Source organism: Lygodium microphyllum, chromosome 22 (genome assembly GCF_053477565.2).
Source record: "Lygodium microphyllum isolate KBCC chromosome 22, Lygodium_microphyllum_v1.1.10, whole genome shotgun sequence".
In the NCBI taxonomy this organism is placed as follows: Eukaryota; Viridiplantae; Streptophyta; class Polypodiopsida; order Schizaeales; family Lygodiaceae; genus Lygodium; species Lygodium microphyllum.
The window spans coordinates 82,986,553-83,058,641 of record NC_141156.1 but is presented as its reverse complement, the minus strand read 5'-3'; the positions used below and the strand labels follow the sequence as shown (position 1 = coordinate 83,058,641).

At 40.2% G+C, this 72,089-nt stretch overlaps 2 pseudogenes; both read left to right on the top strand.

The window, feature by feature from the left end:
* The first annotated feature begins 34,909 nt into the window (after nt 1-34,909).
* On the top strand, nt 34,910-35,510 carry LOC148017351 (uncharacterized; annotated as a pseudogene).
* A 204-nt stretch (nt 35,511-35,714) lies between these two features.
* Nucleotides 35,715-66,433, top strand: LOC148017350 (uncharacterized; annotated as a pseudogene).
* Nucleotides 66,434-72,089: the final 5,656 nt, after the last annotated feature.

The following is a 72,089-nucleotide window of genomic DNA, read 5'->3' as shown; positions in this document are numbered from 1 at the left end:
CAAGGGCAAATCTGCAAAACTGGTGAAAGTGGTATTTGACCACACAGTCACTTCCTAGTGATGATTTTGCATAAATAGGAACCAAGGATAATTCTGTAACTCCCAATGTCTCTGCACACAAGCATATGATGCAATTTTTGTGGTAACTTTTCACCAACCTGTAGAACAGTGGTCGCACAGCATAAAATAGGGCCTTTTCCTGAGTGCGTACATAAAACTTCTACCTCCAAAACAGGCCCCGAAATTGCCTCAAATCAAAAAAATAGAGCAACCTAGGGCTAAAGCCCTATCCCATAGCATATGCTGCCCTCTTGCTACATCGCCAAGGGCGTCTCAATCTGAGACAATGCACTCTTGCACTTTCCGGCTGTGCTACCTGCAGAGACTTGCTCCCAAAACAGAAAAATGAAAGCAACACTGCCAGAACACCATGAATTTGGCTTGTTTACCATGAACAAGGCTTTGATACCATGTCAAGAATGTGGGAGAGAAGGAAGGAGTCTCACTTGTAGCTTTCTTGCTTGCACAATGGGGGAATACACACAAAGGTGGAGGCTAAAAACAGTTTTCCTCTTCTTAGTTGTGTAAGCCAAAAGAACTCAAGTACATAAAAATAGAAGAACCCTATATATGGGTCTCAAACCAAACTCAACTAACTAAGGTGGCATACTAACTGAGCCACGAACTAGAGTAGATAAGGATAGCTGTCATCTAGCTATTATTCATGGGCGGTGTACCAACCACATCTGCAAACTGACAAGTCAGTGACATAAATGCACAACAGTCACCCTGGCATATCACGAGTAGATCTTGATATCTCAACATCAACAAGTCACCTCGCAAGTATATGTAAGTCATAAGCATGGTATCTATAGTCATAGAATCCTCAAAAACCATTCTGACCACTTCAGTCAACAAATTAGAAGACCAAGCTCACTCCAACCATCCTCTCAAAGAGGCAAATCCATCGTGGAAAGCTTAATATAAAATACTAAATTATGCTAATAATGCACAAAGAAGGAGTGATTTGGAGAAACAAACTCCTAGAAATGCTCAAATGAAGACCACAACAAGTCCATTGAAGCCTTTCTACTTTGGCTTAAAATATCCCCATATCAAGAAATCCAAATAAAAATATAATCAAATCACACCGTACCCCTGACTCCAATCAAATGACCAATGAAAAATTGGACTAAACCAAACCAAAAGCGACTAATAACCAAGCCTCAACTGACTAAGATAGTCAATAGGGACTAAGACTAACAACCACGTCACCCACCCCACATAGCGCATATCACTTCATTGAAAAAGGAAATTGTGCAATGTGAGGGAAAATAGAAAATTTAATCGAATGTTCAATTTATAAATTAATTAACAAGGAGTTAATTTTTATTAAGTGATAAGTCTTAATAAGAAAATTATGGTTTATTTTATTCATTTAAAAAACTTATTGAGTTTTATGGTGCTTGTTAACGTCCAGACTACATTGCGGTTCAGGGTCTATAAATGCAAGTTCATTTTTTAACAAATTAATGTGTATGTAGCTCCTTTTTTTTAATACGTGCACTAGAGAGAAAGGAAGCTTCCCAAGTTATCATCAATGTGTGCTTCCCAAGCAGGACCCTAATAGTGGTAGAGAGATCAACAAAGGCATTGAATCTGAAGTGAATCTTGTCATTCAATCCTTCATGATCAATCCACCACCATATAGAAGACATTGCAATACTTCTTGAGCTTGTCCTATGTTAGTCTCCCATGCAATCCCTCCCATGAAGACCATGCCATGATCAAAATCCATGGCCATGTACTTGAGACAAATGGGGGCAGAAAAACATATTACTTCAGCTAAAACCCTTAATGCACACATGTTGGTGGGGGTAGCCTTAATTAGACATTGTTTTAGGGTGTTGAATGCTTCGTCACAATCAATAGTCCACATAAACTCTACGTCTTTCCTCAAGAGCCTATGCAAAGGGGTGGCCTTTGTTGCAAAGTGTGCAATGAACCGTCTGTAATAGCCCACATGACCGAGGAATCCCCTCAATCATTTGAGATTGGTTGGCAATGTTAAAGCTACAATCTTCTCAATCTTGGCAAGATCTATTGCTACCCCTTGTGCAAAGACAATGTGACCCAACACAACTCTTGAAGAGACTCCAAAGATGCATTTGTCGGGGTTGAGAGAGATTCCATACTCTCAACAATTGTCAAAGAAATGTTCCAGGTGTTCCCAATGCTCATGGATTAGGCTATAGACACAAAATTCATCTAGGTACACCTACATGAAATCATGCAAATGGTTTTGGAACATGACCATTATCACTCATTAGAAGGTATCAGGAGCGTTAGAGAGCCCAAATGGCATCACTTTGTAAGCATAGGTTCCCCATTATGTTGTGAAGATTTTTTTGAATTGATCTTCTTTTGTGATTTGGACTTGGTTATATCCATTGAGTCCATCCAAGAGGGAATAAAGCTCATGACTTGCCACTGTATCCAACAGTTGGTCTGTGAAAGGGATAGGAAAATGATCCTTTTGAGTCTTAGAGTTTAGTTTTTGGAAGTCCACACATATTTGTAGCTTTCCATTCTTCTTGGGTACTACCACGATGGGTGAAACCCATTCACTATTGGCTGCTAGATAAATAAACTCAACTTCAAGGAGCTTCATCAATTCGGCTTTCACTAGGGCAAAGCAATTTGGATTCATATGTCTCTCTCTTTGCCTCACAAGCTTGGCATCAAGCTCTAAGCCAATGTGATGTTGACACAACGTGGGATCAATCCTCTTTCGATCTTTGTATGACCATGCAAACATGTCCAAGCTATAGGTCATGCAGGACGACAACTCTTCTTTTAGAAGATTGATACCCACCTTCATGTGATATTCAATACCATCTACATCCATGAATGTTAATTACTTTTCACCTTCCACTTTGCAAATGAAGGTCCTACTAACTACTTTTGGGTAGAGATTCAACTCCTTCAAGAGAGCGGCCTCCTCTTCAAATGCACCACTGGAACCGACTTCGTCTACCAATGAGGATTGAGCTTGCTCCTTGGGATGCTCAAATGGTTTCGGAGCTATTTTGGGTTTAGTTTGGAAATCAACTACCTCTTGGCTTGAGAACTCATCTTTTGAGGATTCCTCTAGGAACATCATACAATAGAACCCTTCCGAGTTTTGTTTGGGCTACAGGACTAGTAGTTGTTGGCATGGTGCATTGTCATTATCCTCTCTTGAAAATGATAACTTCAAACAACAAGAGCCACTACTAAAGGAAGTCTTATTCTGCTTAATCCATTTCTTATAAAGGTTTTGCAAAGTTTGAGGCACAAAAACTTTGCCTTTCTAATGATTGACATTTGTGAGATTATGATTGGGAATCCACTTGAGTGTTTGAGATGTAGCTTTGGAAGTTGTTTTTAGATGTAGCTGTGAAGTTATGATGGGAGTACATTGTGATGTACTACCTCCCACCTTAGGGTTGACACTAGATTTGGCTATCAATGGCACTACATGCTTTGGGACAACCATGGTGCCTTTGTTGAAAGCCGTTACTATCCTAACATTACCGATGGCAAGGTGGATATACTGAAATGGGTAGTCAATGTTACAATGAGCTTGTTTTTTGAAATCATTCCTTACCAACACTCTGTTTGTTAGGAAACACGTAAAAGACAATGAGTAGGCTCTCAATCTTGATAGAAACCTTTAGTTTGCATTTTTCCAAAAGTAGATAGGATTGTCTCCCAAATGGCCTAAGTTTCACATTGGTTGGTTGGAATTGGCCCAATGTTCATATGTTAAGATATTTGAGTTGGCTCCCTCATCAATTAGTGCATCAAGGGTGCAAGCCCTTTTGGGCAATTATGGTGATTGGCAAGTAGGCTGGTACCCCGCGGGGTCCACTAGGGTTTATTGTATGGTACCACGTGAGTGTAAGGGAGGGGGGTTATTTAAGGGAAGGAAAGTACATTTTATAAGGTAAGGTCCCATAAATAGGGGGTAGATAAGGGGTATTTTCATATATTTCTTGCACGTAGGTGACATCTCCCTATTACTATTAGTGAATCCCTCGTGGTTGGTGCTACTATTTTCTCATATGTCTCCTGAAGTTAAATGATGGTTACAACCCTATGCCCTCTCCTTCTAGGGTTTCACGTTCCACATTCCCCCCTGTTCTACTAATATTGTGAACCTTGAAAGATCCCACTCTCCTAAACTTCATTTTCTGCTTGTGTCTTTTGATAGAGTATAGTAAGACTAAGTCTCATGGCCCAAAGTTTCATTGTTTGATGTGTTTATCAAACCAACTCTTACATTATGCATTTTCATAGATTAAGGCATGGCTTGCAATGAGATGAGTCTCGAACAGGCATTCCAGCTCTACTAACTAATTTGTCCATGCTTCTTGGCCCTCTTATCTCTCTTGGGATACTACTCTAAAGCTTGGAATAAAGAATTTTACTAGTAGAATAGCTTCAATTTTGTGTGTCAATATGAATGGAGTCTAGCCTATGGTCATTTTGTAGGCCATCCAATATGCCCATAAAGCTGCCATGAGATTTTATCCCAGTTGTTGTGTGAAGAAAATACTACTTTTGTTAGAGCACTCACTAAGATCTTTTTTATGGATTCAGCTTGACCATTAGCTTGAGAATAACATGGTAAGGACTTTCTATGGATTATTAACAAGGTGGATAACAAGTGAGCGATCACTTCCTTGAGATAAAGTGTGCGTCTTGGTCACTAAATAACTCTATTGGGAAACCAAACTACGAGTGTGGGAGCTCTCACTCAACCGCCAAGACCCACTGACCGCTTATTATTTCAAGCGTTCCAAGCCGAGCACTAATGGCTACCTCTCATATAGCTGAGGTGCCATCCATCTCTATGGGTGTAGTGAGCTTACCTCCATGCCCGATTGAGTCACCTCCTCTCCCAAGCACTTTGGTAGCTCCACAATCCAAGTGCAAGCTTCAAGCAAGCTCCATCCTCAGGCTCCATACTCCAAGCTCCATTGTCGTGAGCAAGAGAAGAGAAGAGAAGAGAAGAAGATGGAGAGCTTCTCCTCCCCGGTCCCTCACCCTCACACACTCACTCTGTAATATTTCCGCACGAAATATTAATCACCCTAGACCGCACATCCCACGCAAGAGGAATTTCGAGTAGTCCCTGCACAAGAAAAACCTTAGGCTAAATGCTCCACCCTCGCGCATTAATAAACTCTAGCCCGCATGGTGCACAAGAGCCGTGACTTGAAGACCGCAAGCCCACGTTGGAACACCCTTCACGGGAAAAAAGGGGGATAATGGATAAATTTGTGCAATTTTTTCAATTAATAATCCCTTTCCCCTCAGCTGATGCATGGCGAGGAGAGGGAGTATGAGTGTGAGAGGAGTTAAGTGGAGGAGGAGCATGGGGAGGGGATCATGCTGGCCGCCACTTGTGTGGCCACCCTCCCCCCTTAGACCTATAAGAACCCCACCAAGCTAGAGGGGAGGGGAGGAAGAAGGAGAGAGAGCAGAGTCGTGCTGCTACCATTATCGCTAGGACTGCCACGTCACGGGCTGCTGTCGCTAGGCCACGCTGCTGCCACCTCTGTCATCACCATTGCCATCATCATCCTCTTCATCTTCTTCGTCGTCATCCTCATCCTTTTCTCAATCACCATCTTCTCTCTCCACGTCTTCTGTCAGGAAGCAGAAGCTTAGAAGCTTCTAAACAAGGCTTCCATAAGCCTTATTCATCCACACCTCTCGGTTTTCCTTAAAACCGTATCTGCAAGGACCGAGTCCTGTGCAGAGGAGAAGATATTGGACAAAAGTAGTTTCGTAACGCGTAAGAGAGCCAAGAGGAAGTTGATGAACCGAGATTTAATTCATCAATGGCTCCCAAGAAAATGGCGAGAGGCGCACACACGGAATCTTCCACCCCGAGTACACGTGTGGACAACACCCCGAACCTCAATGCTCAGGTTCTTAAAAATTAATTCCGCATGAAAGGATGCATTAGGCATGTTTAATTTTCGTAGGGAAGTTATAAATGCATTTGATTTACAAAGTTGAGTGCATGTCGAATATTGGAATTGCTCACACTCCCGTGGACAAGGGTACTTGCAATCTTCTTGAATGTATAATGCATAACTTAGAAGATGATATCATTCTAAGAAGGATAGACCTTATGTCGCATGATGAACTTAAGAATTAAATTCATGGTTGTGGTTCATATAGAGGATAATCTTAGACGCCCATTGAATGATGTCCAAATCGTTGCAATGCATGGAAAGGAATTACAAACTTTGCAAATTGCCTGCGAAGATGGTTGCATTTTAGGTCCGGTTACGTGCTAAAGGAAGGATTAATTTAATGTTAGACTCATGGTATTCGCTCATGCATGGAGTCCTTTTTATCAAAGTTTGAATGCATTATCATCAAAAGTATTTGAAGCTTTGATTTCATAGCATCATTATAGCTTAGGGCAAGGAAAAGAAAAGATATTTGTAAATCTTTTAGCTGCATAGAAGGAAAAGGTTTTTAGTCTTGAAATCGCAAATTTGCATGGATACATCGCATACATCTTGTAGTTCCTTGCATCTTTAAGGGAAAAGTACTTTCTAATTTAGAAGGAAGTATTTGCATCTTTAAAAAGGGATGATCATCTCTAGTCGTGGGTTAGTTAAATCTACTAAAGTAATTCGCGTATAGTTGAATGGCTTGCATGGGAATCATAAAGGTATGATTAGTTAGTGTATGACGATCACCTTTAAGTGCTAGGTAGGGTTACGTTACGCTAAAATTCTGCCTAATATCGCACTTGGTTTGCCGACGTATTATTTTTTATCCCAAGATCCTACCCACATTCACGGAATTTAGGTTTAGCTAAACGCTCGTGCAAGATTGATCTAGGGTTCTCACCTTAATGATCAGATGACCAAATGTTGGATTTCCTCAAGGAAATTAGGAATCCTAGGGCCAAAGCGTTATCGGCCTAGTAAGGTTAGGGTTGGATTGGGTCAATAAGACTCCCAAACCCTATATCTTGGTCAAAGGTATTCTTGACCAAGGAATACCATGTGATGGATCCCACAAGTTAGATGCGACACTGATCTCATGCAACAAGTTGCAGCGTCGCATGGTTTTATGACCAAATCACAAAATGATATTGCCACTCCTTAGAACAAGGCTGGCAAGTCCTAAGTACAAATCAAATTATCTAGAGGATGAGTAGTTGTCCTGCTACATCACCTTCCCTTGGGGCTGATTTGCCAAGTTAGGAAAATTATAAATTGCCTAGCAAGAAATTGACCAATCAAGTGAGGACAACGGGGTTCTCCAGGATATATTGACCTTAATATAAGGAAACCTAAGGTATTGACAATTTTGGTTAATAGGGTATAAACCCTAACCCAAGGAAAGAGGGTAAACAAGCAACTCAGCTTACGAAACCCTTGGGAACTTGCCAAGTCGCAATTGATCCTTGATCGAATGCAAGATGTATTCGAAGAAAAGGATTCACACCTTAGTAGTTGGCCATATAAACGACCACTGGAGTGCTTGTGTTTATATAGTTAGGAGAAGTTTTTGTTCTTCTTTGGTCAAGGAACTAATGTTGGAAAATAACTAATGCTTCAAGTTGAAAGCCTGGAGGGAGAGGCAGCATCAGGTACCCCCAACTATCTGCCTGACCCTATCCAAGGGGGTTGTTAGCCATGCCGGTTACATAGACCGAACCCGCCGCAAGAGGTCTCTCTGTGGTTGGGTGCTACTTGGAGTAGGAGGACGTTGGGTGCCAGGGGGGGCTCTGGCCGTAAATCCCTTGTCTCCGAGTCCTACACAAAAGGCCGACGTGACTCGAGATTGGATCTCAAGGACCACATACTAGTCAACAGGTAGAAACTTGGAATAGTGATTCCTAAGGAATACTGGAATTGCATTCAGGCGGATTATGGAATTGACTTCGAGCGGATTATGGAATTGCCTTCGGGCTGGATTATATGATGTATTCCAAAGACTAATAAATAAAGATAAAATGTTGAAAAGGAACTTGCTTGACATTGTTTTTCTATGTGAGTGCCTAAGTTACATGAAGGAACCAGTGATTAATTGGTTAATTAAGGAAGCTGTTTTTGCTTGTCAAACTAAATGAGATAGGTAATTAGATAACTAATGCAACTTGAGGAAAGTGCGGTGGATGTGACTATGGGTCCGTCCTACAGAAGGTTGGTCTCGGTTGGCCGGAAACTTTTCTCAACGGAATTGACAGTAAGATAATGATGACCTAGAATCTAGAAAGCTAGAGTCCCGATTTATGCTGTTTTAGGGGAACGGAATGGGACTATGCCTTACGGGTAGAGAGGTCGAGCTTCGCATCCCTCTCGTTTCCCATTCTCCTTGAACCAAGTGCAGTATAAATCCACTTCGACCCTGATGTTTCTGTGTAAAGCAGTCTGTTTGGGGCTCAACGCTAGTTACCTCCAAGGAACTTGACCATTAGGAAAACCCTGATTCAGGTCAGTCCTAAGTGGGAATGGCCGGAATGCTTCCCCTTCATGGCAGACTCAAGAAGACCTATATTGCAAACCCCATGACATTCCATGGGAGTGCCTGGCGGCGCTTTCTGGACTCTCTTCTCGATGGGTTGCTAAGCCGTGTCCTACAAGAGGAAAGGAGGACACGTTAGAGTTGGTATCAGAGTGAACAACAAGGATCTAATATTTACAAGAAAACTTAATAAGGAGAAGTAGAGCAAATATTGATGTTAAGAACATTTCCTTACTTACTTATGGATACTGGCCTGCAGAGTCGCGAAGCATGGAACAAATTGTTAGTGTTCCAGGTTATGTTTATGACTGCGATGCGTGCTTCAAATTATCAATGAAGGCTAGGTATGATGAATATCTTAGACCGTATCTACAATCCTTCACCCCTGTATGTGGAACGGAGATGGATGGGTGATTCAGGAATTTATTACATAGCTGCCCACCAACTTGTGTACCTTCGGACCAACTTGAAGAGAATGAAGTGGATGGAGGACTTAAAGATCGTGAAGCTGTTCATCTTTGTTGGAGCTCACGCAAACGCAACCCTACATGTCGACGGTTGAAAGGTCAAGCAGAACAAGTATGTGTACAAGGAAGTGACTCGAATAATCCCTACCGACAGAATCAAGGTGTTGGAACATTATGAGAAGAACGGGTATCAAAGGAAGGGATACCCTAAGCTTCCTATGACCTATCGATTCCTAAAAATCCATGACCCCAATCCATATTATTACTCAGTTCCTGTGATCGATTGTGATACAATCTTATTCTCCCCAAATTAATGTATTAGCTTGTTCTACCTTTCCAAATAAATGTACTTGAAAGGGCTATGCCCTATGAATGAATAAGATTTTTTATCACTATCTGTCTTGGATGTAAGTGTTGGTAAAGGAGTTAAGTGATTAAGTCACTTGGCTAAAAACTGAACTGGGCATGTTAATGTAATGTGAGAATCGTTTAGCAAGTAACTAACGTAAAGAATCTTATTGCCCAGGCGCAACCGCAAGTGCAGACTCCTAGTCTGACCCCTGCACCAAGTACAATTGTAATCCAATAGAAGAAGTTCCTTCTCAAGCAGATCAAACCACCAGAATTTGATGGTAAGGGAAGGACCATCCAAACCGATGTTGAGATTTGGATCGAATCCATGGAGGATTATTTCGAAGCAGCAGGTACTGCACCCGCTAACCAAGCTATGCTCGCCAAATTGAAGCTTATCAGCAAAGCAAGACTTTGGTGGAAGCAATGGTGCAGAGACCAAGGGAAGGGTCAGTTACTTGGGAGAAGCTTAAAAGAGCTATGCGAGGGAGATATCTACCATCTGCCTATAGCATGCAGAAGATGAACAAGTTCTATGAACTGAAGCAGCTTGGTCTATCTCTTGATGCTTACTATTCAAAATTCGTCTCTCTTGAAGTACGCACCACAAATGGATATGACACAACATGTGTCAAAGTTTTGTGCCAGATTAAACCCACCCATAAACACCCGCCTGGAGTCAATGTGTCCAATAGACCTTCAAGACACGCTCATTCGAGATGCACCGATAATACAGAAGGTGCAGACCAAGCCAAGAAATAACAGGACTTGGTCTTACAGGGATCAAAACAAGGGAGTGTATAAGTCTCAGGCCAAGAGAGCGCAAGGCCAAAATCAGGCACAAAGGAAGAAAGCTAGGGCGAACGCTACTAACAACTTTGTTCCTGCACAAGGTAATGACCATAATCTCCGTTGCTTCCATTGCAATGAGCCTGGTCATTTCAAAAGGCAGTGTCCCAAGCTTAGCAAAGGACAATGTGAAGGGCCATTCCAAGGAGCCACCCATGGAAAAGGAGCCACCGTCAGGGCCAAAGGGAGAACCTCCAGTGTTGCCAACAAGGAGCTGTGTGACGAAGAAGACCCAACCCTGGAAGCAGACATTGAAAGGGAAATGGTTCATGCTGCTCTTCATAAGAAAGGCCCGAATTGCCAATTCTCAATGATTCAAACCCCTTCGGATTACCAAGGTAAAAGCTTCAAAACTTTAATTGATTGTGGCAGTACACATTCCTTCATTTCACCAGTATGTGCAAGAAGATTAGGAATAGCCACAATAGATGTACCTACCTTGTGGAATTAGCAAATGGTCGTGAGGTCACTTGCACCAGGAAAATTGCTAAGGTGAGATTCCTACTGGGAGGAAAGTCGACTTCGGTTAGATTCAAGGTTATGAACCTAGGTGTCCATGAGTGTTTGTTTGGTATGGATTGGCTAATACCCAATGATGCCCACATTCACTATGGAAAGGGCCAAGTATCCTTTCAAAATTCTGAAAGGGAATCGGTCACAACTCAAGGAGAGGCTGGGAAGCCAAAAATTCAACTGACCAAAGCATCTCGGATAATAAAAGGAGTTAGAAAGGGGCTACTTGTCTACTTGATCAAGCTAAATAAGCAAGATCAAAATCAGGAGTGTAGGGAAGAACCTTCATGGCTAAAGGAGTACGCAGACGTATTTCCTGAAGAACTGAAAGAACTTCCTTCTAAAAGGGAAGTTGATCACGAAATCAAGCTAGCGCCAGGAACTGTACCAATTGCAAAGAGACCATATAGAATGTCCATCCCGGAAGCAATTGAGCTGAAGGAGAAACTCAAGCAACTGTTAGACCAAGGCTACATCTGTCCTAAAAATTCACCATGGGAAGCTCTAGTGCTGTTCCAGAAGAAGAAAGATGGAATGCTTTGGCTATGCATTGACTACAGAGGGTTGAATCAATCAACCATTAAGAACAAGTACCCCATTCCAAGAATAGATGAACTTCTTGACCATATTCAAGGTGCGAAGATCTTCTCCAAGATAGATCTCAGGTCTGGATATTATCAGATAAGGATCAAGGAAGAAGATATCCCAAAGATGGCATTCATCATAAGGTATGGGAACTTTGAATTCCTAGTCATGTCATTTGGGCTGACAAATGTTCCTACTACCTTCAACAAGCTAATGCTGGATATCTTTAGGCCCTATCTTGATGACTTTGTACTCGTCTTCTTTGACGATACCCTAGTCTACTCCAAACAGGAAGAAGATCATGAACCCCAGCTTCGCATTGTTCTTAAAACAATGAGAGCACACAAGCTTTATGCCAATAAGAAGAAGTGTGCATTTTTCAAGTGATAAATTGAATATCTGGGATTCATTGTATCAGCAGAAGGAATTTCAGTAGATCCGGCCAAGGTCAGAGACGTCGTGGAGTGGCCAACACCAATAACTATCAAAGAGATATGTAGTTTTCTTGGATTGACAGGATGGTATAGGGTCTTTATCAAAAACTATGCTTTGATTGCAACACCTCTGACTAATCTACTGAAGAAGCAAGTATCAATTGTATGGTCACCTGATGAGCAGTCTAGCTTTGACAAACTAAAGCAAAGCTTGGTATCAACACCCATCCTGAAACTTCCGGACCTTGATAAGGAGTTTGAAGTGATAACTGATGCTAGCACACTTGCCTTAGGATGTGTACTTATGCAAGAAGGTCATCTTGTAGCATACTATTCAAGAAACTGAAGAGCCATGAACGGAACTATGCTACCCACGATCTGAAACTGTTGGCTGTCATTCATGCTCTCACGCTTTGGAGACACTACTTGCTGGGTAACAAGTTTACCCTAGTGACAAATCATAAAAGTTTTAAATGGATCTTTACTCAGAATGAGATCAATATGAGGCAACGTCGATGGATTGAAGTGCTGGAGGAATATGATTTTGAAATCAAATACTGGCCTGGAAAGGAGAATGTAGTTGTCAATGCACTCAGTCGCAAGGCATTTCTGAATTCTCCGATTTTGCAAGATCCATCAATAGAAAGATCTCTAGCCACAAAGGTATCCATGCCAAACAACCCAATTCTTGAGCTAGCTAAAGAAGAGGCATGCCATGACCCAACCTATCAGAAATTGCTAAGGGAGATCCCCATCAAAGATCAAGACGTGAAGCTACAAACAAAGTATCAAGAATTATCTATCAATAATGGACTTGTCTACTATAGAATGAGATTATGTATACCGGCAAGCCAATCACTCAAGCAAAAGATACTTTGGGAAGCCCATGACTCCCCTTTCTCAAGACATCCTGCTTATGCCAAGACCCTTAATGCAATTAGAAAGAGCTATTATTGGGATAATCTCAAAGGTGACGTTCTCAAATATGTCACAGAATGTTTGTCTTGTCAACGTATTAAGGCAAAACATGTCAAAATGCCAGGGAAATTGCAACCACTTGATATTCCCCAAATGAAATGGGAATTCATTAGTATGGACTTTGTTGTTGGCCTGCCCCAAGTTCAGGGAGGATACAACTCCATTATGGTCATGGTAGATATGCTTAAAAATGTTGCACATCTTATCCCTGTTAAGACAAACTATAAAGCCTCAGACATTGCAAGGTTATTCATCAAGGAGATTTTCAAATTACATGGGTTACCCAAAAGAATCATTAGTGATCGTGACTCTCTCTTCCCATCACACTTCTGGAGGGCTATCTTTGAGGCCATTGGGACTCAACTCTATTTCAGTACAGCTTATCATCCCCAAACCGATGGTCAAACGGAACAAGTCAACCAAGTCATTGAAGACATGCTTAGGGCACACTGCTTGCCGCGAATCCAAAAAATGGATTGAATATTTGCCACTGGTTGAGTTTGCCTACAATTCTTCTTACCAACAAAGCATTCAAATGACCCCTTTTCAAGCATTGTATGGGCACGATTGTCGTAGTCCTTTAAGCTTTTTGGATCCAACCTTGAGGGTTGAAGCTTCGAAGTAGATACTAGAAGAAATGGATGACCAAATCAAGTCAATAAGATAGGACATATAAGCTGCCAAGGACATACATAAGGCCTATGCGGACCTGAAGCGTCAAGATAGATCCTTCATTGAAGGTGATATGGTCTTCATTCACATACGTCCAAAGAAGAGTTCCCTATCCTTGGGTGAATGTAAAAAGTTAAGTCCAAGGTATTGTGGACCCTACAAGATTCTCAAGTGCCTAGGGCCTAATGCTTACAGATTACAGCTCCCCAAAAACCTAAAAGTTCATAATGTATTCCATATCAGTCTATTGAAAAAGTATGTACCTAACCCTAGTCACATGCTTGATGATCAACAAGTTGTAATGCCTAGCCAAGGAGTCCTTGAGCTACGGCCTCTCAAGATCTTAGATGTTAGGGAGAGGCATTTGAGATCCAAAACCTTGAGAGAATACCTTGTCCAATGGAAAGATTATCCCGAAGAAGATGCCACTTGGATGGATGAAAGTACTCTCAACCAACTATACCCCCAGCTCTTCTCAAGATGAGGACATCTCGATTCCTCCAAGGGGGAGAGAATGTAATATTTTTGCATGAAATATTAATAACCCTAGACCGCACATCCCACGCAAGAGGAATTTCGAGTAGCCACTGCACAAGAAAAACCTTGGGCTAAATGCTCCACCCTCGTGCATTAATCAACTCTAGCCCGCATGGTGCACAAGAGCCATGACTTGAAGACCGCAAGCCCACGTGAGAACACCCTTAATGAGAAAAAAGGGGAATAATGGATACATTTGTGCAATTTTTTTAATTAATAACCCCCTCCCCCTTAGCCAATGCATGGCGGGGAGAGGGAGTATGAGTGTGAGAGGAGTTAAGTGGAGGAGGAGCATGGGGAGGGGATCGTGCTGGCCGCCACTTGTGTGGCTACCCTCCCCCCTTAGACCAATAAGAAACCCCCCCCCCCCCCCCAAGCTAGAGGGGAGGGGAGGAAGAAGGAGAGAGAGTAGATATGTGCTACCGCCATCATCGCCAGGACCGCCACATCACGAGCTACTGCTACCAGGCCATGCTACTGCCGCCTCTGTCATCACCATCGCCATCATCATCATAATCATCATCCTTTTCATCTCCTTCGTCGTCATCCTCATCTTTTTCTCAATCATCATCTTCTCTCTCCATGTCTTCTGTCAGGAAGAAAAAGCTTAGAAGCTTCTAAACAAGGCTTCCATGAGCCTTATTCATCCACACCTCTCGGTTTTCCTTAAAACTGTATCTGCAAGGGCCGAGTCCTGTGCGAAGGAGAAGATATTAGACAAAAGTAGTTTCGTAACGCGTAAGACAGCCAAGAGAAAGCTGTTGAACCAGGATTTAATTCGTCAATGGCTCCCAAGAAAATGGCGAGAGGCACACATGCGGGAGCTTCCATCCCAAGTACACATGTGCACAATACCCCAAACCTCAATGCCCAGGTTCTTAAAAATTAATTCCACATGAAAGGATTCATTAGGCATGTTTAATTTTCGTAGGGAAGTTATAAATGCATTCGATTTACAAAGTTGAGTGCATGCCGAATATTGGAATTGCTTGCACTCCCATGGACAAGAGTAGTTGCAATCTTCTTGAACGTATAATGCGCAACTTAGAAGATGATATCGTGCTAAGAAGGATAGAGCTTATGTCGCATGATGCACTTAGGAATTAAATTCATGGTCGTGGTTCATATAGAGGATAATTTTAGATGCCCATTGAATGATGTCCAAATCGTCGCAATGCATGGAAAGGAATTACAAACTTTGCAAATTGCCTGCGAAGATGGTTGCATTTTAGGTCGGGTTAGGTGCTAAAGGAAGGATTAATTTAATGTTAGACTCATGGTATTCGCTCATGCATGGAGTTTATCAAAGTTTGAATGCATCATCATCAAAAGTATTTAAAGCTTTGATTTCGTAGCATCATTATAGCTTAGGGCAAGGAAAAGAAAAGATCTTTGTAAATCTTTTAGCTGCATAGAAGGAAAAGGTTTTTAGTCTTGAAATCACAAATTTGCATGGAATGATACGTCGCATACATCTTGCAGTTCCTTGCATCTTTTAGGCAAAAGTACTTGTTAATTTAGAAGGAAGTATTTGCATCTTTAAAAAGGGATGATCGTCTCTAATCGTGGGTTAGTTAAATCTACTAAGTAATTCACGTATAGTTGAATGGCTTGCATGGGAATCATAAAGGTATGATTAGTTAGTGTATGACGATCACCTCTAAGTGCTAGGTAGGGTTACGTTACGCTAAAATTCTACCTAATATCGCACTTGGTTTGCAAACGTAATATTTCTGATCCCAAGATCCTACCCACATTCACGGAATGATAGGGTTAGCTAAACGCTCATGCAAGATTGATCTAGGGTCCTTACCTTAATGATTGGATGACCAAATGCTGGATTTTTGCAAGGAAATTAGGAACCCTAGGGCCAAAGCATTATCAGCCTAGTAGGGTTAGGGTTGGATTGGGTCAATAGGACTCTCGAACCCTATATCTTGGTCAAAGGTGTTCTTGACCAAGGAATATCGTGTGATGGGAGAAATAATCCCACAAGTTAGATGCAAATCTCGTGCAAAAAGTTGCAACATCGCATGGTTTTATGACCAAATCACAAAATGGTATTGCCACTCCTTAGAACAAGGCTGGCGAGTCCTAAGTACAAATCAAATTGTCTAGAGGATGAGTAGTCATCTTGCTACATCACCTTCCCTTGGGGCTGATTTGCCAAGTTAGGGAAATTATAAATTGCCTAGCAAGAAATTGACCAATCAAGTGAGGACAACGGGGTTGTCCAGGATATATTGACCTTAATATAAGGAAACCTAAGGTATTGACAATTTGGGTTAACAGGGTATAAACCCTAACCCAAGAAAAGAGGGTAAACAAGCAACTCAGCTTATGAAACCCTTGGGATCTTGCCAAGTCGCAATTGATCCCGGATCGAATGCTAGATGTATTCGGAGAAAAGGATTCACACCTTAGCAGTTGGCCGTATAAATGACCACTGGGGTGCTTGTGTTTGTACAGTTAGGAGCACTATTTGTTCTTCTTTGCTCAAGGAACTAATGCTGGAAAATAACTAATGCTTCAGGTTGAAAGCGTGGAGGGAGAAGCAGCATCAGTTACCCCCCGACTGTCTGCCTGACCCTATCCAAGGGGGTTGTTAGCCGCGCCGGGTACATAGACCGAACCCACCGTGAGAGGTCTCTCCATGGGTGCTACTTGGAGCAGGAGGACACTTGGGTGCTAAGGGGGGCTCTGGCCATAAATCCCTTGCCTCCGGGTCCTGCACAAGAGGCCGACGTGACTTAAGATTGGATCTCGAGGCCCGCATACTAGTCAACGGGCTGAAACTTGGAATAGCGATCCCTGAGGATTGCTGGAATTGCCTTCGGGTAGATTATGGAATTGCCTTCGGGCAGATTATGGAATTTCCTTCGGGCTGGATTATATGATGTATTCCAAAGATTTATAAATAAAGATCAAATGTTGAAAATGAACTTGCTTGACATTGTTTTTCTATGTTAGTGCCTGAGTTACATGAAGGAACCAACGATTAATTGGTTAATTAAGGAAGCTGTTTTTGCTTGTCAAACTAAATGTGGTAGGTAATTAGATAACTAAAACAACTTGAGGAAAGTGCGGGATGTGACCATGGGTCCGTCCTACGGAAGGGTGGTCCTGGTTGGTCGGGAACTTTTCTAAATGGAATTGACAGCAAGGTAACAATGACCTAGAATCTAGAAAGCTAAGAGTCTCGATTTATGCTATTTTAGGGGAACAGAATGGGATTATGCCTTACAAGTAGAGAGGTCAAGCTTCGCATCCCTCTCGTTTTCCATTCTCCTTGAAACAAGCGCAGTATAAATCTGCTTCGACCTTGATGTTTCTGCGTAAAGTAGTTCATTTGAGGTTGGACGTTAGTTACCTATGAGGAACTTGACCATTAGGAAAACCCTGATTCAGGTCGGTTCTAAGTGGGAACGGTCGGAATGCTTCCGCTTCGTGGTAGACTCGGGAATACCTAGATTGCAAACCCCATGACATTCCATGGGAGTGCCGGGCAGCGCTTTTTGGACTCGCTTCTCGATGGGCTGCTAAGACATGTCCTACAAGAGGAAAGGGGGACACGTTACACACTCCCTCACATTATCACACTTCCTCTCTCAAGCACAAGCTCAAACAAGCAAGAAAAAGAAGAAGAAGAAGAAGAAGAAGAAGAGAGCTACTTTTGGCCACACACAAGAATGAGCTTCTCATTCACTTTTCAACTTTATATACAAAACCCTAAATCCCTTTTGGACGGTCATCCCCTTATCCCCTTTTTTACATGGTCTAGGCCCTTTTTCCCATTGTCCTCCTATCTTCCTAGCTTCCTTCCTACCACCCATCTACCTTTACAAATTGCACGAGGGTGGGAGCCCATCACTCTTAACATAAATCATGGTGCGCCCTATGCCTTTTTTACAAAAGTATTGACTTGCACTTTTTCTTGTTCTGCCTTTCTCCTTGATTTAGGACTTTTTTGCACTTCTTATGTTTCCAAATTCTTCTTGGTGCGCCTTCGTCTTCTGTTTCACTTTTGCCTTGGCCTTGTCTACTACTTTAGATTTTCCAGTTTTTCCACCTTGGTCGTTTGAGGGTAAACAATGAGATTACTTGCTCTCAAAGGAACTTGGTTGTGGTCCTAGCATCATTTTTGTGAGTTGCTTGAGTTGCCACACCCACTTGGTGAGGTAATATCTGTGGGTGGCAACAATGATGTACTTGTCTTGGGAGTATTATGCTACAGGGCTAGCTGATTGGACCAATGAAGTTGATTTTCCACTTCTCAAATGGTTAGTGTGAAATCATCAGGGTCAACTCCATTTTATCCTTATGAGTAGGGACTTTGGCCTATTGGGCACTCATCACAATGCTTTATGAACTTAGGTGCATCTTGGAATAGCATTGGCCACCATAATTGAGACTAAAGCACCTTATGTGTTGTAGTGTCTCCATCATTGAAGTACCCTCCATCAATCCCCCACATACTTCCTTGAGCGCATCATACATTTTGTGTTTGCAGACACATCTCCTTAAGAGTCCATTCTATTCTAATCAATACAGTTGACTTGCAATCAACTTATAGGGTTGGACCTTCAATATTATTCTTTTTAACCTAGGTTTTTTTATGGGTCATTTTGACAATATGTTCTCAAGGATGTGGACTATGTCATCCACCTCAATATGATGTGAGGTTTTCTTTAAACAAATCTCATTTGCTGGACATTCTAAAAAGATGTGCATCTAGTAAGTCATCACTAATTCCCTATCCCACAGATTCTTTTGTGGATATACAGGACATACGATCTACCATATAATGTTGTTTTCCCTTGCATATGACCATAGAGAAATCAAATTTCAAAAGCAGAAGTAAACATCAAGCAATGCGTCCTATTGTGCAAGGTTTTTTACAAGATAAAGCAATACTAATCCACAAAGAAGGTAAAGGGTGTCACTCCCCTCTACAACCACAAGAACAGCTAAAAGAGCAAAAGAGGATGCTATGCTACTTGAATGAATGGTGGAGATGAGGCACAAATGCAGAGAACATGGGGAGCTCACCCACAAGAAGCTCCAATCTAAGACATTACAAGTTCCATAGGTGGCGATCTCTCAAAGCAAGGAGTGCGACCCTATGAACTGGGGCCATGAGTTTGTAGTGTGGAAGCAATGGGAAAATCGCAGCTGCCCTTTTAAGTTCTCCTTTACCTTCCCTTGTACATTGGATAGGGAACTATCTCCATCCGTGGCAGAGGATGTCATTAAGCTTTCAGAAAGGCTAGGAAGGAGATGGCTAGAGGAATGAATGAGACATCCCATGAAGTGGCAGCAAGAATCTATAGACTATTGGGAAGATAAGGTGATGGAGGTACCGTGAAGGGTGGAGGGATATGAGGCTCAACCTAGGTGGCGCAAAAACATCTGGGACTCTAACTTAGAGGCCTAGATGGATTTCTATAGCACCCTATTGCATGAAAGGCATGATCCTACCTACATGCCCTATCAAAGAGGATTGGAGTTGACTTCAACCCAGGAGGTGCATGGTAGGTATGGCTTCCCTCTGATCTACGACATAAATGCCTCAACCCTTGAAGAAAGCATTATCTTCACTGAAAGGGACCTTCGCCCATTCATAGTAGGTTTTCTCAAAGACTTCTCCTCATGCCTCGCTCTCACATTCATCAGCACCTATAATTATCTCCATCTATTGTGAATATTAGTTTTTTAAAAACCTACTACAGAGGAAGAGTAGTTGCTCCCCCTCTTTTTGATATCAATGTTGGAATAGATAGCTGTGCAAGGCATCTCATGATGAGAGCCATCCTCTTGCCATCATTTTGTACTCTTAGTGTCAGTGTTGGCATAGCAGAGTGCCTTCACCTTTGGTATTCCTTCCTATCTCTATGCATTTCATCGCTCCACTAGAAATTCCCTCTACCCCTACCGTACTCTAGCTCAAGAGTTTCCATCGCCTATCTAAGGATACTATTTCTTGGATCTAATTTGGTAATTCGTTCGATGGAAAAAATTATTGGGTATTCACCCAATAAAAATAAAAAATTGAATCATTCCCCTTGAAGAATTGTCTTTTTTTTTTCAATTTGAAATTGTAGAAAAAAGGATTCAAAACCTATTAGAACACATGAGTGATAGTAAATTCACTAGGTGTAACCACCTATTTTTGTCATTTACACTACTCAATGTAAGAGATAATTTGAAGGGATATCTATGCAAAACAAGGCCTTCCTAAGCAAAGCCCTTAAGCGACTATGCAACTTGGCCCTTACTCATGAACGAGATGCCTTTAGTGTGCTCCCTTTATAATTTAAAAACAAAGGAGAGAAAAAGGAAAAAAAAAAGAAAAGAGAAAAAAAAAGAGAAGGACAAGAAAAGGCAAAAGAAAGAAAAAGAAAAGATAGGAAAAAGAAAAAGGACAAGAAGAGAAAGAAGTCGAAAAAAACGAAACACAACAATGAAATCAGCCCATCTATACTTTACAAGCATCACAAGCACTGCACCTAGGGACCCACCTAGTCCCTTCCCCACATCACAACTTAGGTCACATCAAGGAAAATACATGATTGATAGATATGTCTCCCTAAGCATAGTTCACACTTGACTAAGAAACACTGAGTTCCAAGAGCCTTGCTATGAGCCAAGGCTACTGTGAAGGTAACAGCTTGATGTGGTTACCTAAACTCTCAAGTACTATGTATAATCCTCAATATCATGCCCCAAAAACTAAGGCCTAGAAATGTTATAGAGGCATTTCCTAATGTTGAATGCTTGATGATAAGCTCCAACTATAGCAATCAATTCAATAACTTCATTGTCTTCTTTGAGTAAGACTCTTCAACCTCGGTAAGATTGACTATTATGGAGTTATGTGGGATTCAATTTAGAAGAAATAATTTGGGGCTTTTGATGGCAACAAGTTGAAAAGTCATTACTCTTTTCTGAGCTCTTGGATATAAAGCATTACTTGTTACATGGGTTATGTTGATGACATGTTTGTAATGGCATGCGATCTTCAGTTAGCCACTTAAATTATTATGCTAATTTTTCTATAGCAATTTATTGCTATTGTTGGAAGTGGTGATAAGATGATTCTTATGTTGGGATTGCAAATGCTTAAATTGGCATTGGTTGATTCATCTTGGCAATGATTCCATTCATGCAATGATTACAAGACATTACTCCTTCATTTTAGCCCTTAAAATCAGTGGTCTAGGACTTTGATTACTTTTCATTAATCATGAATTGATGCCTTGGTACCCTACAGAGTGCCCTCAGTTCTATTTGTGAGTATACAAGGTTCAACAAGGTCAAAGTTAGATTTATAGACCTCTTATAGACTCATTCAAACAGGGCAGGTTGTAGACAGTTTCAATCAGTCAGCTTTGGGTTATCATATCTTTTTCTGACCTCTCTGAAATTTATTGTTAAGTGCTTTATTTGAAGAGGAAAGTGTTAGCTTCAATTTGAATAAAAAATTTTGTCAATCGGAGCTTTCAGCCAAAGTTATGGCTGATTTAGTATGTGTAGGATTGCACTTTCGACAAGCAAGGAAACAAAGCATTATGGGTCTAATTAGAGATGTTGGTTCTAATAGGTTCCTTTGGTAGACATTATGGGTACTTTGGCACATACCTTTATGGCTTATGATGACTCTCAAATGGTATTGGAAGTAATAGATGTGAGTTTGGTTGAGTAAGTACTTGTCCATTAGTTGCAACCACATACCTCTTAGTTGGTTTAGCAAGGTGTAATGCAAGCTCTTATCAATCTCTATGATAACAATATCTTACAAGGATGTATATGTAATGTTGAAGCTAAATGCATGTTGTTGGGACTAATAACCACGAAAAAATTGGATCTTCAAGTTGATTTGTGGGCATCCATGAAGTATTTTTGCAGTAATGGTACTACTCTTTCATAGTCTTTTCAAGGCAAGGATGCATTACATTGGTTGATATCATTTGTTAATCAATCGTCTCATCATCATTTTGAATATGGATTGGTATAACTTTATATTCTCTTTTTCGAGATTGATGCTAATTAGTGGGGCTATGATGGTTTATACACCTCCATTGGTTTAGTAGGTGATCATGGGATTCATTAGAAGGACAGTTAGCATGGGAAATCTTGGATGTTGGTATGCTTTCATTGGTCAAACTTCTTGGGAAATTTTCTACCAAGATAGAGAAATATGCTACCTTCATCTTGATTCGTCCTTGTATTTACCATGAGGATATTTGCCATTGTGTAGAGATGGTTATTAAACTTTTGTTGAAACATTCTTCATGAAAAAAGAAAATGCTTCCATTAATTGCTACTTGGTGCAATCACTTCAAGAATAGTGCTCAACCTACTCTACAAGATGTGATTACTTCTTTTGAATATTTTGATCTTGGTCTTATGTCTAAATCTATTGAAGTAAATCATAGACAACAAGTATACCTTGTACAAAGCCAGGATGAAGAGGATTATTCCATAGATCTTGGACAACAAATCAATGGGAATCAACCAAATGTTGTGTTGAATTATTTGTTTCTTCAAGGAAATGATGATGCTAAAGTGGACAATGGTTCTATGATGGGCAAGAGAAAGAACATGAAGAGGCTAATGACCAAGATGACAGTCATGAAGACCAACCATCGGCAATTTGATCCTCTAATAGAAGACAATGTATATGAAGATCATTTGCAATCTTATGGTCCATTTGAGAAAGATTATGAGCATGCTGAAAATGAAGACTTTAACGTTCTTGATCATGCTTATGATGGATTACTTGTAATATCTCCCCCGTGCCTGCCCCATGAGAACCCCCCCTTTTAAAAAAATTTAAATTTAATTCAATTTTTTTTTCTCTCACCCCCTGTCGATAGCATGTCGAGGAGAGAGAGAGAGAGAGGGAGTAGAGTGGTAGAGGGGGGCATGCACCCCCCCAGGTGTAGGGGTGGCAGCCGTTAAACGGCCGTATCTCCCCTCGTGAAGCCCCCCTCCTCCCCACTATATAAGGGGAAGCCTCCCCCCCCGTGGCCTTCAGCAGTGCCGCCAGCACCTTCCCTGCTCCGCTTATGTGCCACACCTCCCCTCTGCTTGACATGCAGCACCACCCCCAGACTGCCAGGACGCTGCCTTCCTCATCACCATCATTGTCGTCTCCATCTCCTTCCTCAACATGACCCCTGTCAAAAAACAAGAAGAAAAAAAAAAGCTTCCAAGAAGCTTCCTGGAAGCTACCACAAAAAGCTTCCTAGGGGGTGTTTCACCCGCGAATCGCGGAAGGGCACAACTCGTTTACGAAGGGAGTTCCCTTTGGGAAGGAAGGACTGCTAGTTTTGCAGAGAATTTCAGCACACCCTCCATCTGCCCGACTTATTCCCAAGTCCCAATTGCGATGGCCCCAAAGCGCCACACAAGAGGAGCACACGCAGGAGTAAGAGGAGCACATGTATGAGTCCCCACCGGAAGCGCAAGAGCCGATAATATCCCTCCTGCGGAAGTTCAGGTTCCATCAAATTCACCCTTCGTTTTCACATGATATGGGTGCATTAAGTATAAATTCGCATAGAGAAAATCTAATTGCATTACTAAAACGCTTCGTTTTGAAAAGATCATAGGAATGTTCAGAAGAGTTTTAAATTGCATGACAAGGTACTTATATTCCTCGCACCATCATGATGAAAGGTTGTTGCATTTTTTAATATATGGTTCATGTGTTAAAAGATGCACTTATGCAATAATGTCCTAGTTGCATCGTGCACATAGGTTAAATATGTATTGCGATGCTCTTGTGCACTGGAAGGCTTGCATTGGGTAACTTACGTTGGCAAGAATGAGTTATGTTGTACATAATGCATTTGTGCAATTAAAAAAATCCCTTGTGACGACTGTAAATAGGTTGATTCATAGAAGAATGTTTAATTAAAGAATAGTTAGTTGCTATGGAGAGGAGTAAAATGGTTATATTTTTGCATAAGCAATTGCATTCTATTTTGCGTGACTTGCATGGGAAAGGAAAAGATTATGTTTTTATTTCAATATCATTATAACTGTACATAGTATAACCTGCATGCATAAGCAACTTACATGCATGAGTAAATGTATGAAAAGGAAAAGGGTTATATTTCATTTAATGAAAAGCATATAAGATGTAATACACATGTAATGATAGTTACATTCAATATGAAAGATAGGGTAAGTTAAGTTCAAATGTTGCTTAGTATTGCGCTTGCAGAGTTAATCCAGTGTTCTTGTACTTAGATCGCTCTATGTTGCAAGTAAGAGAGGGTACCATGTCTTACGACACGAATTCTAGTAATATCGACAAATAAAGGGATGTAATTCCTCAAGATAGGCACTGCAACCTATCTCGTGCAACTAGTCTGCAGGATCAGATGCTATTGCAACTAAATCATAAGATGCTACTACTACATCTTAAGCCAAGGGGGGCAAGATCTAATTACTAGTTAGATTCGTTAAGAGGTTGAGTAGTCGTCCTACTACAACTCTCTCTCTTGTGGACTGATTTGTCAAACTTAGGGAAATTATGAATGGTCAAGAAGCAAATTGACCAACTGAGGATGACGGGATTGTCCAAGATCTATTTGGCTATAGTACAAGGAGACCTAAGGTAAGGATAATTGGGGTCGGTGGGGTACAAATCCTTACCCAAAGAAAAAGGGGAAACAAGCAACCCAACTTGCCAAGCCCTTAGAATATCGCCAAGTTGCGAACAATCTAGGATCGAATGCTGGGAGTATTTCGGAAGAAGGAATCACACCTTAGCAGTTGGTCCTACGAACGACCACAAAAATTTTCTCGTGATTGTACACTTAGGTACATTGTTTGAACTTCTTTTCTCAAGGAACTAATTCAAGGCCAAACACTTAATGTTTCAAGTTAATAGCCTCGAGGCACAGGCAGGTTCAGTTACCTCCGACTGCCTGCCTGGCCCTATCCAAGGGGGTTGTTAGCCGCACTGGGTACATGGACCAAACCCGTCGAAAGTATTATGAGCTCTCTGTACACCTGGTGTCTTGATAGAAGGAATACCAAGCTCATCATCTAAGCTCTCTGAGCCACTTGAGTCTCCATCAAGAACTGCATCAATGCCATCTGACACTTTATTCTTTCCTTTGTCTTTACCTGTAGTGCTACTAGATGCACCTGAAGATGTAGAGGTACTCCTTAGTCAACTCCCACAACTGCAGTTCATGGTATGATCCCCAAAGAATGTTTTACAGGTAAGAAGCCTGATGTCTCACACTTGAAAGTGTTTGGCTGCATTGCATATGTTCATGTGCCAGATGAGTTGCGGAAGAAACTAGATCCAAAGGCTAAAAAGTGTGTCTTTATTGGATACTCTTTAGAGCAGAAAGGGTATTGCTGTTATAACCCTGTCACATCTACGTTTAGAGTGAGTAGGGATGTCATCTTTAATGAAATGAGCAGTTGGTATGCATCTAGTGGTGATGCACTGGATGATGATTATGATCATGACACTCATGTGCAAGCTGAAAAGCAAGAATCACAGACTCTTAGTGGACCAGAGACATCATCTGGTAGTCCTTGGTCTGGTCTTCTTTTTAAAGGGTTGTCGTGCAATGATAGGGGTCAACTCCATCTTATCCTTAAATGCAGGAACTTTAGTCCTTTGGCACTCATCACAATGCTTTACGAACTTAGTAGTGCCATCGGGGAATAGGGTGGGCCACCATACTTGAGATTGTAGCACCTTACGGACTGTCGTATCCCCATTGAAGTGCCCTCCAGCAATCCCACCATGCACTTCGCTCAACACGTCATGCATCTCATGCTCGCACACACATCGCCATAGCAACCCATGCCTAAGCTTGGCCGTCTTTGTAGGTCTCTCAGGTAGACCGTGCTCTAGTACATGGACTATATCATCCACCCAGTACGGCGTCAGATCAACTTTAAACAAATCTTTCTCTTGAGTGAGCTTCTCCTTGTGCATTCTGTGTGTGTTCGGCGCAACATCTTGAGCAAGTCCCCCCACCACGTGATTCTTGACACACAGGATACTGCTACATAGATGCCAATCGACTCGCCTATTTTCAAAATAATCTGAAGAGGCTAAAATGGTTGGAAAACTTGAGGATTATCAAGTTATTCATCTTCCGTGAGGCTTGTGAAAATTCGATCCTACACATCGGATACCGGCAAGTAGAACAGAATCGCTATATCTATGAGGAGGTGGTCAAACTCTTGACAGTAGACATAACTAAAGTAATGAGGCAAAATGAAGGTCATGGCTATCAAAAATGGGGACTTCCTAAACTTCCCATGACTTACATCTTCCTGAGAATCCATTTCCCCAATCCATTCTACTATTCTGTCCTTGTAGCTAAATTCAATAGGAATTATTAACTTGGTGTTGATGTATCTTTTGAAAAGAAAATCATCCCAACCAATCTCTATATATTCTCGAATAATTGTACTTGAGGCTTATACTTCTTTATGGATAAATAAGAATTTTATGTTCATTTGATTTGTTGCACTGTATTGATTAAAAATAAACTGCACATTGAGATAAGTTGTGAAGAGATGTGTAAATGTAATCTTAACATGAAGGTTTTAATTGAAAACCAGATACAACCCCAAAAGCTCAGAGCCAAAATCTTGTTTTCGCACTAACCCAATAGAGGCACAAGAGAAGAAGTTTCTTCTCAAACAAATTAAACCACCAAAATTTGATGGAAAAGGGAAGATTGTTGAAGTTGATACCAAAGTATGGATTGCATCCATGGAGGATTATTTCAGTGCAGCATCAGGAACAACACCTATAAACCAAGCTATGATTGCCAAGCTCAAGCGTACCGGCAAAGCTAGGCTTTGGTGGAAGCAATGGTGTAAAGACCAAACAGTCTCATTGAAAGCACAATAACTTGGGAAAAGCTAAAGGAAGAACTGCAGGGAAGGTACATACCACATGCATACAAAACTTAGAAGATGAACAAGTTCTTCAAATTGAAATAGTTGGGCCTATCTCTGCAGGCATACTACTCGAGATTTGTCTCCTCGTTGAAATATGCCCCGACAATGAGTATTATCCAACAAGTCTCGAAGTTCTGTGATGGGCTAAACCCACTAATGAACACTTGGTTGGAATCAATGTGTCCTTTGGATTTACAAGATTCATTGATAAAAGCGGGACTTATCAGCCAAGAAGTCCAGGCAAAGTCCAGGAATAACAGCATTGGTCTCACAAAGAACAAATTCCAAGGATGTTGAAAGCTCAATTCAAAAGGGCGCAAGGATAGAGTCTATGTCAACAGTGGAAGCCGAGGGCAAATGCAATCAGTGACTTTGTCACCTTTCAAGGAAGTGACCAAAGCTTGCAATGTTTCCGTTGTAATGAATCTAGGCACTTCAAAAGGGAATGTCCCAAACTTAGCAAAAGTTGTCGTCAAGGAAAATTCAGTGGCCAAGCCAGAGCTACCCGTGGCCATGGTCGTGTAGCAATGGAAATGGCAAAAACTTCCAATATCTCCACCAAGGGAATCAGCAAAGAAGAAGACATGTCCATGGAAGCTGAGATTGAGAGGGCATTTGTTCATGCCACTCTCCATAAAATGGGCCCGCACAGCCAATTATTGGTGATCCAAACACCATTGGATGAAGATACCAAAAACCAAGCACAAAAAAACCGAGCAAGGACCCAAACCGAGCGGCAAGACACCAAGCAAGCTGTTTTGACAATGTCATTTAGAACTTGTAGTCATATCTTAAAGTTTTAGATTCTCAAAGAAAGTTCATACACAATCCTAGTAATGGAATTCTCCCTCACAAGAACAACGCATCAACAACTTACAACATATCAACAACTTATTGACATTAGCAAAAGAAACTTATATTGTCTCAATCAAGAAATCACAAACATAATTCAAAATGCGACTAACCAAAAAAGGAATGACAACATATAACCATCTATAAGACACTAGAAGAAGAAATTACAGATGTCCCAAAAGTTACTGACTTATCTATGGCACAAACCTAATTTCTTACTTTACATAATTTCTTGCTTGCAATTTCCGCAATGTATCAAAAAATCCAACCAAATGCCAAACATTGTAGATACATCCCTTCTATATAGCACTAGTAGAAGAAATATTGCAGTGTCCCGAGAGTGCTTGACTAAGCTCTAACTTTGTAATCGCAACTTGGTGCATAAAATTGTGTATTGGAGTTGCAAACCAAACACCCTAATGAACACAAAATATATATGCTCACATGGCACGTACGACTTTTTTTTTAGATCCCTCAAAGCAAACTTTGGACAAGAGCACCTTGGAAACTCGCATACATTAACCGCAAAGGAGATTCCAGATTTCTTTGAATTAATTGTTGAAATCCAAGAAATGTGTGACTCTGCTTGAGTAACAACTGTCTCATGCACTACCTCTCCTTCCATTATAAGTTCTCTATTAATGCAATCTTGGCTTGCCTTGCTTATCTTCTCCTTCCATTTTACAATGTGGGCATCACCTCTGCTTGTTGGGCAAACATTGCATGAAACACTGTGTTTTACACCCTCCAAAATAAAACCTGCATTGATGAGTTTGGTTGTCTCTTCCGTAGACAAACATGTGCCTCTAGCAACCTTCCAAAGAAGTGGAGCTGGCCCACAAGACTTCTGAATCTTCTCATCCACTCTAGTTGAATGAATTACACTCGATGGACAAAAGTAGAACATCTGCCAACTCTCCTTATCCTTATATTGTTGACATCCTTTGAAGCAAGATGTAGGAATACCCTTCAGTGGCCCTTCCTTCTTGTCAAGAACGAAAGCTCCACAGTGTTTGGCTCTCCCTTCCAAAATACCCCAGCATGTAGATTGACATTTGGGTGGTGTTCTTCGGATAGACCATTCTTTCACATCAACCTCACTCTCTTTTGGGGTCCCATGAATGCATGAAGAACCCCCTTTTGGTCTTGGAACATGAATAGTAACATTCTCATATTCAGGCCAATGACTATCTGTATCAAGTATAATTTTTGCATCCATATTTCTTATCTTGCACATCACACTTTTCAGGACTGTCCTCTGAACATCTGGAGCAACAATATCTTGTTCCTCCAACACTGTTGATGCAATGTCCACAAGATTTTTTTTTTCTCGAACCCCTTCATCTCCGAACATAAGTCTTTTCTTAATTTAATTTAAACTCGGCCTAGACCCCTCATGTCTTCTTGTCAAGTAGGCCTTATAATGGGCACTTTGCAAGATTGACATGGCAAGGTCTGCATCTGGAGCAGAGAACAAGCTAACTTGTTGAGTGTATCCCAAAGCTGCTCACAGGGATGCATGCTTAAAAATATGCATTTTTCCCAGTGAAATCCCTGCACCTCCCACCAAAATAACCATGTCTCTAATGAATGTGGCTCTATCTCATGCGCATGTCCCAAAGTCCAAAGTGTAACAAGTTTGTCCTTTGCCAATGCAGCTAACACTTCACTTGGTGCATCTCTCCACCATCGACACAAATCCTTATGCTCTTCTTGAAATTGTGGTTTGATACAAACTCGTGTATGTTCTAGCATACTCTTTTCCCAGTTAAAAGAACATGAGCATTCCTTAAACATCATCACATTCCTGTTACCTTTATTGAAAACAGTACACATTGCAAGCCAATTTGCTTGTGCCTCATCAGCCATGAAACCTACAAACTCTGCACTCTCAAATCCACATTGCTACAACCTTCCATTCATCAAAGTCCAAAATAAAACTTGTGCATTTGTATATTCCACCTTGAACTCACCTACTGCAATTGTAAGCAATTCTTTGACAAAAGGGTGATAAACATGTGCACTCATTGTGGTCTAGCCACTTGTCCTATGCACATGATCAAAGTGAACAAATTGTTTCTCTAATGGTCCAGCTAGCCTCATTTGATTAACCCCGTCGATCCCACTTCTAGGACCCACAGAGGACATCTTAAATACATGAGGCTCCACATTGCTTGCTAGCTGGTTCGGAAATAAAAGGCTATGAAAGAAAGGGCATCACCTATTTGTTTTCTCCTTATGATCTAGTAATGCTTTGAGCCCAAGAACCGATCCCTTCACATTTTGACGGGCAATATCCATGGATCTCTAAATCCTAATCAAATACCAAAAGCCAAAAATTGCAACATGTGAGTTTCAAAAAAATGTAAACAAAGTTTAGACCTAACCTTTTTCTTTGTGCAAGAGGTGTAACTCTTTCCAGAAGTTGCTCGATCCCCAAATCTCCCATATCAGGAAGTGATATTATTGTCATCAAAGAGCATGTTCATAATTATATCTTGAGCTACACCTGTCTCAACCTTTTTACACTTTGCATAAAGGTCATGGGAAGCTCTATCTTGCACCAAAGTATGCACAAAAGTCTCATTTATTTTCGACACCCCAACTGCCACCACTGGATGCCTATGACTACCTTGATGTATGACACATCTTGTTGTAGTAGTTCTATCTGTAGGGTAGCAATAATAAATAGAAGACTCACACATAGCCAAGCATTCCAATAAAGTAGAGCAATGTTGACAAACTAAATTAAGTTTTCCCTTCCATTGAGATTGATTGCTTCCCTTCATCTGCTCATAATATGGGCACTCCACATTACAACATCTTAGATGCCCCCCATAAGAACTATGCCTAACAACACCATCAAAACATTCCTTTGTACATGTGTTATACTCCACCCGCACATGACCATCATATATTTGCTCCATCCCAACCATTCGCTTACCTTGTGGTGCAATAGGGAGCTCAAAAACAATATCCCCATCGTATCGTGATGGAAGTTCATCAACTTTCCTAACTTCAGATGCATTCATTAAAGCATTGAGAAAAGTGTTGTTAACATGCAATAGTCTAATCAGAGACAATATATCAAGAGCTTTATTTCCTATAGGTGTCCCTAAACTAGATAGACAGGGTTCAAGGATTGATGGAGTTCCCAAACAAGAAAAAGAGGGATCTTTTACTGATGAGAATATATACCTACCATCATCTCTACCATGCACAACATCCTTGGAATGTAGAGATAAAGTAGACACAGTGCATTCCCTTGGCATTGTTGTAGTAAGTTTAAATGCATAAACACCATTAGCTAGCTTTATCCTAGGCACTACACTGCATTGATTCTCCATTGATAATTTATTATTACCTAAGGAGAAGTACTCTTGAAGCTCTCTCTCTATCGAAATAACATCTTCTAAATCAAAATGGATGGATAAAATTTTCAAAGAGCCAAAGCAAAGAATATCGATGACATCCATCATTTTGCTTGCGAGATGCAGCTATTGACAAATGTCTAAAAATATATCAAACATGCCAAAATCATTCTCCCTTTTCAAGATATGAGTAGTGATATTTTCCAAATATGATTGCATTTAAAACCGAATATTTGCACCACTAGTTTATGCATTTAATGACTATATTCACCACTAATATACCAATCTCTATACATAGCTCTCACTCTGACTCTATATATATCCTTTTCAAATAGTTGACTAATGAGTACGATGCATTTATTGAATATATTCACCACTAACTAAAAGCATTATTCCACTTGACATGATGCGCTCAAGGAGATCACTATTTGTGATGGTAGTCAATCATAGGGTGGTCACTCGGCCAAATTGTCAGAGAATGAGAATCGGCTTGCAGCACTAAAACTCAAATGATTATATATTCATCGGACGCCATTGGGTTTTCGAAGACGACCCTTTCCACCACTGCCCACAATTAGCATTTCCATCAACGAAGTTTGAGAATTCACAAAAATCTTGATTGAGTGAAAGGAAGCAGAATTCGTGTGACCTCAAAACTTGTGAGGGTGCCTTTCATATCAATTTCTTCTCCAAATTTTGGAATGCCAATAATCTCCTCTCTTTCTAGAACCCTTCAAGTTGGCCAACGCCTTTCCGTGTCTTTGCAAGGCCTCCAAAAGACTGGGCCCTTACCTTCCCTGCAAATCCAATCTTTTATTTTAATGGGATGGCCCCAAGTACGATACTCGGAGCGGAGATGGTGAGACGATCAAGTGCTCCAAATGACAGTCCTCTGGTAGGATACTCGCAACGTTGCAAGTAGGATGTTCACTGCCCTTAATCAAATGATTTTCATTTGAATAGGTAGGTCTTTGTCAAAGCAATGAACCCAAGTTGAACATAGGTAGGATACTCGCTGCCCTTAATCAAATAATTTTTGTTTGAATACTTTTTGTTTGAACATGCAAGTCTTTGTCAAAGCAACGAAACATATAGGTTTTCATTAACATGTCTTCATTAACATAATGTGCGTAAGGAAGGAGAAAAAACATAGGACCTTCTTGCCACCAAGGGTAAGAAAACCCATACACAGGAGCTTCTTGCCACAAAGGGTAACAAAACACAAGAGCTTCTTGCCACCAAGGGTAAGAAAACCCATACATTGGCATATGGGCTTTCTTGCCCTTGGTGGCAAGAAGCCCTTCGCAGACATCACAACATCACAACATCCCTTTTGAGCCCGTATTACACCATTCTTGCTTGTTGCAATCAACAAGAGGGGTACGTGCAAGCTGCTTGAGTGACACGTGGCCTCTACCCTTCTTTGATGTGCGATTGGTTGGGGATGTGAACCCATTTTCCTTATTAGCATTGGCTTAAGATTTGTGTGTTGTACTCCCTTGTGTTCCCTTTCCTTCACCCTTATGAGGGGGACTTCGTAGGCCCGTGCTTGCATGTCAATCTTAGGCTAGTGCCCTTCTTGTTGAGTTGAAGAGACTCCTGCCTAGTCAAGAGACTCCTGTCTATCCTTTTGAGGGCAAGCTTTGACAAAATGACTCAATGCTTTTCATATGTAGCAAGCGTCAGGGAAATAAGAAAATCTAACCTCAGTAGTGATCTTGATCCCATTAGCACCAAAGAGTTCAAGAAATTCACACTTCACACATCACTCCCCTTAGCTCCTTCCCACCAAGGACAAGAAAGCCCATACGCTGGCATATGGGCTTTCTTCCCACCAAGGGCAAGAAAGCCCATACACTGGCGTATGGGCTTTGGTTGCAAGGGGCTAAGGTCTCATGGTCTATGGCCTTAGCTTCTTGCCACCAAGGGCAAGAAATCCCATACGCTGGTGTATGGGATTTCTTGCCCTTGGTGGCAAGAAGCTAAGGCCACAGACACGGGCTTTCTTGCCCTTGGTGCTGGTGTGTCTGTAAGAGGCCAAGCGTGTGTGTGTGTGTATGGTGACACGAGAGAGAGAGAGAGAGAGAGAGAGAGAGAGAGAGAGAGAGAGAGAGAGAGAGAGAGAGAGAGAGAGAGAGAGAGAGAGAGAGAGAGAGAGAGAGAGAGAGAGAGAGAGAGAGAGAGAGAGAGAGAGAGAGAGAGAGAGCAATAAGAGAAGAGTGGTGTGAGGCTCAAGGTGTGTGTAAGAGAGTGTAGGTATGTGAGTTAGAGTGAGTGTAGAGGGCCATGATCTTAATTTTCTAACACCAATGTAATCTTATGTGAAATGTTAGGGTATAATCATGCCTCTACGAAAGAGCCAACAAGCAAAAAACATAGGGAGTTTGGGTCTCTTACAGTAAGATTTTACATTCAATGGTTGCAACTTTGATTTCTTAATATTTCTATGTGAATTAATGATTTATAATTCAGTCAACGAGCAAGGAGAAAGGAGTGTGCGCATCTAGTCCTACAGCATATGAGATTGGCGGTGATGATTTCTCTCCTATCCAGGTTCTTGTTTGTATGCTTTTTCTAGGGAATATTTTATGTTTCTTATATTGAGTTTGCCACTTTCCAAGTTCTATGTTTCAAATGTTCCTAGGGTTTCTAAAAGAAGACAAAAAGAACAAGTATTGTCTCAACCCACTAGTAGCACTATGCAGTCCATGTGTAGTGAGAAAGAAGAGCAAGGGGAAAATGAGGTGGTGGAAATTATGAAAGGTGGAGATGTATTGGCTAAATGCAGGGTTTTAGATGTTTCAAGGTGCCCATCCATCCCCCTTTGTAGGATGTTTCCATACCCTACGGTTCGAGGTTTGAGAAGTGACACTTCGCTACTCAAAATAGCCTTAGAGGGTGAAACTTACTGTCCAGAGAAGGGTATTTTCATTGTCTTTGTTGTCTCCCCTTTGGGTGTTGCAATTCCGGTGACAAGTGAGATGACGGCTTCATGGGATGCCCACTGGCATGCTATAGATAAAGAGTTTGAGAATGAGTTGAGAGCCAAGAAGGGGTTGTCTTTTCTTTCCAATAAAATGTTCTATGTGTGGGAGAGGAACCATCGCATAGTGGCTTGGATGGAGCTCATTACAAAGAAATATAAAAATGATAAAGAATGGCATTTGAGGGTCTTTAGCACTGTTGTTGATCCAACTAGACTCAATGAAGTCTCCTTGCTTGCTAGCCTTCTTTACATGAATGAGTAAGTTCCTCTCAAAACACAATGCGCATGTGATCCTTCTCATTAAATGCATCTCTATTAATTTTTTGCTTTTTTGGGAAGCTTGAATGAGCATGTTGTCATAGTCACAAATCTGAAGGATACATTAGTCAATGCTGCAAATATTTTTGAATGTGACATTAAATCCTATTTGCGAGAGCAACTTGCTAATGTGGCTAAAACCTCAGAAGCCAAAAAGAAGCTTGAATCAAAGACTTCACCCCCATGGTATCCATTGGCTAGAGAGGATTTGGCCCAGCTTGTTTACTAGGTAGATATATATTTGGGCTCTTTCTTGTTATGAGAGGATTAGAAAGTATGGTATGCAATGATTTCCCCAAAATTTTGTAGATTGAGTTTCAAAAGGAAGTAAGGACCAAAGTAGTTGAAGTGACAAAAGGTCTAAGTGTGGAGGAGAAGGCTTTAAAAGAAAAGGAGATCTCCACTCAGTTGTGACAAAAGTACACTAATCGTATGCCAAAAGCATTGCAATGTTTGATTTGTTTAGAATTATTGTTGTGTTTGTCTCCTACTAATATGAAATGGTTTTGGTATATTCATTAGGTTTTGAATATTATCAATCCATCCCTTGGCAAGGAATGGAGAGCAACTTTGTTTTCTCTTCAATTTGATGGAGTGGACACCATTGTGGGTATTGAAAAGTTGAATTTGATAGCAATATCTTCCGTCAGTGTAGAGAAAAAGATAACTTGGTTGAGATTGCTTGAGAATTCAAGATCTATTTGCAATATCCATGGTATGCCATCAACAAACACATAGTTCAGAGCGTAAGAGTTTTTCACTTTTCTTGCTTTATCTCTATGCTTCATAGAAAAAAATTGTCTTTGCTTTGCATGTTTTCGTGCCTTTCATTATTTCTATCATTGTAGGTGGTTGTCTAGGGAACTATTGCTAGACATGATAGAAAAGAATGCACTTTGTTCTTTGGAGCAAGAGATAAGAATAGCAGCTACCACAGAGCATTCAATTAATTTTCCCGATGAGCCATCTCTTCATGTTTACTTCGCATCCATATGATACGAGGGTAGAAAACATATTTTTTGCAACATTAAGAAAATTGGTGCTAAAGAAAAGTCCAAAAACAAAAAGAGGATCAACATATTCAGTCCCATCTTGATGCAGTGGATTGTCGGTTGCTCTATTGGTTGGTTTTCTATTTTAATGCCTTTTGTTTGACATTGCAGTGTGTAGTCTGTGGGGACCCATATAAATTATCTTTGAATATTCCAGGTATTTTTTACACTTGAGAGACCTCAAGATACTTGTTGATTTGCCCAAGGCTTGTAAAACATGGGTGGATATCACTAACAAAGAGTCCACTATGTATGGGGAGAATATGATTGGTCTCTCACCATTTGAGATTGAGACATGCCCTTGGTGGATTGACATGCCCTTGCCCCATGTATTGCCAAGTGAGAAAGCTAAGTTTGAGGAATGGAAAAAATCAAAGGGAAAGGGTGCAAGTGGTGGTTATTTGAGTCAAGGTAAAGTGACTTCCACAACTGTCTCCTCTCTTTCCTTAAGCTTTACTTTTCTAACAAAGAAGTGGTTTTGAAGGTGATCAAATAAGGGGCAGGGAAGTGCAAAGGGGTAAGCATGCTCAAAGAGGAAACCAAGCTAAAAAGAGCAAGCAAGCTCAAATTAGTGAGACACAGAGTACATGTGACCTTTACTTATTTCACTTTGCATATTCATGTCTCATGCAACTTAGAGAAGGCTAGCTCTCTATGTTGGATACTTTATAATCCTTCCTTGTAAAATAAAGATTTATGTTTCTTTGTTTGTTTTGTTTTAGATTGTGAAATTTTTGTTGATGACAATTCACCACCACTCGATGTTGGTATGCATGGTAGCTTTCATAGTGGTATGAACACCATATTCAGGATTTTGGGAGTTTCCCATCAATATGGGAAAACCAAATCAAAATGGATTTCATGAATTTTGGGAATTTCATTAATTTGGAGCTTGGTGCAATTAAACATATTATTGCTTATGGTTGTTTCCAAGAGATTGAAAAAAAATCAAAAAGGTGGTGTTAATAAACACCTTAGTTTTAATATCCTTGAAATAGTCAAGGAAAATCTTCAGTCAATGGATTCTTGTAGACTTTCTTTAGCTTTCAATACAACTTTTGGGGGAAATTTAAAATTTTTGGGAGATTTTGTACCTTTCTTCATCCAAGAGAAGACAATGCTATCTATTGTTTCCCATCGTTCAGGATCTTTTTTGTTGCACATCCAATATTTATCCCAACAATTAAAATACACCTCTGCATCTGTAGCATTTAAATGACTACAAACTGGTGCCCAATATTGTAAACGTACCTTGTTGAAGTTTTTGGAATGTCTATTTGTATCGACCTCACTTTGTGCAACACGAAGCCATATTGGATATACTGGATCTGAATGTCTAACAAGCACAAAGTCATATTTCTTAACATCAAGCATTGGTTCAAACGCATGTTTGGGTCGTTTGCTCAGAGGACCAAAATAGTGATCATTCAACTCTTCCAATCCAATGAAGTCATCTGCATTATCTACATCTATATTGGTTACATCACTTTGTGTTCTTGGCCAAAAATCTATGAAAAATAAATCTTCTTGGACATTTGGAGTTTGAAGAGCATAGATCATATGTTTCCAATAATCAATCACTAGTGTTATAAAATTTGTGAACTCTGCTTCAGGTCCTTGTACATTTGACCATCTTTCCCAATACTTTAAATAATCTTTAACTCCACTTACTACTTCTTGATGATCCTTAACGTACTCAAACATGGGTAGCAACATTGGAACACCCTTTGGAAGAGTAGGCTTTCCTACAAGGTCTCTCTTCCATAATTCAATGCCACTTTCTCTTGGTAACCAGTCTAAAGACCTTGGATGCATCTTGTATTGCAAGACAGGTGTATCTCCTTGCATATAAAACTGAAATTGAAGAGGTTTTGAGTGACCAACAAGTGTATCTTTCGAATCACACAAGTATCCCTCAATGTATCTCTTAAAGTCAGGCACATGTGTCAATAAGAAAGGTGTAGGACTTGTCATTTGGCAAGATTGAAAATGTTGCATGAGATGAAGAAATGTGAAGGTCATGCTCATCCTTAGCTTCTCTCAAAATTTGTTGAACATTGCATAGATATCTTCTTGTGTATGACCCACCATGAGAAACCCAAGCTGGATCATCTTGAATGTTCCTCGTGCAACAAGAAATGATAGATATGCAAAGAGATAGCGATTTTTGTTTTCTGATCCAGAATTATCAAGTTGAAGTAGTAAGTTCTCTGGCAATCATTTGATTTATTTTGTGCAACACCTTGATGGTGGTCTAGTACTTTTTTCGAGTTGAGGGCATTTAGTAGCACACAGGTTGATCTTGGCATTCCATCTACTTGTAGATCACCATTTGCATGCCTCTGTAGTCGCTCCAAATTCCTGAAGCACAATGATAATGAGCCAATTGTGAAGTTAGGATCATGAGGCCATAGATCAAATGAGAAATGTCCATATCTACCTTCTCCATGTCCATGTGTAATCATGCATGTTAAAGAAACTAGTAGTTGAGTAGATTTTTTTAGTCTCTTTTGATCGAAGCCTTAACCTGGGGATAGCTATCTTTTGCTGGTCCATTTTATTATGTATGATGCACAAGTTTTTATCTGGATCTAATGCTAAGGCCAAGCGCCAACTGTAGTATATGTTTCGACAACTTTGTTGCTGTAGCATGTGACATTGACGCTTCTTTAGAAGCACATTTCACTCTTGAAGACACTTTGTTGCTGCAAATTGCTCTTTGATCTCTGAGCAAATACTACATTTGGAGAACTCACTTGTCTTTGCTAATGTTACATGCTTGAAATCTGTGTTCCAAATACGATTGAAGGTGGACAAGGACATTTGCTTACATCCAATACCACTCAATGTTGTATTTACTTCTGCCCATATATCTACTTGCTTGTAAACATCTGGGATGAACAATTGTGTCTCCCTTGATCCATCTTGCATTGTTCTACTCTTGTGTGGAATTTGCTCTGCATTCTTCTTAACAAAGTCTCTAAGGATGGATCTTCCCATCTCTGTGTGATCCCAAGATGCTCTTATTACCCCCTTGTTTCCATGCATTGCCCTCATCATGCCATGCTCAAATTGTGTTTTGTACCTGTAAAAAGATGTCTTTGGGATTCCATGAATCTCATACCATGCCCTTCCACATACCACTTGTCCATTGAAGATAAAGCTGTACTTCCTTGTTCCCAAGTAATCAATCCTACATGATGATTCAAACTTGTCATAAACATAGTTTGTGTGGTCTTCAAATTGCAATCCCCAAAAGTATTTACGTAATTGTTGCATTGCTTCTCTATCAGCAAACTGACAACACTTTTCTTGACAACAATCAATCATGGAAACGTGTGAAATGGAGTCCATAGAAGTCCTCAATTTTGCACCTTTAGGGGCAATAATTCGAGGCTTTCTATTGACCATACAATATGATCTCTTTTGAACAAAAATTGATTTTTTTGTAGAAACATAATCTTCATTGGTATCTTCCATGTTTTTGGCACAAGCATTTGTAGAGACAAATTGCATGTATGATTGTTGTTATAGCAATGATGTTCCATCATCAAAGGTGACTTGTTAATAGGCCATCTTTCCAAAGTGACACAGTGAAGGTTGTCATCTATGTATGTTCCTGTGTTTTGATCAAGGGCTTTATCTACCACCACATCAATATCCTCTTCTCGTAGCAATTCAAAGTTTATCACATCATATGGAAAAGCCAATAATATAACCCCTGTCCCAACACACACAGTGTTGCCTTTTGTCCATAGCATCATTCTACGTTCTCTCCAACTTTCACGAATGCTAAGCACATCAATATCCTCAGAAGGTAGGACATGGTTTGATTTGTAATCATCTCCTCCATCATGAATTGTTATTGAGTTTGAAACAACCACCATATCTTTCTTTCCCCATTTTGCAAAACCTGTTCAAAGAGTAGAGAGAGAGAAAGGGAAAGACTCCATATCCATGAGCCTTCAGGCTCTCAAGCTCATCCCTTCATTTCCACACACTATACTCAAAAGCACATACACACTACAAGATAAAGTGACCTAGTGTAAATGTAGACTAGACTAGGTCACTGACTGACTACTAACCCGACTTATTTAATGTAGTCACATGTAGACAGTTGTACACACTAGCTGTCATAGATGTCGGTCATAGATGAAGACACATTGACGGTGAGCTTGATTTCTAACCAAACCACCTATAGCTCAAAAACAAAACTCAAATCATCTGCATCACTCCAAGTAGCTGTCTAAAGTGAATGAACTTATCTTTACCAAGTGATTTGGTAAAGACGTCTGCTACCTAGTCTTCAGTCTTCGCATGCTCCAAGTCAATCTGATCTGCTAAAACCATTTCCCTGATGAAATGTTAGTGAACCTCAATGTGTTTTGATCTTGCATGATAAACAGGATTGCTTGCTAACATAACACTGCTCAAATTGTCACAGTACAGCTTGACTTTGCTGTCCAAGTGTACTCCCAATTCATTCAGTAACTTCTGTAACCACTTAGCTTCACAGGCTGCTAAGGCCGCACCATGATACTCTGCTTCCGTACTGGACAATGCAACTGTAGGCTGTTTCTTACTCTGCCAACTAATCATGCTACTACCCAATCCAAATGCATAGCCACTGGTTGAGCTCCTATCATATGTGCAACCAGTCCAGTCAGCATCAGTGTACCCCATCAAGTCAAGGGTTTTCCCATATGCATAAAACAGCCCATGATCTGTGGTACCCTTTACATATCTCAGAATTCTTCTGACTGCATCCAAGTGTGGTTTGCGAGGCTTCTGCATGAACTGACTAATCAGCCCCATAGCATAACTCAAGTCAGGTCTAGTGATCCTGAGATAGATCAAGCTTCCTACCATCTGTTTGTACATAGTAACATTCTCAATCTCTATCCCAACATCAATCTGCAGCTTGACATTCTGCTCCAAAGGCGTATCCATAGGCTTGCAATCAGCCATACCATATTTCTGTAACATGTCATGAGCATACTGCTTCTGTAGCAGCCATATGCCTCGAGGTGTAGAGACAACCTCAATCCCCAAAAAATATTTCAGCTCTCCAAGATCCTTGACCTTAAACTCAGCCTGTAAACATGTCTTTATTTTTGCAATCCCATTTTCATCATCTCCTATAATGATTAAGTCATCAACATAACAACTAGAAAAACATAGCCACTATTTGTCTTCTTCGCAAACAGACTATGATCAGCATCTCCCAATCGGAAACCATGTTGCTGTAAATAACTGCTGATGCAAGCATTCCATGCTCTGGGTGCCTATTTCAACCCATATAATGCCTTTTTCAGCCGACATACATGTGCTGGAAATTCTGAATGTACATAGCCTTCAAGCTATTCCATGTAAACCTCTTCCTGTAATTCTCCATTGAGAAATGCATTCTTTACATCCATCAATCACAGTTCTAACTGTAGCCATCTTTGCTACAGGACTGAAAGTCTCCTCATAATCAAGACCATACTGCTGCGCATACCCTTTTGCAACCAGCCTGGTCTTATATCTTTCCAATGATCCATCTGATTTACGTTTTACCTTATACACCCACTTGCATCCAATAGGTCTTTTTCCCTCACACAACTGTACCAAATCCCATGTACAATTTTCAGCCAAAGCTGAATATTCCTCATCCATAGCAGCACGCCAATTCTCATCTGAAACTGCCTCATCAAACTCACTTGGTTCTCTAAAACCTGTTACTTTCGTCATATAAGCATAATGACGTGATGAATATCCAGTGTAAGTATACCTGTCTCAACAGGTCGTCTGACCCTCTCTGATCTCCTGAGCTGTGGCTCACTGTGAGCTTGCCTCTCATGAGGCGACACATAACGGCTCTGTCTAGCACCTGGCGTCATAACAGACGGAATCCCCAATTCACTATCTAAGCTGTCACTGCTAGATGAATCATAACCTGCAGTGAGTGGACCTGTTACATCTTCAAAAACCTTTTCTTTTCCCTTATTTGTTCTCCCTCACTGACATATCCGTGTCAGTGGATGCAATAGTGCGACTCCGTAATTGTCCTGTCCAAGGACTCTCTATAGATGATACATCACCTGCCTGACCAGTCATGGAAGTACTCTCTGAAGGAGTATTTTCAGCATGACTCATACTGGGTGAGCCATCAGTAGGCACTGCAACAGGATTCCCATACCAAGATACTAACTCATCAAATACCACATCTCTGCTTATGAGTGTCTCATGCGTAGAAGGTACATAACACTTATAAGCTTTCCGTTCCTGTGCATATCCAATAAACACACTTTTCATTGCCTTAGGATCCAATTTCTTCCTCTTCTCATTCGGTATATGCACATATGCAATGCTGCCAAATACCTTCAAGTGTGAAATATCAGGTTTATGACCATACAGCCATTCATACGGAGTGACCTCATGAATCCCTGCTGTAGGGGTTCGATTCAGCACATATACAGTAGTCACCACTGCTTCAGCCCAATAACCATTTGGCAGACATTTTTCATTCAGCATAGCTCTAGCTAACTCCATCAAAACCCTGTTTTTCCTCTCTACAACACCATTTTGCTACGGTGTATAACTGCATGTGAGCTGTCTTCTGATCCCATGTTTAGCAAGATAGCTATCAAAGTAGTTTGAGACATATTCACCTCCTCCATCTGATCTCAAACATGATATGTAACAGCCCAATTCATTTTCAGCATGTTTCTTGAAGTCTTTGAATGCATCAAACACATCATCCTTATGTTTCAAGATATAAAGCCAAGTGTACCTACTGAAATCATCAATAAATGAGACATAATATCGTGCACCGCCAAAAGAAGCATTATGTGAAGGAGCCCAGACATCAGAGTGTACCAACTGTAAAGGCCTAGTGCTATTTTTTACATGTCTCATGAAAGGAAATCGTGCCTGCTTCCCAAACTGACATGCAGGGCATACATGACCAAAATCATTATACTTGAATTTAGGTAATCCAAGTACTACTTCTTTCTGCTACATAGATTTCAGCTTTTGTACATTGACATGTCCAATCCGCTTGTGCCAAATCTCTACATCCCGAATGGCACTCTCATCATGAGCAAACATAGCTGCTTTAAGTTCAAGAATGGTCGCTTCCAAAGTAAACATCCTGCCATCCCTTCTGCCCTTGGCAATTAGCTTGCAACCATTTTCATACTCCTCAATGAAACATCCATCCTTGTTAAACCTCACTTGCAGATTCTGTTCTGCCATTTGACCCACAGACAACAAATTCTTTGTTATGGTCGGTACATGTAAGACATCATGCAGGCCTTTCTTCTTGCCATCAGGCATCATCAATGGAACAATCCCTTTATGCTTTATGTCATGTTGGGTATCATCCCCAATACATACATGACCATGTGTACCTGCAACCATCTCATCAAACCACTCTCCATGCGGGGTCATATGGTTTGATGCTTGAGAGTCAATGTACCATATGTCATCTCTATCATGTCTCAATGCATTTTTAGATACATGCTGCATGGCAAAGAGTCTATCAACTAACTCATCATGAGCACCACTAGAAGATGCATAGTGCCCATGCTGTCTGCCCTTTGCCTTCATATCTCCTTGCTTCTTGTAACAATCCTTTGCAATATGCCCATACCGGCCACAATAATGGCAGTTCTTGTCCCTGTTGGACTGATTAGACGACTGCCATGAACCAGAACCACCACCTCTACCTCGGGGTGATCTCCCCCTGCCTCTAAACCCACAAGATCCACGCTGGCCTTGTGTATTTGCACCATGCCAATTCCTCAGCTGCTGCTGCTGTCCATAAGTATTACGAGTGTCACCATGACCTCGAAATGAACCACGACCTCTAGATCCTCTGCCACGCTGGCTAGAGTACAACACAGTGTCTCTACTCTGAGATGCACTAGAACTTGTATTCAAACCAAGTTTGACTTCCTCATGCAGCAAAAAAGCAACTAGCTCTTCCCAACTAGGGGGCTCTTCTCTGACAGAAATGGAAGTGTCAAAAGCTTTGTACTCTTTGCCTAAGCCATTCAAAGCAACAACAATCATATCATCTTCTGATACACTTGAGCCAATAGTAGCAAGTTGATCAGCTATGGTCTTAATCTCCGTGGTATACATCTGGATGCTCTTGCCATTCCTAGACATGTTGTTGAACTACTGTTTCAACTGGATCTTTCTTGCATGTGTCATGGTTCCATAATTTTTCATCAGTATGTCCCAAGCATCCTTCGGAGTCTCACACCCAGTGATTTGAATTACCATAGCATCAGATATACATAAGGAAAACCAATGTAGCACCTTGCATGCTCTTTCATTCCATAGCCTGTAGGCTCTTTTCTGTTCATTTGTTAGATTGTGTGCAGGCAACTCAGGAGCAACTTCATCTCCTGTACATAAATCCCAATAACCTCTGCCAACCAGAAAGTTTTTCATTCTGAATTTCCATAATGTAAAGTTCTTATTATCCAACTATCTGAGTGATATTGTCAGTCCCATGTGCATTAGCCATGATGCAATAAACTGTCTATCAAGTGCCTAACTCCCTGCAGTCCAATAAGTATGACTGACTAAGTTCAGTCCGTAACGGTTTATGATAGTTTTCTGCACTAAATTGCAGAAAAAACTAGGGTATTTCAGCCCACTGACACCCCAAAACAACCCTTAAACAAGTGGTCTCAACTGTAGATATAACTATCAATACATAAGCTATGTGTTTGCTTCAGCTTAAGCTTATGTAACCTCACTGCCAGGGTACATACATGCAGTCTGAAAACTGTAAACTATGAGTAACTAGTAGCAATTTCAAGTCCAAAATTGAGTGTGTCAACAAATTCAGTTTCAGGTTGCAGTCATCTGGAATTCAACATACCAAGCTCCAAGCAGCTCCAAAATGTCTTTTGACCATGTCATACATTTACTTTGTAGTGGCAAGTTCAATACATGAGCATCTGAGTAGGCATAGACAACCTATCTTCATTAACCAATGGCATAAACCTCATGAGTTGTTTGTAATTAACCAGGACAGTGTAACTGCATTTATTTCAGCTTCAAAATTCAGTTTTTAATGATGCTCATTGCTTGCTTCAATTCTCCATGCATTCAGCATGTATAGGCCAGTTCATATAGATGATGGAACCCCCAAGATGACATGTATTGCTTCAGTAATGCACAGTACTTGTCATTGACTGTATATGACAGTTTTCAACCTGTCATTGATTTTCAGATCTGAGTATTCTAAGCAACTGTGTATGATAGTTTTCAGCCTGTCATTGATTTTCAGATCTGAGTATTCTGAGCAACTGTGTATGACAGTTTTCAACCTGTCATTGATTTTCAGATCTAAGTATTCTGAGCAACTGTGTATGACAGTTTTCAGCCTGTCATTGATTTTCAGATCTAAGTATTCTGTCATTGACTGTGTATGACAGTTTTCAGCCTATCATTGATTTTCAGATCTGAGTATTCTGAGCAAGAGATCTCAGCTTCAAGACATTTGATCCAATGTATACATGCTTTGACACATTCTTGTGCTCCAAAGATGCCTTTTGAGTGTAGTACAAGGCTCATGTGTGTTAGTAATGACTGAATGCATGCTGTCCATTCATGTTTACAGCAGTTCAGAAATGATTACAGGTTTGTGTATGTCACTCCAACTCATAACAGAGCTCCCACACAAGCATTTACTCCTTGCATGCTTCAAATACCTTCAATAGTGAGTATACATGCTCTATGAACCTTGTCCAGGTGCCCCACTGAAGATTGACAGGTTGATGTCTACTCAGATCAGCAGGCGCAGATTTTCAGATACAGGTTGCTATCCATTCAGATCAGCAGGCGCAGATTTTCAGATATAGGTTGCTGATTTTCAGGAGGCAATCCACGATTTTCAGACACAGGTTGCTGATTTTCAGGAGGCAGTCCACGATTTTTAGAAGGCAGTCCACGTTGATTCCTTCCTTTGACTATGGCTTCATTTGCAAGTTGTCATGCCCATTCTCCCACAGCCTCATGGATGAAGCTCTAATACCATGTTCAAAGAGTAGAGAGAGAGAAAGGGAAAGACTCCATATCCATGAGCCTTTAGGCTCTCAAGCTCATCCCTTCATTTCCACACACTATACTGAAAAGCACATACACACTACAAGATAAAGTGACCTAGTGTAAATGTAGACTAGACTGACTAACTCTAGTCAGGTCATTGACTGACTACTAACCCGACTTATTTAATGTAGTCACATGTAGACATCTGTACACACTAGCTGTCATAGATGTTGGTCATAGATGAAGACACACTGACGGTGAGCTTGATTTCTAACCAAACCACCTATAGCTTCATGAACCTTCATTGTATCAATTGTTGGGAATGGCAAACATGCTACTACATTTAAACATTTATCAATAGCCACTAAAATATATCCATCTTCAAGTGTTTCTCCATGGCATGTCTCATTTGGATGTATTGCATGCACTCTACCAAGTGCAACAATCTCATGATCAACTAGCAAATTCACAGTTTCTCCAAAATAAAATTCGTTATTCATGATACCTATACAAGTGAGAAATGGAGATTTTATCATTTGTATGTTGTCACCTCTCAGAAAGAAGAAAATAGTGATGAAATTGCTAAATGCAATGAAGTATCAAATTTCATTGAAACAAAAAAAGTACTTAAACATTAGATAGAATGAGTCCAACTTCTATAATAGAAAGTATTAATGGAAACATCGTACAGAAAGAAGGGGATAGATTTGACCATATGGCCAAAAACAAACTTTCTCATGAACTATGTCGCCCTAAAGTAAATAAGAAAAGTTTCTTTTATTATTTTTAGTTGCCTTGATTTTACTTTATTTTATTAGGTACTCTTTGAGTAAGCAAAAACTTCTTTGTGTGTTCTCATTGGGAAAAGATATAGCAGATGTTCAAAACTTGTACTATATCTATTCAATACAAGAACAATGAAAAAAATTATTTATAATGTGTATAGGAAAAGATTTATCCACCTGGTCAAAAATCTATTGTATGTTTGTCATACCATAGCAAATATAAAAATTATTTGTGATCCCCATAGGGAAAAACATAGTCAAATGATTAAAACCTTTGTTATATGTATTTCACATGACAAAAAGGATAAAAGTTCATTGTGGTATCCATAGAAAAATATTTAGCCAAATGGTCAAAGCTCAAGCCAAATACATACAACAAGGATAAAAGTTCATTGTGATCTTTATGGAAAAAGATTTAGCCAGATGGTCAAAACCTCTATTGCAACTATTTTACACAAGACTTAGGATTAAAATTCTTTGTGATATCCACAAGAAAAGATTTAGCCATATGGTCAAAACATGTATTTAACCTAGATGATAGCAAGAATAATAATTGTTTGTGATGTCCATAGAACAAGATTTAGCCAAAAGTTCAAAGCCTTTATTGTATGTCAACAAGAATAAATAATTTATGTGATCTCCATTGGAAAATATTTGATCAAATAAACCCTTTCATGTATTCCACATGACAACAAGGATAAAGATATTTTTGAGAAACTTTGACCTTGTGCTTAAATGTTGAAACTATAATGACCTCTAAAGAAAAGGAGATTTCATTCCCTATGACACAAAGCTATAAATATTGAGGAAATTTTAGCATCAATTAGAAGCTATTTGAGAAGGAAATATAATTTTTACCATGGTTAAATATTTATAAATCTTATACTACCTACTTGTTGATAATAGTAAAATGTATCATATTACATTTTATTTTTAAGTTATATTATTTTAGTCTAAATCATGTTATATTAGTATATCGTACTGTGTGCATATTATGGAATATATTATCAAAATATATTTTAAAAATGTATATATAGTAAATTGATTTATTAATAATTAATAAATATAATTTAAATATATTGAATCATATTTTGTAAGACTATGTATATTTAATGTATCTAATATGTAATGTGTAATATCATTGAGGATTTTGAACCCACCTTAGTGATAGTTCGAGAGTAGAATCTCTAGTAGGGTAGGATAGAGAGTATGTAGGCAAAATCTATAGTTGTAGAGATAGGGGAAAAATCCCAATGGTGGGTTCTTAAGGAGGGGCAAGGGGGAAGGAGCTGGTCTAGGAGAAATGCCCCTAGTGAGAGTTTGAGGGCAATGTCTTCCTTGGTGGAGGTTTGGGAGCAATGCCCCGACTGCTGTTGGATTGGTAAGTCAGTTTATGCAGGCTCCAAGGAAACCACATTTGGATGCGGCTAGACGCATACTCAGGTATGTGAAGTCCACATTGCAGTATGGACTATTTTATGAGACTGGGGTTCAGATACAGTTGCATGGATACACTGATGCTGATTGGGCTGGTAGTATTTCTGATAGACGATCTACCAGTGGATATGTGTTCTCTTTTGGGAGTGCTGCAGTCACTTGGAGCAGCAAGAAACAGCCTACAGTTGCCTTGTCGAGCACAGAGGCTGAGTACAGGGGTGCAGCAATGGCTGCATGTGAGGTAGCTTGGTTGCATAAGCTACTTTATGATATGCATCAGTCTACAGATGGACCAGTTGTCATTTATTGTGACAACATGAGTAGTATACACTTGGAAAATAACCCAGTCTATCATGCTAGAACAAAGCACATTGAGGTGCATTATCACTATGTGCGAGAGAGGGTTTTACTAGGTCTTATTGATCTAGTTTATGTCAGCACAGAGGATCAGGTAGCTGACATATTCACGAAGGCATTGGGCGTAGAGAAGCTGCGCAAGTTCAGAGACCTGCTTGGTGTGCAGGAATTGGGATTGAGCTCGAGGGGGAGTGTTGAGATATCGAGCTCCACTCGTGATAAGCCAGGGTGACCATTGTGTATTTATGTCACCGACTTGCCAGTTGCAGACGCGGTTGGTACACCGCCCATGAATAATAGCTACATGATAGCTATCCTTATCTACTCTAGTTCGTGGCTCAGTTAGTATGCCACCTTAGTTAGTTGAGTTTGGTTTGAGACCCATATATAGGGTTCTTCTATTTCTTTGTACTTGAGTTTTTTTGGCTTACACAACTAAGAAGAGAAAAACTGTTTTCAGCCTCCACCCTTGTGTGTCTTCCCCCATTGTGCAAGCAAGAAAGCTTCAAGCGAGACTCCTTCCTTCTCTCCCACAATCTTGACACTCCCTACCTATAAGGCATAGTCCCATTCTGTTCCCCTAAAACAGCATAAATCAAGACTCTAGCTCTATTGATTCTAGGCCATTGTTACCTCACTCTCAATTCCTTTGAGAAAATTTCTCGGCCAACCGGGACCACCCTTCCGTAGGACGGACCCAACACTTTCCTCGGGTTTCTTAGTTATCTAATTACCTACCACATTTAGTTTGACAAGCAAAAACAACTTCCTTTATTAACCAATTAATCACTAGTTCCTTCACGTAACTTAGGCACTGACATAGAAAAACAATGTCAAGCAAGTTCCTTTTTCAACATTTGATCTTTATTTGTCATAGTCTTGGGAATACATCAAATAACCTGCCAGAAGGCTATCCTAGCAATCCTCAGGGACTATTATACGGGCCTTGAGATCCCATCTCGAGTCATGTCGATCTCTTATGCAGGATCCAGAGGCAAGGAATTTACGGCCAGAGCCTCCCCTAGCACCCAAGCGTCCTCTTGCTCCAAGAAGCACCCACAGAGAGATCTCTTGCAGGGGGTTCGGTCCACGTACCCGGTGCGACTAACAACCCCCTTGGATAGGGTCAGGCAGACAGTTTGAGGTAATTGACACTGCCTCTCCCAACAAGCTCTTAACCTGAAGCATTAGTTGTTTTTCCTGAATTAGTTCCTTGAGCAAAGAAGTACAAACAGTGCACCTAAGTGTACAATCATGAGCATTCCAGTGGTCGTTCGTATGGCCAACTGCTAAGGTGTGATTCCTTCTCCCCGAATACTACCAGCATTCGATTTTGGATCAATCGCGACTTGGCAAGATCCCAAGGGTTTCGTAAGCTAAGTTGCTTGTTTACCCTTTTTCCTTGGGTTAGGGTTTATACCCTGTTGACCCAAATTGTCACTACCTTAGGTTTTCTTATATTATGGTCTATAAATCCTGGACAATCCCGTCACCCTAACTTGGTTGGTCAATTGCTTTCTTGGCAATTCATAGCTACCCTAGCTTGACACATCAGTCCCAAGGAAGAGTGTTGTAGCAGGATGACTACTCAATTTCTAGAAAATTAGACTTGTAATTAGAACTCGTCAAACTTGATCTAGGGTGTAGTAGTACTATTTTGTGATTTAGACACAAGAGCATATGATGTTGCAGCTTGTAGCACGAGATAGGTGTCAGTATCTGACTTGTGGGATTATATCTTTCATTGTATGGTATTTCTTGATCAAGAATACCTTTGATCAAGATATAGGGTTTGGGAGTCCTATTGACCCAATCCAAAACCCTAACCCTACTAGGCTTGATAAATGTTTTGGCCCTAGGTTCCCTAAGTTCCTTGCGGAAGTCTAGTATTTGGTCATCTGATCCTTAGGGTGAGAATCCTAGATCATTCTTACACAGGCGATTTAATAACCCTAACATTTCGTGAATGTGGGTAGAACTTTTAAGATCGAAAATATTAAATCGGCATCCCAAGTGCGATACTAAGCAAAATTTTATCATAGCTTAACCCTACTTAGTACATTGAGGTGACTGTCATATGCTAACTAATCATATCTTTATGAATTTCATGTAAGTTACTCAATTACACGCAAATTACTTAGTTGATCTAGCCAACCCATGATTAAAAGATGATCTTCCCTTTAAAGATGCAAATACTTTCTTCTAAACTTGCAAGTACTTTCCCTAAAAGATGTAAGTAACTGCAAGAAGTGTGAGATGTATCATTCCATGCAATTTCAAGACCATAGACATTTTTGCCTTTATGCAACTATAGGATCTATAGTGATCTTTCTTTTCCTTGCCCTATACTATAATGATTGACTTCAGAGCTAATTCTTATAAACCCTACATTGATGCATCAAATTCAAAGCTTTAGTGTTTTAATGAAGATGCATCCTTTCCCAATTGCGAATTTTGATAATAGAACTCTATGCATGGATGCAACATTCTTTCATGACTAGATGGCAATGAATACATCATAGATTTAATCCATCCTTTATCACTTTTGTCAACCTAAAATGTAGCTATCATTGCAACTAATTAGACACCATTTAATGTCCATCTACAATTATCTTATACGCGAGTCACAACCAGTAATTTATTACATAAGTGCATTATGTGTCATAAGACCTATCTTTTGCAAGATGCAACAAGGATGCCTTCACACAATTTTCATATTTTAACTTATGCATCATACATTCAAAAATGCGACTACCCTTGACCATGGAAGTGCAAGCAAATGCAAGTACTCGTCATGAAACTAAACTTTGTAAATCGAATGAGTATATAAATTTCCCCATGCATTTAAGTTTCCTATGTGAATTAAAATATGCTTTGTGCATCCTTTCCATGCGAGAATATTTTTCAGAACATGGGCATTCAAAATCGAGGCGTTGTTCACTCTCGTACTTTGGGTGGAAGCTCCCGTGTGCGCTCCTTTCCACTTTTGTTGAGGAGCCATTGACAAAGCAGATTTTGACTCAATGAACTCTCCCTTGGCACCCTTATGAGATTGGAAGTTACTATTGCCCGAGATCTCCTTCCCTGCGCAGGAAACGGGCCTTGCAAGACACGGTCTAAAAAAAAATCGAGAACTGCGGGTGAACTTGGCCTAGAAGCTTCTCAAGCTTTTGGAAGAAACAGAGATGACATGTGATGGTGAAGATGATTGGAGTGATGATGGAGAATATGACGATGGTGAGGATGATGATGAGGATGATGATGACGATGATGGCATTGGCGGCAATAGCTTGGCGATGACGGCGGCAGTCCTGGCGGCGTGGCACAGGCAGTTCGACGGCGGTAGCTCCTCACAATGCCCTTCCCTTCTTTGAAGTTTGGGAGGGGGAGTTCATATATAAGGTGAAGGTTGGGGGGGGGGGGTGGCCACACAAGTGGTAGATTGCATGCCCTCCTCCCCATGCCCCTCCACAAGCTCCAACGCATACTCTCTCTCCGCACCATGCAACGGGTAAAGGGGAGGGAGTTTGAAAACATTTTTCAAATAATTCATTATCATTTTTCCCTTGAAGGGGAGTTCCCGCGGTGGGTTATGGTTTTGAGCCATGGTTTCCTATGCACAACGTGGGGTGGTGTTTGTTAGTGCACAAGGATGGAGCAGTTAGCCCAAAGTGTTTTTTTTTTTGTTGTGGGAGATTACCTTGAATCGCTTTTGCGCAGGATCTAGGTCCTTTAATATTTTGTTGTAGAAATATTACATTCTTTCCCCCTTAGAGGAATCAAGATGTCCTCATCTCGAGAAAATCTAGGGGTATTGTTGGTTGAGAGTACGTTCATCCATCCATCCTCTTCGGGATAATCTTTCCACTGGATGAGGTATTCCCTCAAGGTCTTGGATCTCAAATGCCTCTCCCTAACATCTAGGATTCTGTCAGGTCGTAGCTTTGTCAAGATTGTGGGAGAGAAGGAAGGAGTCTCACTTGTAGCTTTCTTGCTTGCACAATGGGGGAATACACACACAGGTGGAGGCTGAAAATAGTTTTCCTCTTCTTAGTTGTGTAAGCCAAAAAGAACTCTAGTACATAGAAATAGAAGAACCCTATATATGGGTCTCAAACCAAACTCAACCAACTAAGGTGGCATACTAACTGAGCCACGAACTAGAGTAGATAAGGATAGCTGTCATCTAGCTATTATTCATGGGCGGTGTACCAACCGCATCTGACAAGTCGGTGATATAAATGCACAACGGTCACCCTGGCATATCACGAGTGGAGCTCGATATCTCAACAAGCTCAAGGACTCCTTGGCTCAGCATTACAACTTATTGATCATCAAGCACGTGACTAGGGTTAGGGACATACTTTTTCAATAGGCTGATATGGAATACATTATGAACTTTTAGGTTTTCAGGGAGTTGAAGTCTGTAAACATTAGGCCCTAGGCACTTGAGAATCTTGTAGGGTCCACAATACCTTGGACTTAGCTTTTTGCATTCACCCAAGGATAGGGAACTCTTCTTTGGACGTACGCGAATGAAGACCATATCACCTTCAACGAAGGATCTGTCTTGCCGTTTCAAGTCCGCCTAAGCCTTCTGTCTATCCTTGGCGGCTTGGATGTCCTATCTTATTGATTTGATTTGGTCATCCATGTCTTCCAACATTTTCTTTGAAGCTTCAACCCTCAAGATTGGATCCGAAAAGCTCAAAGGGCTACGATAATCATGCCCATACAATGCTTGAAAAGGGGTCATCTGAATGCTTTGTTGGTAAGAAGCATTGTAGGCAAACTCAACCAGTGGCAAATATTGAATCCACTTTTTGGGTTCGCGACAACAGTGTGCCCTAAGCATATCTTCAATGACTTGGTTCAATCGTTCCATTTGACAATCGGTTTGGGGATGGTAAGTTGTGCTGAAACAGAGTTGAGTTCCAATGGCCTTGAAGATAGCCCTTCAAAAGTGTGAGGTGAAGAGAGAGTCACGATCACTAATGATTCTTCTCGGTAACCCATGTAGCTTGAATATTTCCTTGATGAATAACCTTGAAATGTTTGAGGCTTTATAGTTTGTCTTAATAGGGATAAGATGTGCAACCTTGGTGAGCATATCTACCACGATCATAATGGAGTTGTATCCTCCTTGAACTTGGGGCAGGCCACAACAAAGTCCATACTAATGAATTCCCATTTCATTTGGGGAATGTCAAGTGGTTGCAATTTCCCTGGCATTTTGACATGTTCGGCCTTAATGCGTTGACAAGACAAACATTCCATGACATATTTGAGAATGTCACCTTTGAACCTCTCCCAATAATAGCTCTTCCTGACTGCATTAAGGGTCTTGGCATAGCCATGATGTCCTGAAAAAGGGGAGTCATGGGCTCCCCAAAGTATCTTCTGCTTGAGTGATTGGCTCGTTGGGATACATAATCTTGTCCTATAGTAGACAAGTCCACTATTGATAGAGAATTCTTGATACTTCGTTTCTAGCTTCAAGTCTTGATCTTTGATGGGGATATCCCTTAGTAATTTCTGATAGGTTGGTGGGTCATGACTTGCCTCTTCTCTAGCTAGCTTGAGAATTGGGTTTTTTGGCATGGATACCTTCGTGGCTAGAGATCTTGCTGTTGATGGATCTTGCAAAATCAAAGAATTCAGAAATGCCTTGCGGCTGAGTGCATCGGCAACTACATTCTCCTTTCTAGGCCGGTATTTGATTTCAAAGTCATATTCTTCTAGTCCTTCAATCCATCAACGTTGCCTCATATTGAGCTCATTCTGGGTGAAAATCCATTTAAGACTTTTGTGGTCCGTTACTAGGGCAAATTTGTTACCTAGTAAGTATTTTTTCCAACGTTTGAGAGCATGGATGATAGCCAGTTCTTTTCATGGCTCTTCAGTTTGCTTGAAGAGTATGCTATGGGATTACCTTCTTGCATGAGCACACATCCTAAGGCAAGTGTGCTAGCATCAGTTATTACTTCAAACTTCTTACTAAGATCAGGAAGTTTCAGGATGGGTGCTTTAGTTTGTCAAAGCTGTTCTGTTCAGCAGGTGACCATACAATTGATACTTGTTTCTTTAGTAGATCAGTCAAAGGCGTTGCAATCAAAGCATAGTTTTTTATAAAGACCCTGTACCACTTGTCAACCCAAGAAAACTACGTATTTCTTTGACAGAAGTTGGTGTCGGCCATTCCAAAACGTCTCTGACCTTGGCCGGATCTACCAAAATTCCTTTTGTTGATACAATGAATCCCAAATATTCGATCTATCGCTTGAAAAATGCACACTTCTTCTTCTTGGCATAAAGCTTGTGTGCTCTCATTGTTTCGAGGACAATGCAAAGTTGGGGTTCATGAACTTTCTCCTGCTTGGATTAGACTAGGGTATCATCAAAGAAAACGAGTACGAAGTCATCAAGATAGGCCCTAAAGATATCTTGCATTAACCTATTGAAGGTAGCAGGAGCATTTGTCAGCCCGAATGACATGACTAGGAATTCAAAGTGTCCATACCTTGTGCTAAATGCAGTCTTCGGGATATCTTCTTCCTTGATCCTTATTTGATAATATCCAGATCTGAGATCTATCTTGGAGAAGATCTTCACACCTTGAAGACGGTCAAGAAGTTCATTTATTCTTGGAATGGGGTACTTGTTTTTAATGGTTGATTGATTCAACCCTCTGTAGTCAATGCATAGCCGAAGCATTCCATCTTTCTTTTTCTGGAACAGCACTAGAGCTCCCCATGGCGAACTACTAGGACAGATATAGCCTTGGTCTAACAGTTGCTTGAGTTGCTCTTTCAGCTCAATCACTTTCGCGATGGACATCCTATATGGTCTCTTTGCGAACTAGTGCAGCTCCTGGCGCTAGCTTGATTTCGTGATTGACTTCCCTCTGAGGAGGAAGTTCAGTCAGCTCTTCAAGAAATACGTCTGTATATTCCTTTAACCATGAAGGTTCTTCCCTAGATTCCTGATTTTGATCTAGCTTATTTAGCTTAATCAAATAGACAGATAGGACCTTCCTAGCTCCTTTTATTATCTGTGTTGCTTTTGCCAGCTAAATTTTTGGCTTACCAACCTCTCCTTGAGTTGTAACTAGTTCCCCTTCAGAATTTTGAAAGGAGACTTGGCCCTTTCCACAGTGAATGTGGGTGTCATTGGGTATTAGCCAATCCATTCCGAGCAAGGATTCGTGGACTCCTAGGTTCATTATCCTGAATATGACCGAAGTCGGCTTTCCACCCAGTAGGAATTTCACCTTAGCAGTTTGCCCGGTACAAGAGACCTCACGACCAATTGCGAATTCCACAAGGTAGGTGCATATTTTGTGGCTATTCCTAATCTTTTTGCATGGACTGGTGAAATCAAGGAATGTGTACTGCCACAATCAATCAAGGTTTTGAAGCTTTTACCTTGATAATCCGATGGAGTTTGAATCACCGAGAATTGGTGATTCGGGCCTTTCTTGTGAAGAGCGGTATGAACCGTTGCCCTCTCAATGTCGGCTTCCATGGATAGGTCTTCTTCATCACCCAGCTCCTTGTTAGCAACGCTAGAGGTTCTCCCTCTGGCCTTGACGGTGGCTCCTAGGCCATGGACGCAGTTCCTTGGACTGGCACCTGACATTGTCCTCTGCCAAGCTTGGGACACTACCTTTTAAAGTGGCCAGCCTCATTGCAATGGAAACAACAGAGATTGCGGCCATTACCTTGTGTAGGAATGAAATTGTTGACAGTGTTAGCCCTAGCTTTCTTCCTTTGTCCCTGATTTTGCCCCTGTGCTCTCTTAACTTGAGACCTATACATTCCCTTGTTCTGATCCTTGCAAGACCAAGTCCTGTTATTTCTTGGCTTGGTCTGCACCTCCTGTATTATTGGTGCAGCTCGAATGAGTGCGTCTTGTAGGTCTGTTGGGCGCATTGATTCCAAGCAGGTGTTTATGGGTGGATTTAACCCAGCACAAAACTTTGACACATGTTGTGTCATATCCATTTGTGGCACGTACTTTAAGAGAGATCAAAATTTGAATAATATGCATCCAAGGATAGTCCAAGTTGCTTTAATTCATAGAATTCGTTCATCTTCTATGTGCGGTAGGTAGGTGGTAGATATCTCCCTCGCACAACTTTTTTAAGCTTCTCCCAATTAACTGACCCTTCCGAGATCCCTTGGTCTCTGCACCATTGTTTCCATCAAAGTCTTGCTTCGCCGGTAAGCTTCAGTTTGGCGAGCATAGCTTGGTTAGCGGGTGCAGTTCCTACTGCCTCAAAATAATCCTCCATGTATTCGATCCAGACCTCGGCATCAGTTTGGACGGTCCTTCCCTTACCATCAAATTCAGGTGGCTTGATTTGTTTGAGAATGAACTTATTCTCTTGAATTATAGTCGTACTTAGTGTAGGGGTCAGACTAGGAATCTGCACTTGAGGTTGTGCTTGTTCAATAAGATTCTTTACGTTAAAAACTTGCTAAACGTTTCTCACATTCCATTAATATGCCCAGTTCAGCTTTTAGCCAAGTGACCTAATCACTTAACTCCTTTACCCACACTTACAGCCATGACAGACAGTGATAATAAAATCTTATTCATTCATGTGGGCATAGCCCTTTTGAGTACATTTATTTTGGGAAGATAGAACAAGCTGATTGGCACATCAGTTTGGGGAAAATAGGATTGTGTTACATTCGGCCACAAGGACTTGAGTAATAATAAGGAGAGGGGTCATGAATTTTCAGGAATCGATAGGTCATAGGAAGCTTGGGGTATCCCTTCCTTTGATACCCGTTCTTCTCATAACATCCCAGCGCCTTGATTCTGTCGGCAGGGATTACTCGAGTCACTTCTTCGTACACATACTTGTTCTGCTTGACTTTCCGCTGACCGCCGACATGCAGGGTTGCGTTTGCGTGAGCCTCGACAAAGATGAATAGCTTCACGACCTTTAAATCCTCCATCCACTTGATTCTCTTTAAGTTGGCCTGAAGGTACGCAAGTCAGTGGACCGCTATGTAATATATTCCTAATTCACCCATCCATCTACGTTTCGCGTACAGGGGTGAAGGATTGTAGATGCGGTCTAGAATATTCATCATGCCTAGCCTCCGTCGATAATCCGAAGCACGCATTGCAGTCATAAACATAACCTAGAACACCAAGAATGTATTCCATGCTTCGCGACTCTGCAGGCCAACATCCATAACTAAGTAAGGAAATGTTCTTAACGGCAACATCGCTCAACTTCCCCTTATTAATTTTCCTTGTAAATATTAGATTCTGTTGGTTCGCTCTGATACCAACTATAATGTGTCCCCCTGTCCACTTGTAGGACACGCCTTAGCAACCCATCGGGAAAAGAGTCTAGAAAGTGCCGCCTGGCACTCACAAGGAATATCACGGGGTTTGCAATCAAGGTCTTCTCGAGTCTGCCACAAAGCAGAAGCATCTAGTCGTTCCCACTTAGGACCGACCTCAATCAGGGTTTCCCTAAAAGTCAAGTTCCTAGGGAGTAGCTAGCGTCGACAAACGAACCATTTTGGGCAGAAGCATTAGGGTCGAAGCGGATTTATACTGCACTTGGTTCAGGGAGAATGGAAAACGAGAGAGATGCGAAGCTCGACCCCCCTGCCCGTAAGGCATAGTCCCATTCCGTTCCCCTAAAACAACATAAATTGAGACTCTAGCTCTATTGATTCTAGGCCATTGTTACCTCGCTGTCAATTCCTTTGAGAAAAGTTCTCGGCCAACCAGGACCACCCTTCGGTAGGACGGACCCAACACTTTCCTCGGGTTTCTTAGTTATCTAATTACCTACCACATTTAGTTTGACAAGCAAAAATAGCTTCCTTAATTAACCAATTAATCACTAGTTTCTTCACGTAACTTAGGCACTGACACAGAAAAACAATGTCAAGCAAGTTCCTTTTTCAATTGATCTTTATTTATCATAGTCTTTGGAATACATCAAATAACCTGCCCGAAGGCTATCCCAGCAATCCTCAGGGATCGCTATTCCAAGTTCCGCCTGTTGACTAGTATGCGGGCCTCGAGATCCCATCTTGAGTCACGTTGGCCTCTTGTGCAGGATTCGGAGGCAAGGAATTTACGGCCAGAGCCTCCCCTAGCACCCAACGTCCTCCTGCTCGAAGTAGCACCCATGGAGATACCTCTCGCGGCCGGTTCGGTCCATGTACCCGGTGCGACTAACAACCCCCTTGGATAGGGTCATGCAGATAGTTCGAGGTAACTAATACTACCTCTCTCTCCAGGATCTTAACCTGAAGCATTAGTTGTTTTTCCTAAATTAGTTCCTTGAGCAAAGAAGTACAAACAGTGCACCTAAGTGTACAATCACGAGCATTCCAATGGTCGTTCATACGTCCAACTACTAAGGTGTGATTCCTTCTCCCCAAATACTACCAGCATTCGATCCTGGATCAATCACGACTTGGCAAGATCCCAAGGGTTTCGTAAGTTGAATTGCTTGTTTACCCTTTTTCCTTGGGTTAGGGTTTATACCCTGTTGACCCAAATTGTCACTACCTTAGGTTTCCTTATATTATGGTCAATAAATCCTGGACAACCCCGTCGCCCTAACTTGGTTGGTCAATTGCTTTCTTGGCAATTCATAGCTACCCTAGCTTGACAAATCAGTCCCAAGGAAGAGTGTTGTAGCAGGATGACTACTCAATTTCTAGAAAATTAGACTTGTAATTAGAACTCGTCAAACTTGGTCTAGGGTGTAGTAGTACTATTTTGTGATTTAAACACAAGAGCATATGACGTTGTTGCTTGTAGCACGAGATAGGTGTCAGTATCTGACTTGTGGGATTATATCTTTCATCGTACGATATTTCTTAATCAAGAATACCTTTGATCAAGATATAGGGTTTGGGAGTCCTATCAACCCAATCCAAAACCCTAATCCTACTAGGCTTGATAAACGTTTTGGCCCTAGGGTCCCTAAGTTCCTTGCGGAAGTCTAGTATTTGGTCATCTGATTCTTAGGGTGAGAACCCTAGATTATTCTTACACGGGCAATTTAATAACCCTAACATTTCGTGAATGTGGGTAGAACTTTTAAGATCGAAAATATTAAATCGGCATCCCAAGTGCTATAGTAAGCAGAATTTTATCATAGCTTAACCCTACCTAGCACATTGAGGTGACTGTCATATGCTAACTAATCATATTTTTATGAATTTCATGTAAGTTACTCAATTATATGCAAATTACTTAGTTGATCTAGCCAACCCACGATTAAAGATGATCTTTCCTTTAAAGATGCAAATACTTTCTTCTAAACTTGCAAGTACTTTCCCTAAAAGATGTAAGTAACTGCAAGAAGTGTGAGATGTATCATTCCATGCAATTTCAAGACCATAGACCTTTTTGCCTTTATGCAACTATAGGATCTATAGTGATCTTTCTTTTCCTTGCCCTATACTATAATGATTGACATTCAGAGCTAATTCTTAAAAACCCTATGTTGATGCATCGAATTCAAAGCTTTAGTGTTTCAATGAAGATGCATCCTTTCCCAATTGCAACTTATTAGACATCATTTAATGTCCGTCTATAATTATCTTATACACGAGTCACAACCAATAATTTATTACATAAGTGCATTATGTGTCATAAGCCCTATCCTTTGCGAGATGCAATAAGGATGCCTTCGCACAATTTTCAACTTTTAACTTATGCATCATACGTTCAAAAATGCGACTATCCTTGACCATGGAAGTGCAAGCAAATGCAAGTATGCGTCATGCAACTAAACTTTGTAAATTGAATGAATATATAAATTTCCCGATGCATGCTTTATGCATCCTTTTCATGCGGCAATATTTTTCAGAACCTGGGCATTCAAAATCGGGGTGTTGTCCACTCTTGTACTTTGGGTGGAAGCTCCCGTGTGCGCTCCTCTCAACTTTTTCTGAGGAGCCATTGACGAAGCAGATTTCAACTTAGCAAACTTTCCCTTGGCACCCTTACGAGATTGGAAGTTACTACTGCCTGAGATCTCCTTCCCTGCGCAGGAAACGAGCCTTGTAAGACACGGTCTAAAAATTTTTTGGGAACCACGGGTAAACTTGGCCTAGAAGCTTCTCAAGATTTTGGAAGAAACAAAGATGACATGTGATGGTGAAGATGATTGGAGTGATGATGGAGAAGATGACGATGGTGAGGATGACGATGACGATGATGGCATTGGCGGCAGCAGCCTGGCGATGATGGTGGCAATCTTGGCGGCGTGGCGCAGGCAATTCGATGGGAGTAGCTCCTCACGATTCTGTTCCCTCCTTTGAAGCTTGGGAGGGTGGGGTTCATATATAAGGTGAAGGTGGGGGGGGGAGGGGGGGTGGCCACACAAGTGGCATATTGCATGCCCTCCTCCCCATGCCCCTCCACAAGCTCCAACACATACTCCCTCTCCTCGCCATGCAACAGGTAAAGGGGAGGGGGTTTTAAAATTTTTTGCAAATAATTCATTATCATTTTTCCCTTGAAGGGGAGTTCCTGCGGTGGGTTACGGTTTTGAGCTATGGTTTCCTATGCACAACGGGGGGTGGTGTTTGTTAGTGCACGAGGATGGAGCACTTAGCCCAAAGTTTATTTTTTGTTGTGGGAGATTACTTTGAATCACTTTTGCACGGGATCTAGGTCCTTTAATATTTTGTTGTAGAAATATTACAATCTTGAAGAAGAACAAAGGATTGCGAAGGCTGTTTTGAGAAAGAAAATGAAAGTTATGGAAACTACAATCAAAGCATTCAATGATGCTCATGAGGTTGTGTTTGATGTATATGCAAGTGGACTTGCATCTAAGGTGGCATTGGTAAATCATATGAAGACTATTGCAGTGGTTTGCAACACTCAAGAGCAAAGAGAGGTTGAAGCACAATTGTGGAGGGTCCATGAGAGTGCCAAATAAAATTCAAACTCCGAAGAGGTTCCTCTTACTGAAGTTCAAGTTATTGAAGTACCACCCGAGGGCATAGAAGAATCATGCCAAGATATAGCAAGTCTAATAATGAAAGAGAAATTAAGGGCTACCTCAGGTGTTTAAACTCCGTTCCTTCTTCTTTCATCAAGGAAGACACATTGATGTAATTTTGATTTCTTTCTTGAGAAGTTACTTCTATTAGCATTTGCAATATTTTCTTTCTTTGATGATATTAATTAAAGAAACTATGTCTTTAGTTTTTTTATTTTTTATAAAAGGTACCAAGCATGTTTGGTTTAAAAAATCTATTTAAGTAAATATTTTTCCAAATTAGTATTAAAGAGCTCATTAAAATTTATCATCCTTTGTAAGGATAACTGTTTAATTGTAATCTAGTGTGTAAGAATACTTATCATAATGAAAAGTTTGAGCTAGCTATGCAAAATTTACTTAAGTCTATTTTAGATCTTATTTCAATTAAACTCTTATATGTGTTGTGTTATGATCTTGTCATGTTAGTTTTGGTTAGATTTGTCCACATGGTCATATCTCTTATCTCTTATAGCCTCTTTTACTACATCACTAGTGTATGTCTATGCATGTATCTTAGGATAAGAAAGCCAACAATATATTGCACACCCCAAAAAAGATTCATTGCACTTTGCAAATGAGTTTTACCTCAGTAATAAATATTGCAACAAAGATTTCTCTCCAATGTATCTTTTGAGATATGTATATGGAATATTAGGGTAAAATCCTTGTTACAATTCGTGAGTTTAAATATCTATAGGATATAACTAGTTCAAAAATCCTTGTTACAATTCGTGAGTTTAAATATCTATGGGATATAACTAGTTCAAAAATAGAATGGTTAGTCCTTTAGAAGAAACTATGAAAACTTATTCAAATAGAGTATAACTTATCTTAATTAAATTGTCGTGTGTCACTTATATGTGACATAGTTTTGGTCACATGGTCAAAAGTATCATGTTTAAATTTTCTTTTAATAACTAGGACTAATAAACACCTTCTTTGTACATGCCATTTTGAAGGCCTTTTTAAAAACTAAGTATGTTAAATATTATAATGATAATATAATTTGTGTAACTAATTACAAGAATCTATTGTTAGTATCTCAAGTATACTTATAATTAGCGATAAAAAGTAGGCATGGAAAAATCAATTTATTAAAATAGATTTTACTTCAAAAAAATCATCATATATATATATATATATTTGCCAGTTTATAGCTCAAACATTAGGTAGAATGATGAGGAAGTAAATGAATCTAATGTGCTTCTTTTTCTTCTTTGTAACTTCAACTAAGACATCTATGGTTGGATATCTAACAGATTCAACAACAGTAGAGCACGATGGTGTGATTGATGTTTCCTTCATAAGAAATGCAACACAATTATGTGTAATACTTTATCTCAATGGTCTTCTTTTACAACGATGCTTTACTAAGTCTAAAAGGTTTCAAAGCTTTCAAATGGAAAAGCAATGGCTTGTTCTTCGACTAGGATGTATGGAGTTTTTTGAAGCCTTATTTGCAAGATTCCAAGTGGGAGTTTGGTCAACAGCTTTACATAAGAATGTCATGGCAGTTATTAAGTGCTTGGAGATCCATGCAGAAAGGAAGTATCCTTTCTTCATGATTTGGGGCCAAGAACAATGTCATAGACATCAACTCAAAATCATATATAGGCCAGATAAGATGGGAGTAGAAGCAATGTTCAAGCCTCTGAAGTATGTATGGGATCAATATGGAGATGTTTGTCAGCATACCAAGACTATTCTCATAGATGATAGTCCTTACAAAGGATGTCCAAATCATGTTGAGAATTGCATTTATCCAAAAACATTTGATATTGATCGTGAAGACTCTATCTTGATCAAAGAACTTCTACCATACTTGACTCGCTTAAGCAAATACCATGATGCACGTGAAGTCATCAAGTTTGATCGATATGGACAGGATCCAGTTCAATATGGACATGAATTGTATGCTCAATTCAAGGTTGTCATTGATGAATGGACTAGAGCAGAGAATGATGGTATTTCATCTTCATCATCAACACCGCATGAGACCATGATTGATAAAGATGGTATATATATTCAACCTTCAATTACGTCTTGCTTCAAGAGACCATCTATTATACAAACATCCTCAACAAATGCCTCACGTCATTCGTCTCTTACATTGAACAGCTCACAATTATCCATGTTGAAGCAGACTCCTTTAGTCTCTACTTTGAAAGATATGGAAGCAATGTAACTTGCTCATGAGTTAGGATATCACAAACATTTCATAAATGGTAGTGCAGCTAAACATTTTATACAAAATCTACAAAATTTGTATTTTTCCAATATATATGATGTAACAAGAAGGTGCTGACTCTATATGGACTAATTTTGACTTTCATAATAGATATATCCCTTACATTAAAGGCTTTTGCATGGCTATGAAATATATGCTTGTTAGAAATTTAAAGTGTTTTATTTCGTTACCTTGGTGTTTCTAAACACCACCAATATCAATGAGAGAATCTACTTGAGGTTTTTTATTGTTTCAATAACATTAGTTAATTGTGTTGAAATTTCTTATAAAGCGGTTTAAATTCTATTTTGTACTTTATGACAGTCTACTATACAAACATACTCAACAAATGCCTCGCATCGTCTATCACTTACATTGAATAACTCAAAATTATCCATGTTGAAGTAAACTCCTTTAGTCTCTACTTTGAAAGATATGGAAGCAATGCAACTTGCTCATGAATTAGGATATTACAAACATTTCATAAATGGTAGTGCAACTAAATGTTTTATACAAAATCTACAACATTTGTATTTTTTCAATATACATGATGTAACAAGAAGGCGTTAACTCTATATGGAATAATTTTGACTTTCATAATAAATATATCCCTTACATTAAAGGATTTTGTATGGCTATGAAATATATGCTTGTTAGAAATTTTTAGTGTTTTATGTACTTACCTTTGTGTTTCTAAACACCACCAATATCAATGAGAGAATCTACTTGATGTTTTTTATTCTTTCAATAACATTAGTCAATTGTGTTTAAATTTCTTATAAAGTGGTTTAAATCCTATTTTGTACTTTATAACCATCTACTATACAAGCATACTCAACAAATGCCTCACATCGTCTATCACTTACATTGAACAACTCACAATTATCCATGTTGAAGCAGACTCCTTTAGTCTCTACTTTGAAAGATATGGAAGCAATGAAACTTGCTCATGAGTTAGAATATCACAAACATTTCATAAATGGTAGTGCAACTATCTACAAAAGTTGTATTTTTCCAATATACATGATGCAACAAGACAGTGACTCTATATGGAGTAATTTTGACTTCCATAGTAAATATATCCCTTACATTAAGGGCTTTTGCATGGCCATGAAATATATGCTTATTAAAAATTTAAAGTGTTTTGTGTAGTTACCTTGGTGTTTTTAAATGTCACCAATATCAATGAGAGAATCTACTTAATGTTTTTTATTATTTCAATAACATTAGCTAATTTTGTTGAAATTTCTTATAAATTGGTTTAAGTCCAATTTTGTACTTTATCTCTTAGCTAACAAATAAGTCTTAATTGATAATAAAATTTGTCTATTTCTTTGGAAACACAAACCATTGGTCAAAGGTTAAATCTTTAGTCTTAGAAAATTTATAAACTTCTAGCTTGGTATATAAATCTTCATATTATGATATGAAAATTCATTTAGCTAGTTGATTTTAGCCAAAGCCAATATCCATCTTATCCATATATTGTCAAGATAGATAGAAATTTTGAATAAAAGATATTTATATATCATGCATATACATACAAAAAATGTAAATGGGGTGAGCAATTATTTGACATACTTGTGTCTATTCGTTTACACAAAAAAAGAACCATCACATCATAGGTTATCCAAACTTAATACGATATGGTATTAGCTCAAGTTATTAAACCACACCTAGTTAGTGGTGACTCTTTTAATGTCCTAGTTCATGAAACTTATACATGTCACTTTAAATGATGCTATATCTAAAAGAAAAAACTGGTATTATAATATCTTCAAATCCATAACATTATAAATTTTGGCCATGATAACATATTTTCATACAATGTTTAAGGCTCTTGTATTCTAAATTCTCTCTCCACTCCATCAAACCTTTGTATTCTTACATTAAACTTGGAAATATCCTAGTTATATACTAGTTAAGCCTCCTTGATGTTTCCACCACCATACAACATAGCTTACATTCATCATTTAAGCTCTCACGATGTGTGATCTCATATTTGTAACATACAAAGTGCCCCTTAAAGATAAACATAAACATAGTGCTCTCTTTCATTCACAAAAGTAAGACATTCATTCAAAGTGGGACTTGGGAAATTTCCAAAATCTCTAATATGGTGTTTATGCTTCTTTTTATGGATATACACAAGTTGATTTTTTTGTATGTTATCTTGTTGTTCATTCATTATACTTGCCGTGATTGTTTTGTATGTTATGCTTGTTTTGTATTTAGGTCCATCCTCACGTCCTAGACCACCATCCCAAAAAGAAAATGTGCCACTCTTTTCCATACAAGGGGGGGCTTCTTAGGATCGCTCTATCTTTTCATTTGGATGTGGAGATTATATTTCTATGGGTAAGGATTTTGCATCCTCTATTAGAAATGAGGATTATGCAAAGATCCATACTTTTTTTTTTGAAATCAATAAATTGGGGGTGGAGTATAAGAAAAAGAAAAAGACGGTGGCATGGGTTGTTGACTTTGTGCTCTTGGATCTTCCCATGGACTCTACGCATGGACGAGACAGTGTTCCATTTTGGAGCAAGGTATTGAAGGATCATATTCGGCATGGACTTGGAGTGAAAATAGCTTGTTTGGCAAACTCAAGATGGATTGTTTATCTTGCCTCCATTTCAGGTGATTCTTTGAGTCAGAAATATGTAAATAGGATTGTTAAGTACTTGTGAATAATATTGTTAGGTAATTGTTAATGTTTAAAATGTATTTCTTTCTGTCAGGGGACTCTCCCTCGTGGGTGGAGAATATACCCTGCGGTGTGAGCTAGAGATTGTGCGTAGATTCATAGTTGAGGACTTAGACTTCATGGATGAGGTTACGATTGAGGGTATTGCCATAGAGGTATTTGACATGGTTATTGTACACTTAGTTTTCTTAGTGCTTTGTTGTTCTTGATTAGTTTTTAACATGTCTCTATTTTTTTTCATTATTGTGTGATAGATGGATGCCTTCTACTTTTATATGCTACGACGTCGAGGTTACATGGCCTCTTTACGTCTTTAGGAGAGTGGCACATTACGACATGACCATGGTGTGTAGTTCTCGCGGCATGTCATTCGTCACTATTTGCTAGGTACTGCGAGGGTATTGGAGGTTGGCGAGGAGGCACATTTGAGATCAGGTGTGCAGCCGAGTGTCCGATTTGTGTGATGCTTTCTAAAGGCTCTTTGTCCTCTCGGAGGATTGGCTTTGGAGATGGGTAGTGGTACAACTGCTTTGATGAGTGCATGCATCGTGCCTGGCCGCTCCTGTTATTCTTTTGATAGTGATCCTGACATTGTTGGTCGCATTCTACAACCTTTGGTAGAGGGACCTTCTGCAGGTACTAGAGATCAGTCCAGCTGAGATGAGGAGATTTGAGAGAGTGAGCCAGTGGTGGCTGATGCATATGGCTGCCCTTTTGATTAGGATGGTTACTACTATTGATGTGTTTTGTCATGGTTTTTCATGGTTTATCAAGGCTACTACTTTGACTTATTTAGGACATTATATGCACTCTAGGATGATATACTTTTGTGTGTGAGTTTTTGCCATGTGCTTTGAAATGTTAATGAAGAGAGTTTTCAATAAAAAATTAGAGTAGATAAGAGGTGTAATTTTGGTTCTATAGTGGTTGAATTCTATCACTTCTCTTCGTGTTGCTCTTTTTTACTGCTTCGCTTGGTCTTTGCATGCTCAGTTTTTGTCTCTGCTCGATTCATGAGTGCTCAATTTAAAGTTAAACTCCATCAAATTACCAAGGTAAGAAATTCAAAATCCTGATTGACTGTGGCAGCTCTCATTCTTTCATTTCACTAGCTTGTGCAAGAAGGTTAGGGATAACCATTGTAGCTGCACGCACCTTGCTTATCAAACTAGCGAATGGGCAAGAAATCGCTTGCAATAAACAAACTGCTAAGGTGAAATACCTACTCGAAAATGATCCTACATGTATTAAGTTTAGGGTAATGAATCTAGGAGTCCATGAGTGCCTACTCGAGATGGATTGGCTAATCCCCAACGATACTCACATCCATTGTGGGAAAGGACAAATTTCATTTTGAAATCCTAAAGGTGAGCTAGTTACAACTCAAGGAGAAGTGAGTAATCCAAAGATCTAGTTAGCCAAGGCAATGTGAATAGCTCAAGGGATAAGAAAAGGATTGCCCATTTATTTGATTAAGCTAAACAAGCCGGAACAGGTAGAGGACTCCATTGAAGAACCATCATGGCTAAAAGAGTATGTGGATGTGTTCCCAAAAGAATTGACTGAATTACCACCACCTAGGGAAGTGGATCATGAGATTAAGCTAATATCAAGAGCTGCACGAGTCGCAAAAAGGCCCTACAAGATGTCCATTCCTAAAGCTATTGAGTTAAAGGAACACGTCAAACAACTATTGGACCAAGGGTACATACGACCGAGCAATTCTCCTTGGGGAGCTCCTATCTTATTCCAAAAGAATAAGGATGGTACACTTCACCTTTGCATTGATTATAGAGGCCTGAACCAAGTAACCATCAAGAATAAATATCCTATCCCAAGGATAGATGAGTTACTTGATCAATTGTAGGGAGAAAAAATCTTCTCCAAGATTGATTTGAGGTTAGGATACTACCAGATCCATGTCAAAGAAGAGGATGTTCCTAAGACGGCATTCAACACCATATATGGTCATTTGGATTTCACAGTAATGTCTTTTACTATGAAATTGAAATGTTCCTAAGACGGCATTCAACACCATATATGGTCATTTCGATTTCACAGTAATGTCTATTAAAGTTGACTAATGTCTTTGCCAACTTTAATAGGCATATCTTGATGATTTTGTGTTTGTCTTTCTTTATGATACCTTGGTCTATTCCAAGGAAGAGGAGGATCATGAATCCCAAGTTTGCATCATCCTTGAGACCCTGAGGACTCATAAGCTCTATGCTAAGAAGAAAAAGTGTGCCTTTCTCAAGAGGCAGATTGAATATCTTGGATTTATTGTGTCAAATGAAGGAATCTCTGTAGACCCTACAAAGGTTAATGATGTCCAAGAGTGGCTCCACCAACTACTGTTAAAGAAGTGTGTATCTTTCTTGGATTAACAGGCTGGTACAAGATCTTCATTAAGGACTATGCCTTAATTATAGCACCCCTCACAAATTTTCTAAAAAAACAGGTTGCCATAGTGTGGACGCCCACTGAATTACCAAGTTTTGATAAACTCAAGTATAGCTTAGTGACAGCACCAATTCTGAAACTCCCTGACTTGAGCAATGAATTTGAAGTTGTCATGGATGCTAGCTCACTTGCACTAGGCTGTGTACTAATGCAAGAAGGTCATCCTATAGCCTATTCCTTGAGGAAGCTAAAAACCCATGAAAGGATTTATGTTACCTATGACTTGGAGTTACTAGCAGTTATTCATGCTCTCAAAATTTGGCAACACTATTTTCTTGGTAACAAATTCTCTTTGGTCATAGACCATAAGAGCCTTAAATGGATATTTTGACCTCAATATGAGGCAATGTCATTGGATTGAGGTTCTACAAGAATATGACATTGAGATCAAGTATCGGCCTCTAGCAAAGAGAATGTAGTCGTTGATGCCTTAAGTCACAAAGCATTCCTCAACTCTCTTATTATGGAGGAACCCTCGATGGTGGAATCATCAACAACCATGGTGTCAATACCTAGCAACCCTATCCTTGAATTAGCCAAGGAGGAGGCTAGCCATGACCCAGAATATTTGAAGATTAGGAGATTTTGGAAAATGACCAAAACCCAGACTTAAGGTCAATTATCAAGAATTCTCTGTCGATGGGGGACTTGTCTATTTTAGAACAAGGTTATGCATACCCTCAAACAAGAAACTCAAACAAAGAATACTTTAGGAAGCACATGACTCCCCCTTTTCAGGCCATCCCTGATACATCAAGACCCTCAACAGGATCAGGATGAGCTACCATTGGGAAAGGCTTAAGGGAGATATACTCAAATATGTCATAGAGTGTTTGTCTCGCTAGCACATTAAGGTGGAGCATGTCAAGGTGCTTGGGAAGCTGCAACCTCTTGACATTCCCCAAATGAAGTGGAAATTTATCAGCATGGACTTTTTTGTTGGATTACCTTCAGTTCAAGGAGGATACAATTCAATTATGGTTATAGTAGATATGCTCACCAAGGTTGCACACCTCATCCCAGTCAAGATAAACTATAAAGCTTCAGATATTACCAGAATGTTCATCAAGGCGATACTCAAACTCCACAAGTTTCCTAGAAGGATCATTAGTGACCGTGAATCTCTCTTCACATCTCACTTCTGGAGAGGGATATTTGACGCCATTGGGACTCAACTCTATTTCAATACAGCCTATCACCCTCAAATTAATGGCCAAATAGAGAGGGTCAACCAGGTCATTGAAGATATCCTTAGAACATATTGCTGTCACAAACTGAGGAGATGGATCCAATATCTACCATTGGCAGAGTTTGCCTATAATGCTTCCTACCATCAAAGCATTCAACTGACACCTTTTTAAGCATTGTATGGGCATGATTGCCATACTCCATTGAAATTTTCATATCCTACCTTAAGGGTAGAAGCTTCCAAGAAGACACTTGAGGAAATGGATGAGTAGGTCAAGGCCATTAGAAAAGATATTAGAGCCACCGAGGATAGACAGAAAGCCTATGCAGATCTAAAAAGACAAGGGTAACTCTTCAAAGAAGGGAATATGGTTTTTATTCGTGTACGACCCAAGAAGAGTTCCTTATCATTGGGAGAATTTAAGAAATTGAGTCCAAGGTATTGTGGACCCTACAAGATCCTCAAGTGCCTAGGGCCCAATGCCTACAAACTTGAACTCCCCAAGAATGTAAAGGTTCACAATGTATTTCATGTTAGCCTACTAAAGAAATATGTATCCAATCCTAGCCATGTGCTCAATGATCAACAAGTTGGAATGCCAAGCCAAGGAGTCCTTGAGCTCTGGCCAAATAGAATCTTAGACACTCGATAAAAGAGATTGAGGAGTAGGACCCTCAAGGAGTACCTCATCCAGTGGAAGGACTATCCAGAAGAAAATGCCACATGGATTGACGAGAGTACTCTCAACCAAAAATACCCCCAATTCCTTTCGAGATGATGATATCTCGATTCCTTAAAGGGGGAAGGATGTAATATTCCACCATTGTAGGGACCCCCCTTTAAAAAATCAATTTAAAACAAAAAAAATTTACGACCCCCTCCTTGGCGACGCTGCCAGCTGGCGGAGGGAGGGGGGAGCTAAAGAGTAGTCGATGAGGGTGGAGGAGGAGATCATGATAGCGAAAGGGAGTGACGTGGTAATGGTGGAAACTCCGAGTAACACAGGGCATAAAGATGGTGAGGACGATGAGTTCGATGGGGGGGAGGGGCACATGTTGAGATGACAAGCTCAACACATGCGGACATTAATGATGGACCACCTGGTTAGATGGATCCACATGTCTACACTTAGCACGTCGGTGGTCATTATGACTCTCACATGGCCACTGGCTCATTACTTATTATATTCAGGTTGTTACACCTATTTACAGCTGGCATAGTTATAGCGCCAGTCGACTAGTGTAGTCGGTTATGCATTGCTTGACTTAGTAGGCCACTTTTCTTTATGTTGTATCTTATCTATACTTTGTGTACATTGAAAAGTGTGTGGAAGAAGAAGAAGAAACCAGCAAGAAAACGTTTTGGCCTCCATCTCTCTTCTTGTCTCTTGTGTGAGCTTCTCCTTGTGTATTCTGTGTGTGTTCGGCATAGCATCTTGAGCAAGTCCCCCCACCACGCGATTCTTGACATGGTATCAGAGCCGCGCCACTCAAAAAGGCTGATTTCGAAGGCTAAAGTAAAGGAGAAGAAGCAAGATTCGAGCAAGCAAGCCACGGGTAAGAAGCTCTCCCATTCTTCCACTCTTTCTCTTGGACAGTGCCTGTGGAGGCACCAGAAGTAGGGCAGAGCAAAAATCTTAGATTGCAATGAGATTTGGTGTGCGCGAAGAGCATTGTGTATTCTACAGATTAGCCCTATAGGGCTGGCCACTGCTATTTTGGCCGTCCGAGGTCATTTTAGGCCTCGTTTTAGAGCCGCAAGGTTACGGACAGCAGTTCGAGATACCCTGTAGTTTTAGCTGTGTCTGCCGTTTACAGGTGCACAGGTTACAGATTTCAGATTTATAAGTTTAAAGGTGTTTACAGCAAATAAACACAAGGTTTATCTACAAATTGGTTTGCAGATTGCATGTATTGTTGAGCAAACAGTGAAAAAGACTGCCTGGTGTGTTGCTATGCTCTACAGGTCGAGGGTTGTAGAACATTTTCTTGCTGTTTGGTATTAGTTTTGTGATGATGGTAGAGAAACCCCATCATTGAGAAGCTCAACAAGAACAACTACCCTTCATGGAAGTTCCGTGTAACGAACTTCCTTATTGGAAAAGGCCTCTACGAGTTTGTGTCAGGTGAAGAAAAGGAGCTGGAGGTGAGTGATCCTCCAACTGCAGAAGAGAAAAAGGCACGGAAGGAATGGAATGCAAAAGACAAAAAGGTCATGTATTGGCTATCTGCAGTAATTGACAATAATATGCTGGGACATATTAGAAATGCAGAGAATTCATATGCAGCTTGGACCATACTTGAAAGTATGTTTTCCATAAATACCAAGGCATGAAAGATTCAACTCAAGCAAGAGTT